General features: G+C 34.7%; 2 protein-coding genes across 5 annotated transcripts; both read right to left on the reverse strand.

The window, feature by feature from the left end:
- Positions 1-9696: 9696 nt before the first annotated feature.
- LOC129876658 (tryptophan synthase beta chain 1-like) lies at positions 9697-13372 on the reverse strand. The gene is made up of 6 exons (XM_055952145.1): positions 13097-13372; positions 12364-12723; positions 10474-10792; positions 10225-10339; positions 9961-10055; positions 9697-9869 (listed from the first exon to the last, which is right to left on the reverse strand). Exons 1-6 carry the CDS (start codon positions 13370-13372, stop codon positions 9697-9699), a joined length of 1338 nt encoding a protein of 445 aa, XP_055808120.1.
- A 5213-nt stretch (positions 13373-18585) lies between these two features.
- On the reverse strand, positions 18586-28553 carry LOC129876659 (homeobox-leucine zipper protein MERISTEM L1). Of its 4 annotated transcripts, XR_008763394.1 has the most exons (14): positions 28254-28553; positions 27540-27686; positions 26810-27081; positions 26565-26682; positions 25903-26091; positions 24599-25072; positions 24108-24209; positions 22990-23190; positions 22719-22887; positions 21799-22070; positions 20941-21036; positions 19960-20313; positions 19468-19563; positions 18586-18865 (listed from the first exon to the last, which is right to left on the reverse strand). XR_008763394.1 is itself a non-coding variant. In XM_055952146.1 (13 exons), the coding sequence occupies exons 3-12, from the start codon at positions 27028-27030 to the stop codon at positions 19972-19974; spliced, it is 2184 nt and encodes a 727-aa protein (XP_055808121.1). In that variant the 5' UTR covers positions 27031-27081; positions 27540-27686; positions 28254-28550; the 3' UTR covers positions 18586-18865; positions 19960-19971. The 4 variants fall into 4 exon arrangements, 3 of the variants coding, with proteins under 3 accessions (XP_055808121.1, XP_055808123.1, XP_055808122.1); XM_055952146.1 differs by lacking the exon at positions 19468-19563 and having other exon boundaries at positions 28254-28550; XM_055952148.1 differs by lacking the exon at positions 19468-19563 and having other exon boundaries at positions 27519-27686; positions 28254-28550.
- Between the last annotated feature and the right edge of the window lie 43536 nt (positions 28554-72089).

The raw sequence follows: 72089 nt of genomic DNA on the forward strand, positions 1-72089 counted from the left end.
AAACATTTCCTCTATCCATTTAATCAATCTTTGATACTCAACACAACTTCAAGGCTTTAAATCAACAATTTAAGATAAGCAACATTATTAGGAAAATAACATCTTTTATCATAATCCACATAGTTAAGAAAATCAATAAAACATGTTTAACAACTCGTTTTCATCAACTCATACTCACATAAAGGTTCTTTTTAGAAATTCCTTGTCTCAACAACATCAACAAAACAAGAATCACATTAATGGATGACAAGACTCATTGAGACATAGGCCTATCAAGAAACTCTATTCCTATGGACATTTGACCTCAAAGAAAGAGTAGGGCACATGGGTAGACTCAACCCATGCTTTGAGTAGCCTTACATACCTTAAAATAGATTCTTGAAGAAACCTTGTTGTTGGGTCTTCAATGGTAACTTGAAGTCTTGAATCTCTTGTAGGCAAATCTTATTGAAGAAGGATTTGGAGAAGAAGAGAGGAGAGGGAAATTTTCAAGGGCTTTTCTAGAAAGAGAGAGAGGCTGAAAATATATTCCCAAAATGTTCAAGGATAATACATAAATAATTTGGGATGAATTCCCAAATTGCCCTTTCTCCAGAATTCTGAAAAAATAGGTTAAAATGCTCCTAGCGCGATAGTGGCGCGCTGCGCCATTGCAGCGCCAGGTCGATTTGGCCTAAAACCTACACATCTTTTAGTGGCGCGCCGCGCCAAGGACCAAACTACTGAGGCATGTTCTTGGCGCGATAGTGGCGTGTTGCGCCACTGCGGCACCAAGCCCAAATTCCCAGCAATTGCAACCCAGGCCTAAAATTCCTGTCGTGCTAGTTCATCTTAGGATCGTCATATCTTTTGACTCCGAACTCCAAAAATTACATTCTTGGTGGAGTTGGAAAGAAGACTCAACGACCTTTAATTTAATAGGTTGTGGGCCACCCATATTGTCGTCTTTTAAAAGATAGGGTCATTAGAAGTCGACCCCTTAAACGAACCCATCCAAAAACTTAGCCACGACGAACCTTTTGGACTTAGCTTGGTCCTAGGGTCCTTTGTGACCCCACATCACCTCCAACATTGTTCAATTGCTCAGGGACTTATCTTAACTCAAGCATATACTTCACAATAAATGAGTTCGACCCTATACGTATACAAGAAATGTCCGAATCTTAGGGAAAATTTTTAGGGGGTGTTACAATATCTCCCTCTTGGGATCATTCGTCCTCGAATGATGAGTAAACCAAGAATGGAAATCGAGGTACAAATCACAATCGGAATTCAGTCATTCGACCAATCAAATTCTCAAACAATTTACCAATCAAGCTTAAAATGCACAAACGAATTTAAGTCAAGGAAATGGACATTACCTTCAACATTCTCATCGGTAGGCACAAATAGATGTGGATATTTAGATTTTATATCTTCCTCCGCTTCCCACGTGGCTTCCTCAACAAACTGATTTCTCCACAGGACTTTAACTGAGGTGATCTCTTTGTTCCTCAATTTATGGATTTGGCGATCAAGAATTTAGACCAGAACCTCTTCATAGGATAAGCTATCCTTAACTCCAATACTATCAATGGGGACTACCAACGAGGGATCGCCCAAGCATTTCTTCAACATCGAGACATGAAATACCGGATGGATGGCAGCTAGCTCGGAGGGTAACTCCAACTCATAGGCAATACTCCCAATCCACTTCGAAATCTGGTAAGGACTAATATATCGAGGACTGAGCTTCCCCTTCCTTCCAAACCTCATGAAACCCTTCATGGGTGACACTTTCAAATACACCCAATCATCCACCTCAAACTCTAAGTCTCTCCTCCTCACGTCGGTGTAAGATTTTTGGCGGCTTTGGGCTGTCTTTAGCCTGTCTTGAATGACTCTCACCTTCTCCATGGCTTGGTGAACAAGATCAGGCCTAATCAACTCAACTTCACCAACTTCAAACCATCCAATTAGCGAGCTACACCTCCTTCCATACAAAGCTTTATAAGGAGCCATTTGAATGCTTGCATGATAGCTATTATTATATGCAAACTCTATAAGAGGTAAGTGATCGTCCCAATTTCCTTTGAAGTCAAGCACATATGCCCTCAACATATCTTCCAATGTCTGGATGGTGCGCTCTACTTGGCCATCTGTCTGGGGATGAAAGGCCGTACTCAAGTTCACCTTCGAACTTAATCCCTTCTGAAAGGATTTCCAAAATTAGGAAGTGAATTGAGCTCCTCTGTTTGAGATGATAGACAAGGGGACTCCATGTAATCTGACTATCTCCTGAATGTATAATTTTGCATAAACTTCTGAGGTGTCAGTAGTCTTAACTGTCAAGAAGTGAGCTGATTTCGTCATTCTATCCACAATCACCCAAATAGAATCATGTTGCTTTCAGGACCTCGGTAGACCTGTAATAAAGTCCATGTTGATTATCTCCCACTTCCATTCCAGAATTTCTATATTTTAAGCTAAACCACATGGCCTTTGATGCTCAACCTTCACCTGTTGGCAATTTGGGCACTTGGAAACAAATTCCGCAATGTCTCTCTTCATCCCACTCCACCAATAGATTTCCCTCAAGTCATGGTACATTTTTGTAGAGCCCGGATGAATAGAGTATCTAGAACTATGCGCTTTGGCCATAATCCTCTCTCGAACATCATCGACATCAGGCACACACAATCTATTTTGGTACGTCAACACACTATCTCCCCCTTTGGTAAAAACCATTACCTCTTGTTTGTGAACAACTCCCTTCAATTGGAGAAGGACGGGATCTTGGTCTTGTTTCTCCTTTACCTATGCCACAAGTGAGGATGTAGACCCATCCTGAACAGTAACTTCGCCTTCATTGTCCTCTCCTAGACGTACTCCTAATCAGGCTAATCTATGTACCTCCTTTGCCAATTCCCTCCTTCCCTCCTCTACATGGGTAGTGCTACCCATAGACAACCTGCTAAGAGCATCAGCAACAACATTAGCTTTACTTGGGTGGTAGAGGATGCTCATATCATAGTCTTTGAGTAGTTTGAGCCACCTTCTTTGCCTCAGGTTGAGTTCTTTCTAGCTGAAGACGTATTGTAGGCTCTTGTGATCGGTGAATATATCAACATGCACTCCATACAAGTAGTGGCGCCAAATTTTAAGCGCAAATACCACCGCTGCCAGGTTAAGGTCATGAGTTGGGTAATTCCTCTCATGAACCTTAAGCTGTCTTGAAGCATAAGCTATCACCTTCCCCTTCTGCATTAGCACACAGCCCAACCCAACTCTATATGCATCACAATAGATCACAAAACCTTCTGTTCCATCGGGCAAGGTTAGAACAAGAGCAGTGGTTAGCTTGGTCTTCAATTTCTGGAAACTCTCCTCACAAGCATCAGACCATTAGAACTTAGCCTTCTTTTGGGTCAGCTTAGTCAATGGTGATGATATGGATGAGAATCCTTCTACAAATCTTCGATAATAACCGGCCAAACCCAAGAAGCTTCTTATCTCTGTCGGGGATGTGGGTCTGGGCCAATTCTTCACTGCCTCAATTTTTTGAGCATCAACCTGAATACCATCTCCAGATACAATGTGGCCTAGAAAAGCCACTGATGCAAGCCAAAACTCACATTTGGAGAACTTTGCATACAATACCTGGTCCTTCAGAGTTTGCAAGACGACTCTAAGATGATGGGCGTGCTCCTCCTCATTCTTGGAGTAAACCAAGATATCATCTATGAATACAATCACAAACATATCAAGGTATGGTTTAAATACTCGATTTATCAGATCCATAAAACATGCGGGGGCATTAGTCAACCCGAAGGACATCACCAAGAACTCAAAGTGGCCATAGCGGGTCCGAAAAGCTGTCTTTAGGACATCACACTCCCTCACCTTCAACTGATGGTAGCTCGATCTTAGGTCTATCTTTGAGAAGCAGGTGGCACCCTGAAGCTTATCAAATAAATTATATATTCTGGGGAGAGGGTATTTGTTCTTTATGATGACCTTGTTCAGCTACCTGTAGTCAATACACATTCTAAGGGACCCATCTTTCTTTCGCATAAATAGGACCGGAGCACCCCATGGTGAGACACTCGGCCTAATGAATCCCTTATCTAACAAGTCCTTCAACTCCTTCAACTGCTCCTTCAACTCCTTCAACTCAGCTGGAGCCATTCTATAGGGAGGGATTGAGATAGACTGGGTATCAGGAAGAACATCAATCCCAAAGTTGATCTCCCTATCAGGAAGGACTCTAGGCAGATCTTCAGGAAAGACATCTGGAAACTCGTTGACAATCGGAACCGACTCAAGAGATGGAGACTCAATATTGTCATCTTTTACTCGGACAAGGTAATAAATGCACCCTTTTAAGATTAGGTTTCTGGCCCTAAGGTATGAAATAAACTTACCCTTAGGCACAATAGGACTACCCTTCCACTCTATGACAGCCTCATTCGGGAATTTGAACGCGACAATCTGAGTCCTATAATCAATAGAGGCATACCAGACATAAAGCCAGTCCATGCCAAGGATCACATCAAAATCAACCATGTCCAACTCAACCAAGTCAGCCAAGGTATCCCTGTGATGAATCGACACAATGCAATCTCTATAGACTCTCTCAGCTAAGACAGAATCACCAACAGGATTAGCTACATTGAAAGGCTCTAGAAGACGTTCAGGAATTTTATTGAATTTACTAGCCACGTAAGGGGTCACAAAAGATAGTGTGGCACCCGGATCCATCAAAACATAACAGTCAAGAGAAAGGACTCGAATCATACCCGTTACGACATTTGGAGAGTTCTCCTGATCTTGACGACTACCCATGGCATATAGTCGGTTTGTACCTCCGCTCGTACTTGAAACAGTGCCTCTCTGATTACCTCTAGCTGGTGGTGCGGTGGTAAAATAGTGGGCTCTGTTCCCCCATGCTGGATACTCCTTCTGAAAATGGTCTATTTGACCGCATTTATAACAGCCAACCCTTCCCGCTCTGCACTCTCCCAAGTGAAGCTTACCACACTTGACACATGGTGGCTTTCCTTGCGAACCTTAACCCACACTAGCTTGGGATTGCGAACCCTGGGGTCTGAAATTCTGGCGACTCTGCCCCTGCCGATCATACTTGTTTTGCGGCATAGGTGCACTGGCGGTAGATAAGGCATAGTTGGAAGGCCTCTTTTGGAAGAAGGTCCTGTTGCCCTTGATTTGCTTCTGTTCATTCTCCTGCCCAGCTGACCTTGCCCTCTTGCTCAGATGCTCCTCTCTGTCTTTTCTCTTCTCATCCTCCACTTGTTGAGCGTACACCATTAATATGGAAATATTCATGTCAGAGATCAATAATGCTGCTTTGCACTCCTTCTTCACATGTCTTTCCAAACCGGAGACAAATTTCCTCATCTTCGACCTCACATCTGGATCATCTCTGGAGCATACTTGGACAACTGGATGAACTTCAGGCTGTACTCCTTAACAGTCATGCCTTCTTGTTTCAGATTCACAAACTCTTCCACTTTTGCTTCCCTCAATTCTCAGAGAAAGAAGTGGTCAAGAAAGGCTCCCTCGAATTTATCCCACATAGCAGGTTCAGCATCCTCACCTCTACCTTATTCCCATTGGTTATACCAAATGTTTGCCATATTCTTGAGTTGATAAGACACCAATTCAACCCCCTCAATTTCCATAGCATGCATAACTTTCAGAATTTTCCACATCTCATCAATAAAATTTTGGGGATCTTCATCAACCTTAGAACCCGTGAATGCTGGCGGATTCATTCTCAAAAACTCTCTAATTCTAGTGGCAGCAGACGGCTCTTGGGAACTAGAGCTAAGAGTCGGCGAACTCTGGTTACCGTTCCGAGCAGCCACTAATTGAGTGAGCATAGCAATCGCCCCTCGAAATTCTGCCTCTGAAGTGGGTGCAGGTGGAGTAGCAGGCACTTGGGGTGCCTCCGCATATCTTGTGGGTCGGCCTCTAGCCCTCGATGGGTGTACCACCTCTGACTAGGGCATCTCTGGATTATCAACATTTCTCTGGCTAGCCGTACGTTTAGGAGGCATTATCTGTAACGTATTAACGCACGAATTAGAAAGGAGTTTCATAGAGTTTAACTCTATCGCACGAATTCAGAGTATGAAAGAAGTGAAATAATTCCTAATGTCTTATAGCCTCCTGATTATAAGTGTGGTGCACGACACACCCATAAGCAAGACTCTACTAGACACGGCTTCATAGACTCCCTAGGACTCTTGAACTCTGGGCTCTGATACCATATTTGTCATGCCCCGGAAGGGTACCCTAGGCGTGACCGGCACTCGAAAGCCATTTCTGGCCTCCAAGTGAACCACCTGGTCCAGTCACACATTCATTCAATCACATTCTCTCAGTGTAAGACTCAATCAATAAAATACTATTCATAAATTTAGGTCGAAGGCCAAACAACTATCGAATCAACAACAGTTATGGAAGAACTACTCAAAAGAACAATCCAACATTTCTACACTCCGGTCTATGAAGCCTCTATCAACAATCTAGGAGGTGCCAATGTCAAGCCCATGGCTACCAACAATCAAAATAAATGAAATAACACAAAACTATACAAGAAGCTCAACATCCTCCGGAAATTAGAAGGACTCACCAACTAACTGGGAGTGTGTGGATCTTTAATGGTGCGCCGGTTGATGATCTCTAGTACCTGTCTCTGCATCATGAAACGATGCAGGCCAAATGACGTCAGTACATGGAATGTACGAGTATGTAAAATGGCCGAAAGAAACAACATCAGAAGGAACCAAATCAACTCGGGAATCTCAACTCAGAAAGAAATACAACTCAACAAGCGTCCTAAGTCTAAGCAAGAATATAGTTTAGACGGGACCAAATCATATACAAATCATCTCAATCCGACTCAGCGTACTACTAGGACCTATGTGGGAGTTTCTCTTATTCGACAACCATCACTTATGAGCCAGTGAAAGTACAACAAACCGACGTTGTTGCCCCGTCCGTTCATACTTTGCCAGGGTATGAACGAATCAACCAATCATGGATCCAATCCAACCAAGTCCTATAATGTCAGGACAATAATTTTGGGGAAACATCCGACTTTAACGGTTCAATCCCCTCCTACGTTTGGCGATGTAGTTATTGGGTTAGAGTATGGACTGTACTCTTGCCCAATTCGGTGCTCGATACTCCTCCCAAGACTCAATGCTCATAAAACTCCATCCAATCAACTCAATCAAATCATATCGACAAGTCTCATTACAACCTTGTCAACTCGTCAACTCTATCACAATCGAACCTCTCCCAATCATACAATCCGATCAATCTCAATCATATTTTTCAAAGTACATTTAAATGCACATTTATAGCAACATGAAAACATAACCAAACATTTCCTCTATCCATTTAATCAATCTTTGATACTCAACACAACTTCAAGGCTTTAAATCAATAATTTAAGATAGCAACATTATTAGAAAAATAATATCTTTTATCATAATCCACATAGTTAAGAAAATCAATAAAACATGTTTAACAACCCGTTTTCATCAACTCATACTCACATGAAGGTTCTTTCTAGAAATTCCTTGTCTCAACAACATCAACAAAACAAGAATCACATTAATGGATGACAAGACTCATTGAGACATAGGCCTATCAAGAAACTATATTCCTATGGACATTTGACCTCAAAGAAAGAGTAGGGCACATGGGTGGACTCAATCCATGCTTTGAGTAGCCTTACATACCTTAAAATAGATTCTTGAAGAAACCTTGTTATTGGGTCTTCAATGGCAACTTGAAGTCTTGAATCTCTTGGAGGCAAATCTTGTTGAAGAAGGATTTGGAGAAGAAGAGAGGAGAGGGAAATTTTCTAGGGCTTTTTTAGAGAGAGAAAGAGGCTGAAAATATGTTCCCAAAATGTTCAAGGATAATACATAAATAATTTGGGATGAATTCCCAAATTGCCCTTTCTCCAGAATTCTGAAAAAAATAGGCTAAAACGCTCCTGGCACGATAGTGGCGCGTCGCGCCATTGCAGCGCCAGGTCGATTTGGCCTAAAACCTACACATCTTTTAGTGGCGCACCGCGCCAAGGACCAAACTACTGAGGCATGTTCTTGGTGCGATAGTGGCGTGTCGCGCCACTGCGGCGCCAAGCCCAGATTCCCAGCAGTTGCAACCCAGGCCTAAAATTCCCGTCGTGCTAGTTCGTCTTAGGATCGTCATATCTTTTGACTCCGAACTCCAAAAATTACATTCTTGGTGGCGTTGGAAAGAAGGCTCGACGACCTTTAATTTAATAGGTCGTGGGCCACCCAAATTGTCATCTTTCAAAAGGTAGGGTCGTTAGAAGTCGACTCCTTAAACGAACTCATCCAAAAACTTAGCCACGACGAACCTTTTGGACTTAGCTTGGTCCTAGGGATCCTTTGTAACCCCACATCACCTCCAAAATTCTTCAATTACTCAGGGACTCATCTTAACTCAAGCATATACTTCACAATAAATGAGTTCGACCCTACACATATACAAGAAAGGTCCGAATCTTAGGGAAAAATTTTGGGGGGTGTTACACTCCCTATGATGTGAGTGCATTGTTTCCTGAGTGAATTGTGGAGGTTTGAGTTTAAAAAAAATTCTTAATGAAAATCTGTAGCCCGTATGGGTGGAGTATTAAATTTATAGGAGCACTCTCGACAGATTTCATCTATATGAGTGTGGAAGTAGGTCGCTTCCTATGAGAATTTGGCTTATTCTCAAAAGCACTTATAAAACCGGGATAGCACAAGGCCGTAATGTGTTGGCTTATAAAGCTCGTGACAACACCTTGATTATTATGTATAAGCAGTAATATTTTATGTCCCTTAAGCAGTCGTAGTTCAAGTCTGAGATCACTACGACTCTGGAGTAAATGTTATTGTTTCACTAAGTGGAGGTTCAATGCAGAGCACACCTTTATTATGTATAGTAATCTTCCTTCAGCTGATAAACTCTCTTATATAATATTAAAATGAGTGGGGGATTGTTAGTTATAGCATTTTAATATCAATATTGAGTGATGTTATAATTCTCTCTTTAGTGCATAAAAATGCATTTCATTATCATCTTTAGTTAGTGCAAGATTATTTATTCTATTATGTATTTTTAAACTAATTATCATTAATAAGTAGTGCACTAAATCATAATGGTGCACTAAATGATAATGATGGAATTTCATTATTTTTTCATCTTTGAATGATTTCCTCTCCTATAAATAGAGAGGTCTTTTTTGTTTTGAAATGCAAAAAAATATTGAGTTCATTAAGTTTGTCAAAAAAGGGAGTTTTTATTAGTTGAAGGAAGGTGCTCTTTTTTGTGGATCTTTAAACTCAACTCTTGTCCAGAGTTTGTTGAGTTACATTTTGTGATAAGGCTGTTGTATCATGGAGGGGACAAGTCAAGAGGACTAATGCTGGACTGGTGAAAAGATTTGCTGCAGTGGGCGTGAATCTCCTTAGAGAGAGCGAGATATATGCGCCTCAGCCAAGATGTGAGTTTATTTTATTTTATTTTTCAATTGTAATTTGTAATCTTGTAATTTCACCAACACATTGTTTATTTAAATAGGAGTTAATGAGGTATAGGACCAAGCATATGGCTGTCAAAAGCAGAATTCAGTATTTCTTCTAGAGAATATGGTATTTCTTGTTATGGTGTATGATTGATGACGGTGGAAGCATCCTTATCTCCGCGACCGCTTAAATTAATGACCACCTTCTCACCATCCTTTAAAGTTGAACAAAATTTGTCGAGAAATGCAAGTGCATGGGAAGCTTCTAAGCCCGGAATTATTCCTTCTAGCTTGCACAACCGTTTATATGCTGCAACAGAAGAGTGAAATAAATTTTACATATAATTTTACTGCGTACATAAGTTAAAACCTATTTAAAAATACTTGTTTGAAATAATTACCTTCTAACGCTTGTTCATCTGTAACAACAGAAAACTCTACACGTCCGATGTCTTTTAGAAAGCTAAGCTCCGGGCTAACACCGGGATACTCTAGTCTACATGTACAAACAATATTTTAAGCTAAGTTATACACATTGATAGCACAAATATTTTTTATGTCGGTAAAAAATAAAAAATATCTCACTTAACATTTTGGTCCAAAAATACTCCTGCCATCAATAATTTGATTTAAAAATACTCTTGTCACTAATAGTAAAAACTTACCCTACACCTATGGAGTGTGGTCCAATAATTTGGCCTTCCTCGTCTTTTAATAGATAGCTCATGGCACCATGGTACACTCCCACTTGACCTCTAGCCATAGTTGCGGAGTGTTTGCCTGTACCGGCGGATTCAGAATTTTAAATTTATAAATTTGCATAACAATATCAAGTTATTTAATATATGATTTAAAAAAAAATCACTAAATTTACGTGAATTCATAATTATTACCCTAAATCCGCCCTTGTTTACCTGAATCAAGACCGGTCCCACCGGCCTCAACTCCAATGAGCCTTACATCTTCATCTTGTATAAATTCATGAAACAAACCTAATGCATTAGAGCCACTTCCAACACATGCCACCAACACATGTGGTTTGCCACCCCACTTGTCCATGGCTTGTTTCCTAGTCTCTTTTCCAATAATTGATTGGAATTCACGAACCATGGTTGGACATGGGTGAGGTCCTATGGCTGCACCTGCTAAGAAATAACTTGTCTCCAAATTGTTAACCCAATTTCTTATACCTTCTGATACTGCATCCTTGAAACTTCCTTTAACAGATTTCACCTTGCATGAGTATTCAATAATAGCTTTACTTCATCGGTCGCGGTGAAATTTGAACCCAAAAAAGTTTGTGTTATCATCTCATATTAAAAACGAAAAAGGGTCAAAATTACCCTTCAATTATTTGAAATAGAGCACATATACATTTAAACTATATTTTGGCTCAAAAATACCCTTCCCTTCATACTATTGGCTCAAAAATACCCTTTACGTCATACTATTGGCTCACTTCTACCCCTCCGTTTGACAGAATGAAATGTGACATCCCTTGTGTATTAATTTACGCCACGTAAGATCTCCACATAAGTACCCCACCCCACCCCATCAATTAAAAGACCCAAATCCACTCATGAAAAGACTCAAACCCATCCTTGACTCTCGTAGTTAGGTTTTCTTGACTCCCATAGTTATGGCTGTCACAATTAATTTGCCGCAGTTTTTAAGCGAACTATTAATTGGCTATTTAATTTGCTAAACTATAGTTTTCATCCAGTAGACATAGCTAACAAGGGTGATAGGTTTAATTTTTCAAAATGACAATTAACCAAATGTGCTACCTGATCAAGGAGGTGCTTTTCTAGGAAGAAGATGTGTGGTCGGGTCTGGAGTGAGCCTTACAGCAACATAATCGTACGTTCAACATGATCAATAGATACTTGGGAAGTAGCTGAAGTGTTCTTCCTATAGTCAGGCCAACAAGAAGATGTGTCGGACTGCCGCAAATTGTTACGAGAGTTGCTTAAAAACTGTTGCAAATTAATTGTGGCAGCCATAATTACGGGAGTCAAGGAAACCATAACTACGGGAGTCAAGCATGGGTTTGGGTCTTTTAATGGGTGGATTTGGGTCTTTTAATTGATGGGGTATGGTGGGGTGCTTATGTAGAGATCCTATGTGACTTTTACGCATGAGATGCCACATTTCATTCCGTCAAACAGAGGGGTAGAAGTGAGACAATAGTATGATGTGAAGGGTATTTTTGAGCCATTAGTATAAAATGAAGGGTATTTTTGAGCCAGAATATAGTTTAAAGGTATATGTGCCCTATTTCGAATAGTTAAAGGGTAGTTTTGACCCTTTTTCGTATTAAAAATTAAACATTTAGAGAAAACACACGTTAATTATCCCTTTTATTTCATGCTATGCTGCTCGGACTCTCGCACAATGTTGTCACATCCTTATAGGATCCTTCAAAAATGCATTGCTTATGAAGGATAATACATGCAAACATCAACATTTTTAAAGAATCTGAGGAACATAGATTTTTATGTGACATGTATGCTTTTCTTTTTAGTTTGTCTATAAAAGAATGATACATTTATTTTCTAAAATAATTTAATGTTAAAATACTTTTCATTTTATCCTTAGTAAGATGATTTATAATTATTCAATTATATTGAAATGTGTGACTATATCTTCTAAAAAAATTTAAGCTATTAGAGAGAGCACGTTCAACAAAATATATGTGACATGCTTCAGACATCAAGCTTCAAAAAGTTCTAAAATTTTTTGTGTTTTGTCAAACACCGTCACAAAAACGTCCTTGATCAAGAAGTGAAAAAGGTTGTATGTACCTTTGCACCAAGATGGTTCATCAAGAGTCCGTTAGAAGGTTGTCTCTCCATATCTAAGCTTCCCATAAATATTGTGCACTCCAATGAGAGTTTCGCACACGCAGACGCCGTGGCGACACCATGCTGTCCAGCACCGGTGGACGCCACGACGTCTTTGCACCCCATGCGCTTAGCCAACATAGCTTGTGCAATAGCGTTGTTGATTTTGTGTGCACCACCATGGTTTAGATCTTCCCTTTTAAGACATATGTCTGGCCCTATCCCTCTATTAACGCTCTTGTAATAATCTGTGAGTCTTTGGGCAAAGTATAAAGGAGTTTCACGACCTACATAGTCCCTTAATGCCACTTCAAGCTCCATCTGCATAAAATTAAGTCTAATCACCACTTAATACGATAATACATAAATATATTTTTTAACTTAACTTCAATTGATATTTGCATCCTTTAATTTTGAGTGAATATAAGTAGACACTTAAACTATCATAAAGCTGAACAACTAGTCACATGTATCCTACATGGAAAATCGCGTGAGATGCACGCATGGCAAATCGATGGAGATTTGCTGCGTGTGAAGCACAATTACATCACAATTACCCTTATTGAGATTTGCCGCGTGTGAAGCACAATTACATCATATCTCATGTTTAATCAACGATATTTTTGATACCATCAAAACCTCAATATATAATAAACCGTATACAAGTATATTTATATAGGATTTTTTGACAAACCTGAAATTGAGGGTCATGCAAAGCGGAGTTGAATTCATAATCAAGTTTTGTTAAAGAAGATATTAACGTCTCAGGTACAAACTTTCCACCATAAATCCCAAACTTTTCATTGCTTAATAATTGACTCTTTTTTTGATGAAAAACTATCTTCCATGGTGAGTGTTGAACTTGAGTTTGGCCAATAGCTACACAAGAATTAACATTGGCTTTATAACTATGAGATGGGAAGCCAAATAATTTTCCTTGTCCAAAAATAGTTTCAACATTACATGCCATAATTTTACTAATCTCATGTGTACAATTTTGTTGAAAATAGTTTATAGAGAAATAGGAATTGGGGACCAAAGTTAATTGTTGATGTAGAGGAATTGCATGAAATTGGACATTGGCTACTTATTTATATAGCCTCATGATTTCATGAGATGGTCGGTTTTTTTTTTTTTTTCCTTTTTTAATTTTTCACTAGATGTTCACTATTCATATCTATGCCTCAATTAATCTGGACTCATACAACGTAAAACTCATTTAAAAGAGAAACACTCCCTAACAATATTTTTTTAATCAAGAATTTGAATTCGAGACTTCTCTTTAGGAATGAAGATACTTGTGGAGCAACATGTACTTGAAGGGTGTCAACCGACATCTTTTTGTCAAAAAATTACACTGTATAGCTCAATAAAAATATTTTTTTATATGTATATGTGTTCTATATTAATGACACCCATTGACTTCTTTGTGAATTTACTTTATTTATATATATATATTAGCACTCTTTAGTGAAAAGTTTGATTCTCAACTAATTAGACCATAACTCTTGTTAATGAGATGGTCAGTTGTTATTTTAACTAAAGACTACCTGTCTGTTCTGGTTTTCGTCATAATATTTCTTTTCTGATTTATTCAAAATAATGATATATAATTTTTAAATTTGAAAATAATTTAATTAAATTTCTTATTTTACTTTTAGTGAGAATTCTTTAGTTAGGCCGGAAATTGTGGGTCAGAACAAAACTATGCCAAAAAATGATGGGTAAGTTAGAAAAAAACGATAGATTATTTTTCGGCAAATCGATAAATCGCACTAATCCGACAAACCGAACCAAACCGGAAAAAAAACTGGACTAATGGTTTGGTTTGACTTGGTTTGGTGTTTGGAAAAAAAACCCGATCATCATAGAGTTTGTTTGGTTTTAACTAAAAAAAGTCAAACCGAACCCAAACCAACCCGATTATAGATATACTACTTTTAAATTATATTATACATAAAAATATTTATTAAAATATAATTTATAAATATTTTTTAAAATTTTTTCATAATTTTTGTTTTCTTTCTTACATTTAGATTTGAACTTGAGAAGTTCATCTAAATAATATACAAAAAAAGCTCATCTTATAAAGTTATATTATAAAGTTAAAACTTCAAACAGTGTTCTGCCTCCATCTTATATGTTGATATTTTGTACTAGAACTCTTTTTAAGAAGCACTGCTCTGTGCTTTTTATTAGATACTATGAAAAACCAGAGAAACTCAAAAAAAATCCAAAAAACCCAAAAAATCTGAGAAAAATTGATATCGAAAAATCCAATTTTTATTGGTTTGGTTTGATTTATAGATTTAATAACCCGACACAAATGGTTTGATTAGGTTTGTAAAAAAACCAAACCAACCCGATTCATATACACCTCTAATTATCTCGATTAAAATCGAGGAATTCCCTTTGGTTATAAATAAAAATAATTAATAATTAAAAAAATAAATAACTTAAAAATATTGCACTTAAATAAAATTCATTTGATTCTCGAAATTCGGCAGGTTAATATGAAAAAGAGTATAACTTAAAGCAGATAAATATTATAATATATTTATGACAACAAATTAAAAGAGACAAAGAGAGAGAAATTATTTTTAACAACTCTCCAATTACATTTTTTTAAATTTGTGGTTAAAAGTTGGAAAACATCGAAATTATAACATCATAATTTACATGCGGTGTTCATGAATTGATTTGGGTCAGTTATTAATTAAAATCAAAATTAAACTAATTTAATTGATTTTATAATTATTAAAAAAAATCAATCCAAATCAAATAAAATATATATGCATCAATTTGATTGTTATCAGTTTCAGTTTGGTTTAGTTCGATTATTCGGTTATTAACCATACACAAAATAAAAGATATGATTCATTCAAAAGAGAAACAAGAGAATACTTCATTAAAAAAAAAAAAAAAATTTCTTCGTGTCATTTTGAATCTTATAATTCCTATACCAAAACTTTAATTATGTGTAACTAATTTTTGCTTATATTGTTAGCTATTCGATGTACTAAACAACATAAACTTACTGAATAATGCATAAGCTAATGATATGATTTTTACAAATAAAAGACGTATCATTCCTTACTATTTTAAATTAGTGTGCTGCATTTTTTGCATAAAAAATATTCATAAAAAATATTATCTATATATAATTATAAAAAAATATGTATATAATATATTTATCGATTCGGTTCGAATATTTCTTCAGTATTTTTGAACAAAACCAAAATCAAATCAAATATTATTGATTTTAAAAAACGTAAAACCAAACCAAATAAAAGTCAAATTATTTGATCAGTTTAATTTGGTTTTTTGGTTTGGATCAATTTTTACCCAAACCGTAAACACTCTTACACATGATTGCTATACGGATACTAAGCAGGGGGAGAGCCATCTAATGGTCAGGTGAGGCTAAGCGCTATTAAAATATGGTCCATGTCATCAACACGGGTTTAAATTACTTGCACGTCTTTTATAATTTTTAACGGCTGAAGTTTAATTTAATTTAATTTATTCTAAAGATAGATATTGAACTAAAATCAGACTCAAAACTAAGAAATTAATAATAATTACTTTAAAGTACATAATATATTTATCCAACTATTATTACTCAATCTCACGTTCTAATTTATGTGGCACCATAAATAACAACTTAAAATATTTAAAATATATATATATTAAAAAAAATTCGTTCAAAACAAAGTACATTCAACTTTCAGAATTTAAAAAGTAATCACATCAATAGAAATGAACTTAAAGAAAACAATTTAAAAGATACAATATATATATCTAGTGGTCATCACAGATTTAATCTTCTTATTTTCAATCTTATCATTAATGGAAATTGGACACTCAATCATCAGAGCAGTTCGATTCAAAAGAAAGTGAAGCACTCATATATATATATCATTTTAGAGTGGTGGGAATTTGGTCAAGAACCACACCCTATTTATTGTTCAAAAATGTAAAAAAGAAAAAAAAGAATTGGAATTATCCAATTCATATAATCTGGAAAAGCTCAAAGATAATTGGTCTAAACAAGCTTTAATTATATCTATCCTAGAAGCGACTTTTATTTTCGTAATAGTTTCAAAAATTCCGTGCATGCACGGGCTCAATATTTATTCACAATTTATTTTTGATAAATAAAATTTTATTTACCAAGTAAATATTACAAAGCATGACAAAATAGCAGGCATGGACATACTCTCCATCCTTGCTATATTAGATGTATACCTATCTAAGTCCTGCAATATGCTATATACTGTGCTCGCCAACGTCAATTTATATACAAATACAAATGTTATGCGACTTATACCCTTCATATACTTAATTGCCCATTGAACCTCCTCTGTCTTGTTCAGTATGCTTCGACTGATCCCTTGCCAAGTTAAATTATTCATAAATTTATTTTAATTTTTAAGTGATATTTAATTAAACGATATCAAATCATCTCATTAAATATAAAATATATACCGGATAAATATTATGAATATTGATAAATTTTAAGTGGTATTGATTAAATGATTGTAAAATTTTACTCTAAAATAAATTATAATATATATTTGTGTGGCAGTAAATCATCTCACTTTTTTTTGCGCGCAAATCTAATGTGAAGTGGTCTATTGAGACGTCCATAGTTAGTATTTTTCATCATCGATCGTTGATTTTTTACACGAAATAGTTATAAAATATACAAAAATATTTTTAAAATAATAAAGTTATAACTAAAGGATACGGTCATAACTAAAGCGGGTCCCAAAAGTTTTAAAAAATTCTACACTAATTAAATTAAAATAGAATAAAAAAACAATTTTTAAAATTTGTACAAAAATACCCTTGCTGAAGCAGACACGTCAACAGAGACGTGTCTTCTTCAGCTTGAAACTGTTTCTTATATAAAAAATAAGAGAACATAAGCTTAGATATTGTTCAAGAAATTTGGAGTTTATTTATTAAGTTGTTGAAATAAGATCATCTTTAATTTCGTCATCATTTTGAGAATGCTCTAAGTTTCTTTTAATTTTGTTGTATTTAATAATATATATGTATTTTATAAAAAAAAAAAAATTGATACGAAATATATCGTATACGTAAGACTCTCGGATGTAAATGTAAAGCACGAGATGCACATATGACACTTGCAGATACTAATTTTTATTCAATATAATTAAATATTTATTATTTAAGAGTTGATTTTAGACTATTAATTTTATTAAGTTATCCTTAATAATTACTAATATAATATAACAAAACCAAATCTCATTCTTTTTAAAATTTACATATGTACGTGTTACTAATCTAAACATGAATTGACAATTAATAATGGTGAGCCCCTTGAATCGAATATCTCGAAGAGATAATAACTATATGGTCCTAATTAATTAATAAATTAATGTAGAACTATTTTTGTGATTATTAGGTAATGTTGAAAAATGGACATACGTTACAATTTATAGACTTTGCCTATATTATAGGTAAGGTAAATCTTTTGTCATTTTCAAATAGGTGAAAATCATTTAAGGCCTACCCCCATCAACTTTACTTTTAAAAGTTAAATACTTTACTCAATTTTAAATAATAGATACTTTTTCTCTCATACGTCAGTTATATTTTTGAAAACCTCATTTTTTATCCTTATATTATCATTGTTTTTTTTTCTCTTTAAAATCAGGATATTTTGTTTATGTAATAATCTATGTACTAGACATACTCAGAGAGAAAATAAATATTACTTTCGAGAAAAAATAATTAAAAGTAAAAAAAAAGTAATTAAATTGATGATTGTGTTTTGTTCTTTATGATATATGAAATTTATATAATATTTCAAATTTGGACCTATTTTGAATATATTTGAGTGTTAAATCATGTGTTGGATTGTTAAAATTCAAAAAATAAATCATTATTTTTTGTTCAGATATACATGCTTAAAATTTTAGCCAGTTTTTATATGTATAACTGACATGTAGACATACATAAAAAGATTAACATATACATGAATAAAAGCTTAATCATTTTTTACAAATACCTCAGTCCGAATTTTAACCTTTGACAGTCATACTAAATGTTTAGCTTTCACAATGCCCTACAAATGTCTAAAATTATCGAACTTCATTGCGATTGTCTAACCTTTTTTTTTCGAAAGCGCAAAATTTGCAAGAAAACAAAATATAAAGTGACTACTAGAAATTTTTAATATTTCATAAAAGTTAATTGTTGAAGAAAGGACCTTCTCCACAAGTAAAAGTAAAACCAAAACAATAATTAAAAAACAAAACTTGATTTCAACTAATGGGAATTCAAAGAAATAAAAGAAGGAATTTGTTTACATCAAAATTAATTAATTGAAGTCAATACCCGAACCTAATTACTTGAGGTGCGTTCTTGACTTCTTCCCTTTCTCCACAACTACAAATATATGTAAACTCATCCTTCTGTTTTCTTTTTCCTCCTACAAATAAAAAAAACACAAAATGGTTAGATGAGAATATTAATAATTACAATTAAACTGGACAATTAAATACTTAATAAATACACTCACATATATTTGTATATATACGTATATATGTATGAGAATCGAGTCAAAATCACTAGATTCATGTTACATGATACATATGTCCCCTTGGGTTTTTGTTCGTGGATAGATTTACATGTTTGATTTAATTTTTCTAAAAAAAAAAATAGAAAAATGTTTTTATTGATCACATATGTGGTGTCCAGTTCAATTTTCATATATTTCAAACATTCTACTAGGTAACATGTTATGTTTAATGTACTGAATAATTCTATTTATTACAAATTAGATGAATGGAAAAAAAATCATCTAGATTTTTTCATGTTAGCTGTAATATTATTTAAAACTAAGACCTTATTGTTCTACTTTACTTTATTGATCATAACTAGGATATATCCTTGGATGTTTTTTTGAACATTTCTCAGAAAATTCTCTACGAGTAAACACAAATTATATATATATATATATATAGTGGGTTAAAGTCCCTCGTTGATAAGTCTGTTTATATGAACTTAAGCAATTATTTTCTCATAAACTACCTTTTGGGTTGAGTTAGGTGCAAGTGTCATATCTTTACATGGTATCAAAGTCAGGTTCATTCCCGATTGGGCTCTCGATCCATGCTCCAGTTGGTCCTGGGTTTGAAAGGAATGTTAAAGTGGGTTTAAGTTCCACATTAATTGGGGAATGGACTGATGATCTGCTTATATTGACTTGAGCTATCCTTCCCTCATAAGCTAGCTTTTTGGGGGTTAAGTTAGGCTCACATATCACATCTTTACAATATAATACACTTTTAAGTGAAGCAATCACATAATTCAACATTATATATATCTTAATTGATATTATAATTTAACGACATAGAGTTTAAGAAATGAACTTTTGAAACTCATGACCTTATCATATAATATTCATGTGTTAATAAACCTTTCTCATTAAAGTCATGAAATGAAAATTGTAAAGTTGATTATCATTTCCAAATTAAAAGTTAAACTAGGTCATAAACTGGAATAGATGAACGAGCGTCTTACCTTAGATTCCGGTTAAGCATTTTCGCATGGTATGGAAGCTTTGATCCTTTCAACAGTACACTTGATGAGACTATTAACAGTTGCAACTGATCCAAGAGAAAGTTTTGCTGTTGGGACAGAATCAACTAGTATTTGAAATGCAACGGTCAATAACGAACCACCACCAGCATTACTAGAGCCGTCAGGGAGTATTGCAAAACCCGAAGGCAAAAGAGCAACATAGTCGGGATCACCACCACTTAACACCACATTCATTGCAGCAATATCAACTGGCGCGTAAATAACATAGGATCCTGTGGTGTCTAGGCAGCTCTCTTGGAGTATCAACATATTATTCTGGCTTGAATTTCCACTCTACAAAAAAGAAATTCACAATTTCATTTACAAAAAGTTATGATGGACCATATGAATTCTCATAGTCAATAAAACTTTATTTAAGCAAAGTAATGCAAGTTAAATCAGTTCCATATTATAATTAAGATAAAAGTTTTTTTTTTTGTTTATTATTGTCAGATAAATCTCTGAAAAATTAAAGCATCTTTGGAAAATATTGGACCTCATGAAGTAAATGTACCAAGTACTAACATGAACAATCTCAACTATTAGTATTTAGCTCAGATTCTTTAAAATATCGTTATATGCATGTGAAATCCACCAAAAATAAGATGTATTCAATGATTGTACCTATGTTTATTGTTCAAACTATTTTTAAAGAATCTGATATGAATATAATAATAATTTTAAAGAATTTGAGCAACCTAATTACAATCTTATATATTTTTCTTACATTGTACACATGTTTCTTAATCTACATGCCTTCAAAGAGATTATAACTAAGTCTGTCCATACCAAAAAATTGGCAATTTCATATGAATGTACTAACATGACTAACCTCAACTACCTAGTGTCTATGATACTCGAATCCTTTAAAAATGTTGGTCATGTGTGTGTTGGATTGGATCCTTTAGATAGAAAACTTACATTAACTCGCAGTAGTGAGACACTATTGCCAGAATCACGACCATTTGCAATATGTGCCATTTCTTGAACTAGGCCACCATTTGAAAGAATATCCCACTGCACACATTTTATGAATGATCAGATCACAATCATATGACTGTAAACTAAATTCTGAAACTTGGATATAAATTCTGTATGTAAATGTAAAACAGAGGTCAAATTGTTCTTTTCAAGAACCAAAAGGACTGTTGTAGCAAAGAAACTAATACCAATTATTGTTGATAGTTGCGAAACAATTTTTAGGCAACTTGATAGTATAAAAAGTCTCATAATACACAAACGATAAACTAAATCATACTAATAGAATTAGTAAGGTAAGACGTAACTCTCTTATTATTTTTTTTTTATTTGAGGTTTTATTATTGATAAAATAACCCATCAAGACACACCGTCTAGAGATATATTAGCTAAAAATAACTACTTTATGTTCCAAAATACTTGTTACGATTCACTTTTAGAGATTCAAATTATTTGAATTTTGACTAAAAATTTTAAATGTTTTTTTTCACCGTATTGATAAAAGAAAAATGGTAGCTTATAGTAGTACTTTTCATATAAGTTTCAAATATCTAAAACGTAATTTTAAAATCTTGAATTAATCTAAATCTAATCGAGAAGCAAAACATAATAAGTATTTTTGGTACGAAATAAGTACCCTCAGACGGCATACCTCGCAAAAATAGTCATCCTCTGGCCTTTAACAACATTTTATTATAATGACAATGATTTATGCAGCACTCACTAATCATTCAAGTTATGTTATATTATATGTTCATTGTAACAACATTTCACTGTAATGATCAAAAATGCAAAATTTACCTCATTTCTAGAGTTTTCATCTCTAAGAAAGTCAAAGACTGTCTTTGTAGGAACTGGCATCCAAAATGAAGTTGCTGCACTTAGCACAATACCAGGAGGCCTGCCTGGATCATCAATGCTTTTTCTAGTCATGACTCTAACATCATCAGCACCACTTCCAGATAATGTTGTCCATGTATGGGCAGTTGATGCACCAACTCCAGCACAAAAACTCATCACCATCCTCTCAGCAAGTTTTAACATACTTTTTCTACCTTCTGGACTTGTAATAACTGCATAAGAAGATTAAAAATAAGAATAATTACCTTAAGCCTGAAAAAAGAGAGGCAGATCCAAGATTTAAGCGGAATGGGCAGCAACACTATCTTTAATATGCCAATTGAAGTAAAGAATAAGTCAAACGCCATAAAAAAAAATACAAACTATTGTAGCCTAAGGAGAACAATGCCTAGATTCCCCAATTCAATAGATATGTTTGAGGGATCCTTTTAAAATGTATGATAGTTCAACATAAATACACATATACAAATATTTTTTCCCGAGGTTAATGGGTGCCATTCACCCCCTCCTAATAGGGTAACCACCCTACCCCCCGGCAAATATATATTTTGTATATTAAGAATAAAGAATAAATATACATATATTGCATATACAAAGATACATAGTAACAAACAAAAATATACATGTTACATACAAAAACAACATAAAAAAAAATATTTTCTTGCAAATCGTATCTCTTTTTTTTTGTGAAAAGAAAAAGTTGGAGGTAGGGAAAAGGGAAATGGGGGAGAGTAATCGAATCTTCACCAACAAAGTAAAAGTTCAGATAGTCAACCAATACTCCCTCTGTTCCAATTTATGTTGCAGAATTTGATTGGACACAAATTTCAAAAAATGTGCATTAATTTCTTTTAACTCACCATCTCCAGTTGGGATGTTACTAGCCATTACACTTGCAAGTCGTTCACATTGTCTTTCTAATGTAGCAACCCATCTTTTTGCACCAAATGCCAGACCTGAATCCACAAGAGGTCTATAGATGCTGTGGACAGCTCTATCATCCACTTCAACATGTTCGATCCATGTAACCTAGACGATAAATAAATAAAACGTATCATTAATAAATCAAATAAAAGTACACTAACCATAATATAAACTACTTTTATATTGTGAAATTATTTTTATTTTTACCTTGGAGTACCCATTGGGCAATTCTTGAATTAAGCAACCAGATGGCCTCCTTCTACAACGAGACACTGAAGTAGACCTCAAATTGTCCAAGGATACATCGACCACTACCCAAGTTCCATCACCATGCTGCTTACAATACCTTAAGAAATAGTTTTCGCGAGTCGGAACAAGTGGTGAGGGAACTTGAAACTCAGCTGTCATCTAAAAGTGAAATAAAACAATAATATTATTACGATTGAAATAACAAGATATCATGTAAATTTCAAAAGACGATAAATTAAATAACAAATGAGAAATATATCAAAAAAAATATTAACACACGGGCAGATCAGATAAACAATCATTTTTATTTTTCATTTTTATGAATTGCCATCACCCTAGGCAGTACCTAGGTGTTATAGGTCTGGCTTGACCCCTCAAGCCCATTCCACAAAAGTTTAGACAATTAGAAGAGGGGAACATGGATAGTAAAAACCATCCTCTAAACATATGATAGTAAATATGATAGTACCCTTACCTCCAAAAAATATTCAAGCACATGGATAGTAAAAAACCTCCTCTAAAGTTATACAAAAGTTAGGTACCAATTATCGCGAGAATTCATAAAGATATGTCACTTGAGCCTAATTCAACGCCAATAGCTAGCTAATGAGGGAAGGATTGTCCAAGTCGATACAAGGAGTCCAATTTCCCATTCCACAACTGATGTGGGAATTCTTAACAGAAATAATCTCACAAAATTCACTCAAAAAATTAAGGTGTGTCTCATAAACTCTCCACCTAATCAAGACTTTCAAATGCTTAGGACTACATTCCAAAAGTTGTCATGTGAGAAGAAAGGAGTTCCAATTTATAGAGTCTAAAAATCTTTTTCTTCAAAAAACCGATTAGCTAAATATGAAAAGTTTATATTTTCCTTTCAGAAAATAAAAAACTCAATTATAATTAAAAAAATCAAAACAAACACCTAACACGTTAACACAATCATTCATTAGAAAATATTTTATATAAGCAAAATGAGACGACACTCGTTTAATGGTTGGAAAAAATATTTAACACCCCAACAATAACATCTTCACATAAATTGAAACGAAATATATGATTAAAAGTAATCATACCACTTGCAAAGCTCCATTGTAGTTTCCTGCGACTCCAGTCGATAGGACTTCCAAAATAGTTGCTTTAGACACTATGCTAGTGAAAAAGCTTGCCCATTGGTTCTGCCATATAATTAAACTAGCTAATTAGTATTGAAACTAAAATGTTGAGAAAAAAAAATAATTATTTATCTCACACAACTGATTTTAGTTGTGCAAGACTCTTTTTTTATGACACTAATTGTGTGACTTTTATTTTATGCAAGGCACAAACATTTTAATCCGAGGACATAATAAAGTACAAAAAACTTTATCATGTGTCACACAATTGACACCTAATTGTATTGCGAAACTTCTTTTTGACACACAAAAACATAGAGATCCAAATCTTACCTTTCTTGAGTCCATAAACTTTGGATTCATGTTTTGTGTGTGTGTGTGTGACAAAAAGAAGTGATGTGAAATACATAATAATTATCGGCTATATGACAAAAATTGATCTTAGTACGTACCACATCCATCAAAATTTCCACTAAATTAACGTAATTCATAATGACAACGGCCGATTCCCTTGACGCTTCCGATTTTAAACCTAGTAGCTTTGGTCCAATCCCTCGAGGAAATGTACGAACATATTCCTCCTCATTTAACGCAACGTCAGTAGAATTATTATTTTCGGAACTTTGATTAATCCACAAGGGTTCTTCGATTTGAGCCAATCGAATTAATTCCTCCATTGCTGCAACAGCTAATTCAATTATAATTGGTTTGTCCGCATCAGTTAGTCCAGAAATTGATCTAAGAAGATCACCAGCACTAGTAGTACTAGTAGTAGTGTACATTTCTCCTAATTGATGACCAAGATTGGCTGCAGTTATGCCAAGATCAAGTGATGAACGATTTGGTGGTCCAAGTGATGGAAGTTGAGGATAATTAAGCATTGGTTTACCAACATATTTAGCTGCAATTCCAGATATCCTGTCAATCTACAAGCACCATAAAAATCATTTTAATACGACAACAATAACATATTTAGTGTAATCTCACAAGTAAATCTAGGAAAGGTGATGTGTATCGCGGAACTAACCCCTACAAGTTAGAGAGAATTTGGAATGTCTAACTTGGACTATATATGTACTACTCCTTTTTCAATTTATATATGTGACTCTATTTGAGTGAAGATGTAATCTATAAAAGAAAAGGATTCTTTTGAAGTTCGAAGTTTTAAACATATGTGACGACTTTTAAACATGTAATATCTGTGCATAAAAGCTTTTCATTAAGGATAAAAATAGAAAACTTAAAATAAATCATTTTTCAAATGTAGAAAGAGATCATTCTTTTATAGACATACTAAAATGTAAATAAATTCACATAAATTGAAAACTGATAGAGTAATAATAAATTACTTGTGGCAAATCGGCCTATTATTATGACCAGTTTGTTGACTAAACTAGAAGTGACTCATCAAAAGTATACGGACAAAATATATTAAAAATAATACAATCTTAAAAGTCCAATCATACTGTTACTCAAATAAATTTTGGGTGAATTGGATCATAACTAGCTTGTTTAATGACAATTTGACCATTCCAAAATAGACCCAACTCGATCATTTGCCTCCTTATTATAAAATTGTAAGATGCTATTTTTTATCCTGTTTTTTTCTTTTTGAAGAAATATTTATTATCATGAATTTTAAAATTCAACTCTTTGACAAATTAGTTTTTTTTCTGAAAAATATCTATCAATGAATTTTACTCTCAAAAATTAAAATATGTGTAGAGAATAAAAGGGCTAGGATTTGATTATTTACCTCTTCTCTTAGACGAGCATTTTCAATCCTCAAGTGTTGTTCATCAAATGACATTTCACCTATGGCAGCAGGCCCGCCACAATTTGGACATGCTGCAGTGGTAAGTTCTTTTTTATACCTTATATTTTCAGCACGAAGTTTGTCATTCTCATTCCTCAATTGTGTGTTTTCATGTCGTTCATGCTGAGACTGCAAAAATTTAATTTTAAAAAATACAATTAATGCCATTAAATCTGAATTATTTGTAAGAATCGATTTCATTTATTCAATTACATTGACTATAGACATTTAAAGCTAATCTAAAATTTTAATATGTTATCCACCACTACCAAACACCTGGAAAAATACAGCTTATTTAGATGGTTGTTACATATCATTTCATAATGTAACGTATTAATTTCAATATATTATTTTGTTGAATATAATACAATGTATCATTTTCTAAATATATAATGTCACACATTAGCAATTTAAAAGAAAGACTATTAATATCGTAAAGAAAAATAGAGTATATAAGGGGTAAAACTATTATTTTTAAAATTAAGATAGAGGATAAAAACTATGATTTTCAAATAACAAGCAAACAGAATTAGAAGGAAAAAAAAACACAATACGACCACACTAGATCGATCGTTATATAAAATGAGACATTTTATGGTTACCTTCATTTGAGTACGTTTGTTTTGGAACCAAAACTTCACTTGCAAAGGCTCTAACCCTAATCTTTTCCCCAAGTCTTTTCTTTGTTTATCATCAGGATGTGGACATTCTTTAAAAAACCTGTCAAATGATTAATTGGAGTACTAAATTACAACTATAACAGTAATGTCACAAAACTATTTTGAATTAAAGTTTATGTCAAAATATGAATTGCATATATTGAACCGATGGATGAATGAATGCTTACGACTCTAATTCTTGGATTTGATGTTGTGTGTGTCGATGATACTGCTTCTTCTTGGGACGTTTATTAGGATCTTGATCGTCTCCAGACGGGGCTTCCATGATATCAGTACCCGATTTGGTCTCGAATTCATCATCTCTAATTAAATCCAGCTCATTTTCGGGTGTTTTACGGGTCATATCAAGCAAAAAAGTGTGGCTATCGAACATGTTGTGCTGAAACATCTTGAGTATTATTTTTTTCCTTCTTGCAAAGCTAAATTAATGACTTTTAATCTGCCCCAAAATACAAAAGAAGAAAATTTTTAAAAAATAAATAACGAAATTCATCTCAACAACACACAACAAAAAAAAAATAGTAAATCCTAAGAACTAACAAATCCCAAGAAATGAAGATAAAAAATTTCAAAATGTTTCTAAGGATGAATCAAATATGGACAGTTTCAATAAGATTTGATTCTTGAATAAATAATTATTTTTTGATTTATTTCATCTACATGCATATAATATTTATTACACCATGATTAAGAACATATAATGATGTGAATAAGTGCAAAAAAAAAAAAAATCGAAAAATTCAACTTGAATGGTCTTTATTAGTTCGAATAACTCAAGATCCAAACAGATCTTAAGAATGGGAGAGAAATAAGAACGAACTAAATCTTTTTTTATTTCACTAGGCAAAGAACAACCATAACGAGAATTGAACTAACATTTACTTTCAGTGTGGATACCTGTCACCTCCTACGTACGATTAACTTCACGGCTTGCCGGAAACTTCATGGCGGTGGACTTTTCACCACTTATAACATGTATGACATATGCCCTTCAAGCCATAAAAACAATTTCTCTCTCCTTTCTTTCTATATATGTTGATATGTCTGTTTGTTTAGTAAGGAGATTTTGTTAGGGCATAGAGTTTTTATAGAATCTCTAAGGGGGAAAAATAATGTAAAAAAACTTTTAGAAGTCAAACAAAGAAAAAGACTGAAACTAGAAAAATTTAGCAAAAAACAAAGACAGAGTTGACATAGTGTGAACTCAAAAACTACTTTTATTTTTCACTATTTTTTTTTAATTTTATTTTTCAAAACTTAGGTACTCGTATATGATATAACGTCCAGGAGTATATATCTAGGTAGAGTCCAACTTCACTGGCATTTCTATTTCTGCAAAAATATAACGGAAAAAAAGAAAGAAGAAAGAAAATGGTAAGTCAAAAAAAAGAAGAAAGGATACAAGTGAATTTACTATTACTACTATCTATTTTGCTCCGATTCTGTAAAACTGATGTTACACCTGTGTCGGATCCTCCAAAATATATATTGCTTTTGAAAGATCCAACCATGTTTTTGAAAGATCCAAGCAACATAAACGATTACTACTACACTTACTAGTAAACAAAATTTAGAAATTCAAGAGTATATATGATAGTACGTTTCACTTACATGAGTTGTTGAGAAGCCTTGTGACAAAAGCAAGAGCACACCTTCTTTTTTTTTTGAAGTATTAGGGTTTTTGAGAATGATTAAATCTGGTTTTGGATAAGTAGTACTACTTTTTGGAGAATGAACATGTAGATGTTTTTGTAATTAGCTATAGGTTCAAATTGAACACTTTTCTTGTGACTAGAATTTAAGAAGAATAGTTTAAAGCTAAGGATGAAAAAAAAGAAAGAGAAAGAAAGTGTAGAGAGAGGTGAAGTGTGAAAAGGGGAAGATGAAAGAGGTGGGAGAGAAGATGTGGAAGCAAGGGAGTTAATGCAAAGGGTATAGAGAGGATGAAATAGCATTTATGGCTTGCTATAGAGGTGTTAATGTTGTTGTTGAAGAGAGAGAGGAGGAAGGAAGGGGCGGTTGGCAAGAGACCACAATGGTATAGTACTTTCTTTTCTTTTTTGGTTTTTATCTGGTGTTTAATATTTGTATTTTGTCAACTCCTTAATAAAGTCGACTTTATAGTTAGAGGTATTCGAGTCTGAAATCTCTAGTTAAGATTTAAGAAGTATTTATCACTTCATCATAACCCTTGTTGTTGGTGTGCTTTTGCTTCTATTTTGTATTGATCTTTAAATTTATATTTTTGCATCACAATATTATAAAAGTTATGTTTCGCATCCTTAAAATATACGTTTGGTTGTTAAGGACAAAAATTAAAGATCAACTCATTTAAAAAGCAAATCATACAATTTAATGATTTAGATTCACACTGCATAAGATCCATGTAATTGGGGAGTGTTTCTTAATAGGACTTTTTTATATACAAGGCTCGAACCCAAGACATATGATTACGGATAAAGAGATCATATCTATCACACCACCACAATATACTCGCTCGTTTCCGTTTTATTTTTCATGGGTTATATTAAAAATAGTTAATTCAAAATACTTAGTATCATTTTAAAAAAATCAAAACAAACTTAATTATTTTTTCCATCTTTATCCTTATTTTAATAAATGTGGAGAGAATAATAACAGACTTAATAAAAGATGATTAATATTAAATTATCTTTTTAGTTTATATTTTCTTAAAGATCAGACGAATCTCACAAGTAAAATGAATCAGATGAAATAAGCTTAGAACTTTTTTGTCTGTGTCATGAATGATCTAGTGAGATGGTTTAGATTCTTCAAGCTTAATCAAAAGTTCCCAAGTTAAATAAAAATAGATTAAATCAAATCTCTTAGTAGACCTATTTATAGAATATATAAATTCAAAATTAATCAATTCAAATAATTTTCAGCACGAAAAGATTAAAAAAAGAAAATGAATATTTTCTAAAAAAAAAATAACTTTTTTTCTGTGCAATTTTATTGTACATTGTACTTATGTGTGTATTTAAAGTCCTACTTGTCACTGCCACACATACATATACTTACAATTGGGTTATAAATACATTTACATTTGGCCACTCATACATATACGCACAATTAAAATCAGATACTATATTCATACGATTTTCAATTAGAATGAAATATTATATGCACGTAAACACATATATTCTGATACGTTTTAAAGTTGAAGAGTGCACTTACATTTTGAATTTTTCTCTTTCATCATTTCTTGTCTTCTGATATTCATCTAGTGAAAAATAAAAAGCAAGAAAATTAACAAAATATTATAGTAACTTTTTACGCATTTTTTTTGGGGAAAATTTTATAAATAGTCACATATAATTATGAGTTTATTTAATGTTTTTAACATAATAATTTGTCCTTACTAATTAATGTAAAAATCACACATGACGAAAAATTCAACTTTTATGGGTAATTTTGTTTTAGTATTTTCTTATTCTGATATAATAATACAAATTCAATTAAAAAAATTGATCGGAACTAATGCAAAATCCAAATTCGATGGGTAATAATTTCTTACTTTATTCTAATAATAATAATTATTAAAAAATATTACCCATCAAATTTGGATTTTGAATTAGCTCGGATATGATTGACTTTGTATTATTAGATTACAAAAGTAGCAAAAAAGAATTATTCATTGAATTTGAAACTCGGGCTAAAGCGGAGATTTGTAATGTGGCTTTTTTTCTGAAATATTTAATTTTTGTGTTGTTAAAGGCAAAGCTGTGTAATTTTTCAATTAAAAAATATAATTAAATAACTTTGATGAAAAAACCTCATAATTATGTAGCCATTTATGAAACTTATCCTTGTATTTCTCATCGTAGATCGTGTTTTACCTAAGAACATTAATAACTAAAATTTTCATAAATGAAAATTGATAGCTTATTTTTATAGTTTATTTCTTGTCATCGTGATGTAAGACTAATTATCCAAGAAATATAAAAAGGATAAAATGGGAAAAAGAATTGATCCGTTTGATAGAAATGGCAAAAAAAAAAATTGTGTGCATTTCTCTAAATCCAAGATTGCAGCTAAGCACAATTACTAGAAAATAAATACAATTCTATATAAATGCACACAAAATATGATGACAATCTTGCTTTTTTAGTACTCCTTGATTATTTTTGGAAAAATTATGCTCTATATTTATTGGGATTTTTTTTACTCTATATAGCTTAATATAAAATATTATTTAATATTATGAGCCCGTTTGGATGGGCTTAAAAAAGTAACTTTTATGTATGAAGTACTTTTAGAACTTTAAAGTGCTGAAAGTTATTTTTATAAATAAGCAGTTGAGTGTTTGGATAAAAGTGCTTAAATGAGGAAAATTATGTGAATTTTAGGGTTAAAAAAATAAAAAGGGTAGTTTGGGAATTTAGTTAAAATATAAGAGATATAAAAGTAATTTTCATGGTCAAAGAAAATGACTTTAAGCACTTAGAAAAAAAAAGTTAGGAATCCTAACTTTTCATTTTTGACTGACTTTAAGAACTTTCTGGCTTAAAGTTAGCATTAGGCAAACACATCCAAAAGCTGAAAAGGGGCTTTAAGTTGGATTTGACCAACTTAAAACCAATCCAAACGGGCTCTATATCTGCTTTTACTCTAATATTAAGTGTTTTTTCCATTTTACAAGGGTGTGTTTGGTACGAAGGAAAATATTTTTTATAGAAATTATTTTTCTAGAAATTATTTTTATGAAAAATAAATTATTTTCTTACTTACTTTTTAATATTTGATTGGTGAATAAAAAATATTTTCTAGTATTTTCGTTGATGAGTGAAAAAAAATCAAAAAAATAGTTTTTAATGTTTGGCTAGAGAATAAAAATTGGGGTGGGTTTGGAGGGGTTGGGGTAAGATGGTGTGGGATACGTTGTGGGTTGGGTTACAATATTTTTTTAAAAATTTGAGGTGGGCGGAAGTGGAGGGGATCATGGTGGATTTACCTTAGGCTCAAGGGGTGTCAACGTACCTGAATTTGACGCAAATTATTAGTTTCATTCTCAAATTATTGACAGATTCAAAAATATCTTTTTACTTGACTAACTAAAGTTAGATACACCCCCGATCAGCTACATGACATAACAAGTAGTCTCAAACTTTTGTAGGAGCATGGGGCTCTTAATAAAAAGTCAAGAAAAGTATTGAAAATACACCTAAATTTGGCGAAATTTTAATAGTGTATTTCACTCAAGTTGCAAGATCGTAAGTGTATATAAGTTCACTTAGCCAAGTAAAGGAGTATTTCTAAGACTGTCAATAGTTCAGAAATGAAACAAATAATTTAGGCCGAGTTTAGGAATATTTTTTAACACTTTTTTGTATGGAATTAGAAGGCAAAAGCCAAATAAGGGATAAATAGATTAAAGTGACATTGCTTGTCAGAAACAATGATGCAGCTCAGATGGTAAGACATTTTTCTTTTGCTTAAGGTGTTGTGAGTTCAAACCGAATTCATCCTTTTGTTAAAAAAAACTTTTCTTTTTCCCATTTTAACCAATACAAAAGAAATTTTTGTTCAGATTCGAACAATGGACCTCTTAGAACTTAACAAAATCATAAGCCAATTATTTAAAGTACCATATGTTTCTTTTTGGACAAGATAATATTAAATCAAGGATTTTGCTATTTCCCTAGTTAGTGTGTGTATATATATATACCATAAATTGATTAAGATCGATTTGCGAATCAAATGAAATGATTTTTTAGTGATCATATGGTGTCTTGTATAAAAACAAAATGATACTATAACTTCTAATGAGGATATTTTGAATATATCTCAAAAAATAAAAATTCATCAAGAAGAGTTCTAGTTTATAACATGCATAAATTATCTTTTATTATATTACGTTCTTTTTTTAGTTTGATGTTATACTGCTTTATTTATTTATTTTATTTTAAAATATGACACCGCTTATGAAAAATCATGCATATGCCATTGGAATCTTGATAGATAACATGACGTAGTAGATTGACAATGTCAATAATAATTAAAAGTGATGTCGAAACTAATTTAATTGGCTTGATGAATGTCAAGAGTGCAAGTGAAGTGGCACAAGAACAAAAATCTAATCGGGTAGTGATACAAAGAAAAACTCTTCAAGTGTTAGAATTGATTCACCTATTTGTAACAGAGTATCAGATTATAGATACTCAAAACTATATATTTAGGTGCTCAAGAAATTGTTGCAAAGGAGGTTCCTTGTTTTAGAACCTTCGATGCTCTTATGGATAATATTATGCATGAGATCAATTCCTCTTAAATTAACTCTAGAAATGAATTAATTATTTCTAAGGAGCAATAAGATGCTTGGGCAAATATAGTAGTGAAGAGGAAGACTAGTAATTTCTCTTCCTATGCACAATAAATTTAGTATGATATATACTTGATTGTTGTAACAATTTGTTTTCATTGTTACGAAAAGACAATGGGGAAGGAATTCAGGATAGAAAATTTTGGGTAGTGACTTGGGAAATTTCAAGCCTGTTGGACGAATTCTGAGTCAGGTTAGGTCTAGGGTGACCATAAATGGATAGGGGGCTGAACCTATAGTTTTATTGATTTAGATGATAGCCAAGACGATACGTCTTTACAGAATCATATTCGGATGAGTAAAACTGCCGGAATTGAACTTAGCGTAACGGGTATATGTTAGGACGTCATAGGGTGAGGGTGTGTTGTGATATGGGAGACTTAGAGACTCATTACGAACTCTTTGTCTTTGCATATCCCGCCAGAGCGAGAATAATCCCGCCAGGACTAGGGTGGGACCGCTTGAGCGGGATGGTCTCGCTGTGACGGGACAGTTGCAAATAAAGACAGGAAAAAGTCCCAAAATGGTTTTTAGTCATCCCACTCCGTTCTTAAAAGACCAGAAGCGACCTAGGCCGAATTCTTGTAGATTTCCACCATATTTTGTGTTAAAGGTAAGCAAATCACTCCCTGAATTCGTATTTCGATTCCTAGAACCTAGAAATTATGGTTGGTAATCATTGTGTGGGGGGGGAGCTAAAACTAATGGTAGAAAATAGCTCTAGATGGGATTTAGGATCATGGGTTTAGACTAAGAGGAGAATCATGTTATAATTCATGTGAATTGGTACATTATATTGATCATTTGAATATATGTGACTGCTTTTAGATCAAGAACAAGCTGAACGAACGCGGAAGGAGAAAGCTCTAGCACTTTAGAGTTGTCAAAGCTTGATTTTGAGGTAGGTGATGGTTTTCTCTTTCCGTACGCGTTATATGTTCTTGTTAATTGCTACACTGTGTGCACATACGTATATGAATAGAGAGGCAAGTAATGAACCATGTGAAATGACTATTTATTGTCTATGGCTTACAATGAACTGTTCTTGGTTGATATGACTGTTGAATTATTCATTGTATTTATGGTTGACTTTGTAACCTTGGATCGAGTGTCACAATCCGACACATAACTGGATTGGATGTCACATTTCGATACATATTGAGATCGGGTGTCACGTTTTGACACAACCTTGGACCAGGTATCACGTTCCGACACAACCTTGGATTAGGTGTCACGTTCCGACACACAAACATGCATTTGTAAGTCCCATGAGAGGACTCTTTATTGAAGTTGCAGGGTAATTGGGACTGTTAATCTGTGAATATATTTTAGCATTAGCAATGAGATGATAAGTGATAAGATGTTTTCTCTCTCTCTCTCTCTATATATATATATATATACACACACACTTGCCCATGTCTCACTTACTGGCTAGTTGCGTGATTTCACCAGTACATCTTGTCTTTGTGTACTGATACTACACTTGCTCTATTTTTGTTGAGTATAGGGGATCTTACGACAGCTGCAGAGAGACCTCGAATAGAAGATCACCAGTGCCGAGAGTTCAAGGGTGAGCCAGTTCTTCAGGCTACCATGAACTCTTCTTTATCTCAGTCCTTCTCTCATGACTTAGGCTTTAAGACTTGTTATTTTATGAAGTTTGGGGTTGCATCCCCTTTTCTTTAGACTTATTGTTTCGTAGAGTTTTGGTATATTGACTTTCAGTTCATAGGTGTTAAATTCCGCATGTTTGGGCTATTTGACTAGACTATTCTGAGTTTATGAGAACTCAACCTTAATTCATTAACTAAACCTGCTTCCGCAACTTTAACTTGCTTATCTCTTGTGAGTACTGTTAGTTTGGGATGAAATAATAGTTCTCCCACCGAAGGATTAGTGTGGGTGTCAATCACAATGGATCGAATTCGTGACAATTGATGAGCTATATCAAAAAGAGTACTCCACGATCTATGACAAATAATTCATAGTATATTATTGACATCTCAGATGTCACATCTGATTATGAAATACGACTGTAAAGTTTGTCATTGACTACAAATTTATGGACAAAATTGAAAGAACACTTCAGTTATTTTGTGACAATAATTTAATATTTTTTGTATTTTAATAACAGCAAGAGTTTGATAATGTCAGAGTGCATTAACTTAAAATTCTTGGTTGTTAAAGAAAGAGCACAAAGTTGTTAGGTATGTGTAGAACGTATTGGTACAAACTCCATAATTGTGGATCCCCCTTACTAAGAAATTATCACCCAAGATTTATCATGGGCATACTGCTCATATAGGTGTAAATTTTTTAATGTTCTTTACGTAGACACAATTAGATTTTAATTTTAAAGTTCAATTTATGATTTAAGGTTAAGAATTTTGAGGTTATTTCTGCAAAAATAAAATATTTTACTCTAACTTAATTTTCAGTAGGACTAGTTGAAAATCAGCAAGCTTAATTAGATCACATTGCATGTAATTTTCATGCTACAAATTCTTATTTGATCTATGTCATTTGATTTTGTTGGTATTCGTGATAAGAGAAGATTTAATTATGATAAATGTAACAAAAACACCCTTGATCAATATTGGATAGTTGATGGATAAAATTGTTTTATTAGGTGCTTCAGATTATAAGCAAATATATTGAGCTCATAAAGTGACATACATTTATACAAATTATTTAAACATATATATGTGTAGCTCAAGTGAGAGATTTTTTTAAAAAAATTATTGTACACATTAGGTGTGTACATGGACCGGGTTGGTTCGGATTTTTTACAAACCAAACCAAACCATTTGTGTCGGGTTATTAAATCTATAAATCAAACCAAACCAATAAAAGTCGGGTTTTTCGATATTAATTTTTCTCGGGTTTTTCGGGTTTTTTCGGGTTTTTCGGGTTTCTCGGGTTTTTTGTTTTTTTTCGGATTTTTTCGGGTTTCTCATAGTATCAAATAAAAAGCACAGAGCAGTGCTTCTTAAAAAGAGTTCTAGTACAAAATATCAACATATAAGATGGAGGCACAACACTGTTTGAAGTTTTAACTTTATAATATAACTTTATAAGATAAGTTTTTTTTGTATATTATTTAGATGGGCTACTCAAGTCCAAATCTAAATGTAAGAAAGAAAACAAAAATTATGAAAAAATTTTAAAAAATATTTATAAATTACATTTTAATAAATATTTTTATATATAATATAATTTAAAAGTAGTATATCTATAATCGGGTCGGTTTGGGTTCGGTTTGACTTTTTTTAGTTAAAATCAAACCAACCCTATAATGGTCGGGTTTTTTTTTCAAACACCAAACCAAGTCAAACCAAACCACTAGTCGGGTTTTTTTTTCCGGTTTGGTTCGGTTTATCGGTTTGGTGCGGTTTATCGGTTTGTCTTGTACAGCCCTAGTACACATATTGTATTAAAAATAATTATATGTTGGTTGCTTATCGTCAAAATATTGATAAAAATTAATAGTCGTCTTCTAAGGTTTAAAGTTAACGACCCTCAGAGGCAGGATGCGAAGGGGAATGATTGGCCCCCCTAGCATTGATTTGGGGGTCTAGAAGGCTCCGCACCTGAGCCTCGTTAGACTCAGCTGAAGTGTAAGGTGTAAGTGAAGAAAATAGAAGAGATGAAGTCCGTCCCTTAGCCTAGTCTATATCCACAGCTGACGCAACTCCGTACCAACGCCTCACTACTACTTTCATTTTTCAATTAATTAACGGCTAAGCGATTTCATAACCTGAGCTTTCCTTAACCAGCTGACCTGTCACGCCCCGAGAGGGTACCCTAGGCGTGGCCGGCACTCAGAAACCATCTCTGGCTTCCGAGAGAACCACTTGGTCTCATTACTCATTTGTTCATCAGCGGAAGACTTAATAATACTAATGTGGGATTGTCATAATCAAAGGAAAAATATATAATTCTTAGAAGAAGTAGTTTCTAAGGAGAACTACTCCGATTACATCATCAGACTCTGTCTATGAAGCCTCTAATACTCTTAGATGGTGCCAATGACATGTCCATGGCTACCTCAAAAGAAACATCACACTCAACAATAATAAAAGGATAAGGAGTTCCTTCGAATACAAGAAGGACTCACCAAATAGCTGAAAAGAAATGATCTTCAACGATGCGCCTGTTGAGGATCTCTAACACCTATATCTGCATCATAAAACGATGCAGGTCGAATGACGTCAGTACGTGGAATGTACGAGTATGTAAAATGGCAGGAAGGTAAGAACAGATATCAAGAAACTCCTCTCAAGAAAACTCAGCTCAGAACTCAACATCATCTCAACATGAATATGTAATGCAAGTTTAAAATATAATAATAAAAATAATAGTAATAAGCAATGCTTACTCAGTTGGGAGTTTCTCTAACCGACAACCATCACTTATGAGCTAGCGATGATACAACGAAGCGATGTCGTTGCCACATCCATCCAATACCTTGCCAGGGTAAAGGACATCACCATCTTGGATCCATTCATCAAAGTCCTCTTTTTGGGACTTAAGAGGCATAGCCTCCATCCTACGCTGGCTACGTAGTTCTGGGGTTTGAGTCAATTAAACTCTTACCCAACTCGGTGCTCAATACTACTCCCAAAATATGTGCTCATATTAAACTCATCATCTAGTCTCATTGGACTTTAATTTAAATCATCAAACTCATCTCATTTCATGTTCATCAATCATTATACTTCCAAAAACATCATTTACATCTCATCAAAACATCTTGCTCAAAATATCATTTTCTCAAATTCATTCAAATTCAACTCTTTTACTCTTTCAAAACTCAATAAAATACATATATAGTATTAATTCATATAACTCTCTTTTTATCAATAAAAATAATAAAAAGCCAACATCTTTACTCAAAACATATGTAAAAATATTCATGAACATCAAATCAATTAGAATTCATGGGAAAGTAGCCATGAACAATAATTCCAATAATATGAGAGATAACAATAATAATAATATTAATGCATAAATATATCAAACTCAATAGAAGAAGAATTAATTCATCTAGAATTCAAGATTTGAATAAAACTCAACTATAACTCAATTATAATAAATTTAAATATTGGGCGCATGGACGAACTCAATCCAATGCTATGAAAGCCTTACATACCTTAAATCCGAAGGTTTACTCCGAATTTGAACACTCTTGGACCCCTAGCCTTTTCTTCTCGCCGGAGCGTTTTGTGTACTACCCGGAGTATAAGAATAACCGGAGTAGTATTTTTATACTACTAAAACTAAAACTATATTTGAGAAGAAGTATATAGAGAGAAGAAATGCTTAGGAAAGCTTGATGAATAAAATGAGGAAATAAGGTGGGTATTTATAGGTGGGAAAGAGGGACCTAACAATAAATAAAATAATTATAAAGAAAAATTTGAAAATTTAATGGAATATATTGATGTCATGGATGATGTTAAATGGAGGACAATTTATGTCATGCATGATGTCAAATGCATCTAGATGTTTCCATGGTAGGTAAGATGAGTTCTTTTTAACAGAATACTCATTTTCGAAGCTACGTTTGAATAAGATAAATTCCTTATTAGGATTTGGTTTCTTCATAAGAATTGTAGATATGGAAGTCTAGTTTCATATCGTTCAAGAATAAACCAATTTGGAGCAACCTACAGTGAGATATGAATTTTCTTCTATCAACACTCAATTTCGTCACAGCACTATATCTTGCAAAGATTAATTTATTTGACCTACTTATACTCCGAATTTGAAGTTATGTTCTTCATGAAAGTTGTAGGTAAGGATGTTGTGATTACCCAGAAATTTGAATCACCTAATTTGGACCAACCTATGAAAAGTTATGCCCAAAATACAGAGGCTGTATTATTTTTGTCGAGAATTGAAATACCGACATACAACATTTTAGGGGTTGTTACAATATCTCCCCCTTGGGATCATTCGTCCTCGAATGAAGATGAAAATAGGAGACATAAAGAATGAATATCATCAATACATCAACTCCGATACTCAAATGGTTAATGACTCAAACTCAAGAATAAACATCGACTCAAAGGTAGAAGTAAGGAATATTACCTTGAATATCGTCATCAGAAGGCATAAATAGATGAGGATAGTTAGCCTTCATATCTTCTTCAGCTTCCCATGTAGCCTCTTCAACAAATTGATTTCGCCATAGGACTTTGACAGATGCCACTTCCTTAGTTCTTAATTTGCGAACCTGACGATCAAGAATTTGAACTGGAATCTCTTCATAACTCAAACTCTCTTTCACCCCAATGCTCTCAGCTGGGACAACAAGTGAAGGATCTCCCAAACACTTCTTAAGCATAGAGATGTGAAACACGGGATGAATAGCAGCTAATTCTGGAGGCAACTCCAATTCATAGGCTACGTTACCTACCCTCCTCATAATCTGATAAGGACCAATGTAGCGGGGACTAAGCTTCCCTTTCTTTCCAAATCTCATCACACCCTTCATGGGTGAAACTTTCAAGTATACCCAATCGTACACTTCGAACTCTAAATCTCTTCTTCTAACATCAGTGTAGGATTTTTGGCGACTTTGAGCAGTCCTCAACCTCTCTTGTATGGTTTTCACCTTCTCCATAGCTTGGTGAACCAAGTCTGGTCCAATCAACTCAGCTTCACCAACTTCAAACCAACCAATTGGTGATCTACATCTCCTCCCATACAGAGCTTCATAAGGAGCCATTTGAATACTCGAATGGAAACTATTATTGTATGCAAACTCAATAAGAGGTAAATGATCATCCCAATTACCTTTGAAGTCAATGACACAGGCTCTTAACATATCCTCCAAAGTCTGTATCGTACGCTCTGCCTGGCCATCTGTTTGCGGATGAAAAGCAGTACTAAGGTTCACTCTTGAACCCAAGCCCTTCTGAAATGACTTCCAAAACTGAGCAGTAAATTGAGCTCCCCTATCAGAGATGATAGACAAAGGAACTCCATGCAGTCTAACAATCTCTCTAAGATACAGTTTGGCATAATCCTCTACAGTGTTCGTAGTCTTAACCGGCAAGAAATGGGCTGATTTGGTCATCCTATCCACAATCACCCAAATAGAGTCATGTTGTTTGCGGGTTCGTGGTAAACCGGTAATGAAGTCCATATTGATCATTTCCCACTTCCATTCCGGTATCTCTATATTCTGAGCCACTCCACAAGGCCTTTGGTGCTCAACTTTAACTTGTTGGCAATTTGGGCACTTGGACACAAACTCTGCTATATCTCTCTTCATTCCACTCCACCAGTATACTTCTCTCAAGTCATGATACATCTTTGTTGAACCTGGATGGATGGAATACTTAGAATTATGGGCTTCTTTCATGATTCTTTCAATACTACTCCCAAAATATGTGCTCATATTAAACTCATCATCTAGTCTCATTGGACTTTAATTTAAATCATCAAACTCATCTCATTTCATGTTCATCAATCATTATACTTCCAAAAACATCATTTACATCTCATCAAAACATCTTGCTCAAAATATCATTTTCTCAAATTCATTCAAATTCAACTCTTTTACTCTTTCAAAACTCAATAAAATACATATATAGTATTAATTCATATAACTCTCTTTTTATCAATAAAAATAATAAAAAGCCAACATCTTTACTCAAAACATATGTAAAAATATTCATGAACATCAAATCAATTAGAATTCATGGGAAAGTAGCCATGAACAATAATTCCAATAATATGAGAGATAACAATAATAATAATATTAATGCATAAATATATCAAACTCAATAGAAGAAGAATTAATTCATCTAGAATTCAAGATTTGAATAAAACTCAACTATAACTCAATTATAATAAATTTAAATATTGGGCGCATGGACGAACTCAATCCAATGCTATGAAAGCCTTACATACCTTAAATCCGAAGGTTTACTCCGAATTTGAACACTCTTGGACCCCTAGCCTTTTCTTCTCGCCGGAGCGTTTTGTGTACTACCCGGAGTATAAGAATAACCGGAGTAGTATTTTTATACTACTAAAACTAAAACTATATTTGAGAAGAAGTATATAGAGAGAAGAAATGCTTAGGAAAGCTTGATGAATAAAATGAGGAAATAAGGTGGGTATTTATAGGTGGGAAAGAGGGACCTAACAATAAATAAAATAATTATAAAGAAAAATTTGAAAATTTAATGGAATATATTGATGTCATGGATGATGTTAAATGGAGGACAATTTATGTCATGCATGATGTCAAATGCATCTAGATGTTTCCATGGTAGGTAAGATGAGTTCTTTTTAACAGAATACTCATTTTCGAAGCTACGTTTGAATAAGATAAATTCCTTATTAGGATTTGGTTTCTTCATAAGAATTGTAGATATGGAAGTCTAGTTTCATATCGTTCAAGAATCAACCAATTTGGAGCAACCTACAGTGAGATATGAATTTTCTTCTATCAACACTCAATTTCGTCACAGCACTATATCTTGCAAAGATTAATTTATTTGACCTACTTATACTCCGAATTTGAAGTTATGTTCTTCATGAAAGTTGTAGGTAAGGATGTTGTGATTACCCAGAAATTTGAATCACCTAATTTGGACCAACCTATGAAAAGTTATGCCCAAAATACAGAGGCTGTATTATTTTTGTCGAGAATTGAAATACCGACATACAACATTTTAGGGGTTGTTACAATATCTCCCCCTTGGGATCATTCGTCCTCGAATGAAGATGAAAATAGGAGACATAAAGAATGAATATCATCAATACATCAACTCCGATACTCAAATGGTTAATGACTCAAACTCAAGAATAAACATCGACTCAAAGGTAGAAGTAAGGAATATTACCTTGAATATCGTCATCAGAAGGCATAAATAGATGAGGATAGTTAGCCTTCATATCTTCTTCAGCTTCCCATGTAGCCTCTTCAACAAATTGATTTCGCCATAGGACTTTGACAGATGCCACTTCCTTAGTTCTTAATTTGCGAACCTGACGATCAAGAATTTGAACTGGAATCTCTTCATAACTCAAACTCTCTTTCACCCCAATGCTCTCAGCTGGGACAACAAGTGAAGGATCTCCCAAACACTTCTTAAGCATAGAGATGTGAAACACGGGATGAATAGCAGCTAATTCTGGAGGCAACTCCAATTCATAGGCTACGTTACCTACCCTCCTCATAATCTGATAAGGACCAATGTAGCGGGGACTAAGCTTCCCTTTCTTTCCAAATCTCATCACACCCTTCATGGGTGAAACTTTCAAGTATACCCAATCGTACACTTCGAACTCTAAATCTCTTCTTCTAACATCAGTGTAGGATTTTTGGCGACTTTGAGCAGTCCTCAACCTCTCTTGTATGGTTTTCACCTTCTCCATAGCTTGGTGAACCAAGTCTGGTCCAATCAACTCAGCTTCACCAACTTCAAACCAACCAATTGGTGATCTACATCTCCTCCCATACAGAGCTTCATAAGGAGCCATTTGAATACTCGAATGGAAACTATTATTGTATGCAAACTCAATAAGAGGTAAATGATCATCCCAATTACCTTTGAAGTCAATGACACAGGCTCTTAACATATCCTCCAAAGTCTGTATCGTACGCTCTGCCTGGCCATCTGTTTGCGGATGAAAAGCAGTACTAAGGTTCACTCTTGAACCCAAGCCCTTCTGAAATGACTTCCAAAACTGAGCAGTAAATTGAGCTCCCCTATCAGAGATGATAGACAAAGGAACTCCATGCAGTCTAACAATCTCTCTAAGATACAGTTTGGCATAATCCTCTACAGTGTTCGTAGTCTTAACCGGCAAGAAATGGGCTGATTTGGTCATCCTATCCACAATCACCCAAATAGAGTCATGTTGTTTGCGGGTTCGTGGTAAACCGGTAATGAAGTCCATATTGATCATTTCCCACTTCCATTCCGGTATCTCTATATTCTGAGCCACTCCACAAGGCCTTTGGTGCTCAACTTTAACTTGTTGGCAATTTGGGCACTTGGACACAAACTCTGCTATATCTCTCTTCATTCCACTCCACCAGTATACTTCTCTCAAGTCATGATACATCTTTGTTGAACCTGGATGGATGGAATACTTAGAATTATGGGCTTCTTTCATGATTCTTTCAATACTACTCCCAAAATATGTGCTCATATTAAACTCATCATCTAGTCTCATTGGACTTTAATTTAAATCATCAAACTCATCTCATTTCATGTTCATCAATCATTATACTTCCAAAAACATCATTTACATCTCATCAAAACATCTTGCTCAAAATATCATTTTCTCAAATTCATTCAAATTCAACTCTTTTACTCTTTCAAAACTCAATAAAATACATATATAGTATTAATTCATATAACTCTCTTTTTATCAATAAAAATAATAAAAAGCCAACATCTTTACTCAAAACATATGTAAAAATATTCATGAACATCAAATCAATTAGAATTCATGGGAAAGTAGCCATGAACAATAATTCCAATAATATGAGAGATAACAATAATAATAATATTAATGCATAAATATATCAAACTCAATAGAAGAAGAATTAATTCATCTAGAATTCAAGATTTGAATAAAACTCAACTATAACTCAATTATAATAAATTTAAATATTGGGCGCATGGACGAACTCAATCCAATGCTATGAAAGCCTTACATACCTTAAATCCGAAGGTTTACTCCGAATTTGAACACTCTTGGACCCCTAGCCTTTTCTTCTCGCCGGAGCGTTTTGTGTACTACCCGGAGTATAAGAATAACCGGAGTAGTATTTTTATACTACTAAAACTAAAACTATATTTGAGAAGAAGTATATAGAGAGAAGAAATGCTTAGGAAAGCTTGATGAATAAAATGAGGAAATAAGGTGGGTATTTATAGGTGGGAAAGAGGGACCTAACAATAAATAAAATAATTATAAAGAAAAATTTGAAAATTTAATGGAATATATTGATGTCATGGATGATGTTAAATGGAGGACAATTTATGTCATGCATGATGTCAAATGCATCTAGATGTTTCCATGGTAGGTAAGATGAGTTCTTTTTAACAGAATACTCATTTTCGAAGCTACGTTTGAATAAGATAAATTCCTTATTAGGATTTGGTTTCTTCATAAGAATTGTAGATATGGAAGTCTAGTTTCATATCGTTCAAGAATCAACCAATTTGGAGCAACCTACAGTGAGATATGAATTTTCTTCTATCAACACTCAATTTCGTCACAGCACTATATCTTGCAAAGATTAATTTATTTGACCTACTTATACTCCGAATTTGAAGTTATGTTCTTCATGAAAGTTGTAGGTAAGGATGTTGTGATTACCCAGAAATTTGAATCACCTAATTTGGACCAACCTATGAAAAGTTATGCCCAAAATACAGAGGCTGTATTATTTTTGTCGAGAATTGAAATACCGACATACAACATTTTAGGGGTTGTTACAATATCTCCCCCTTGGGATCATTCGTCCTCGAATGAAGATGAAAATAGGAGACATAAAGAATGAATATCATCAATACATCAACTCCGATACTCAAATGGTTAATGACTCAAACTCAAGAATAAACATCGACTCAAAGGTAGAAGTAAGGAATATTACCTTGAATATCGTCATCAGAAGGCATAAATAGATGAGGATAGTTAGCCTTCATATCTTCTTCAGCTTCCCATGTAGCCTCTTCAACAAATTGATTTCGCCATAGGACTTTGACAGATGCCACTTCCTTAGTTCTTAATTTGCGAACCTGACGATCAAGAATTTGAACTGGAATCTCTTCATAACTCAAACTCTCTTTCACCCCAATGCTCTCAGCTGGGACAACAAGTGAAGGATCTCCCAAACACTTCTTAAGCATAGAGATATGAAACACGGGATGAATAGCAGCTAATTCTGGAGGCAACTCCAATTCATAGGCTACGTTACCTACCCTCCTCATAATCTGATAAGGACCAATGTAGCGGGGACTAAGCTTCCCTTTCTTTCCAAATCTCATCACACCCTTCATGGGTGAAACTTTCAAGTATACCCAATCGTACACTTCGAACTCTAAATCTCTTCTTCTAACATCAGTGTAGGATTTTTGGCGACTTTGAGCAGTCCTCAACCTCTCTTGTATGGTTTTCACCTTCTCCATAGCTTGGTGAACCAAGTCTGGTCCAATCAACTCAGCTTCACCAACTTCAAACCAACCAATTGGTGATCTACATCTCCTCCCATACAGAGCTTCATAAGGAGCCATTTGAATACTCGAATGGAAACTATTATTGTATGCAAACTCAATAAGAGGTAAATGATCATCCCAATTACCTTTGAAGTCAATGACACAGGCTCTTAACATATCCTCCAAAGTCTGTATCGTACGCTCTGCCTGGCCATCTGTTTGCGGATGAAAAGCAGTACTAAGGTTCACTCTTGAACCCAAGCCCTTCTGAAATGACTTCCAAAACTGAGCAGTAAATTGAGCTCCCCTATCAGAGATGATAGACAAAGGAACTCCATGCAGTCTAACAATCTCTCTAAGATACAGTTTGGCATAATCCTCTACAGTGTTCGTAGTCTTAACCGGCAAGAAATGGGCTGATTTGGTCATCCTATCCACAATCACCCAAATAGAGTCATGTTGTTTGCGGGTTCGTGGTAAACCGGTAATGAAGTCCATATTGATCATTTCCCACTTCCATTCCGGTATCTCTATATTCTGAGCCACTCCACAAGGCCTTTGGTGCTCAACTTTAACTTGTTGGCAATTTGGGCACTTGGACACAAACTCTGCTATATCTCTCTTCATTCCACTCCACCAGTATACTTCTCTCAAGTCATGATACATCTTTGTTGAACCTGGATGGATGGAATACTTAGAATTATGGGCTTCTTTCATGATTCTCTCCCTAATACCATCAACACTTGGAACACATAATCTTTCTTGATATCTCAACACTCCATCTCCCCCGTTGGTAAAAGCCATTACCTTCTGCTTGTGAACCTCATCCTTCAGTTGAAGAAGAATAGGGTCCTGATCTTGCTTTTCTTTCACCTCTGCAACTAGAGATGATTCGGCTCCATTTCGTACTATTGTACCACCCTCACTAGAGTCAATAAGTTGAACTCCCAAACGCGCAAGTCTATGCACTTCCTTTGCCAACTCCTTCTTTTCCTCTTCCACATGAGTTGTACTTCCCATAGATAACCTGCTAAGAGCATCAGCAACTACATTTGCTTTACCTGGGTGGTAGAGAATGCTCATATCATAATCCTTGAGCAACTCTAGCCATCTCCTTTGCCTCAAATTCAGCTCCTTCTGGCTGAATACATACTGCAAGCTCTTATGGTCTGTGAACACATCCACATGTACACCATAAAGATAGTGACGCCAAATCTTAAGAGCAAATACCACAGCTGCCAACTCAAGGTCATGAGTGGGGTAGTTCCTCTCATGAGTCTTAAGCTGCCTGGAGGCATAGGCAATGACCTTACCTTTCTGCATCAATACACATCCCAACCCAACTCTTGAAGCATCACAATAGATTACAAAACCATCCATTCCTTCGGGTAGGGATAGTACTGGAGCAGTAGTCAATCTAGCTTTCAACTCTTGAAAACTTTTCTCACAAGCATCAGACCATTGAAACTTAGCCTTCTTCTGAGTCAGCTTAGTCAATGGTGAGGATATGGATGAAAATCCCTCAACAAACCTCCTGTAGTAACCAGCCAAACCTAAGAAACTCCTTATGTCGGTTGGAGAGGTGGGTCGGGGCCAGTTCTTAACTGCCTCAATCTTTTGAGTATCAACTTGGATTCCATCCCCAGATATAATATGACCTAGGAATGCTACAGACTCAAGCCAAAACTCACACTTTGAAAACTTAGCATACAACTCCTTCTCCTTAAGAGTTTGAAGGACAATCCTAAGGTGATTAGCATGCTCACTCTTACTTCTAGAGTAGACCAAAATATCATCGATGAAGACAATTACAAACGTATCTAGGTATGGCTTGAATACTCGGTTCATGAGGTCCATAAAAGCTGCTGGAGCATTTGTCAATCCAAAGGACATAACAAGAAACTCAAAATGACCATAGCGGGTTCGAAAAGCCGTCTTCGGGATGTCACATTCTCTCACTTTCAACTGGTGATAGCCTGATCTGAGGTCTATCTTAGAGAAACATGTGGCACCCTGAAGTTGGTCAAATAAATCATCTATTCTGGGGAGAGGGTACTTGTTTTTAATGGTGACCTTGTTTAGTTGTCGGTAATCAATGCACATTCTAAGGGACCCATCTTTCTTTCGCACGAATAGGACAGGAGCGCCCCAGGGTGAGACACTTGGCCTAATAAACCCCTTATCTAGGAGGTCTTTCAGTTGTTCTTTCAACTCTTTCAACTCAGCAGGAGCCATCCTATAAGGAGGAATAGAGATAGGTTGTGTATCAGGAAGGATATCAATACCAAAGTTTATCTCTCTATCAGGAGGAATTCCGGGTAGATCCTCAGGAAAGACTTCAGGAAACTCATTCACAATGGGAACTGACTCAAGAGATGGAGTCTGATCATTAATATTTTTGACTCGAACTATATGATATATACATCCCTTAGAGATTAATTTTCTGGCCTTAAGGTAGGAAATAAATTTACCCCTAGGCACTACAGAATTCCCCTTCCACTCTAAGATAGGCTCGTTTGGAAATTGAAACTTGACAATTCGGGTCCTACAATCAACCGAAGCATAACAAGAATAAAGCCAGTCCATACCAAGAATCACATCAAAATCAACCATGTCCAACTCAACTAAGTCAGCCATGGTATCCCTATGATAGATTGACACAGTACAATTTCTATAGACCCTCTCAGCTAAGATAGAATCACCAACAGGAGTAGACACACTGAAAGGCTCAAGAAGACACTCAGGAAGGATCTCAAATTTACTAGCCAAGTAAGGAGTCACAAAAGATAATGTAGCACCTGGATCAAGTAATGCATACACATCAAAAGAAAGGACTCGAAGCATACCAGTAACAACATCGGGTGCGTTTTCTTGGTCTTGGCGACTACCCATAGCATACAGGCGGTTGGTTCCCCCACCTGCACTTGAAGCTGCACCTCTATGATTACCTCTATTCTGTGGAGCTGCAGAAGAAAACTGAGCTCTACTACTTCCATCTCCCTGCCTTTTTGAAGGACACTCATTCTGGAAGTGACCTATCTTTCCACATCCGTAGCAAGCATTGGTGCCCACACGACACTCTCCCAAATGGAGCCTTCCACATCTAGCACATGGTGGTTTCCCTCTAGAACCTTGAGCCATACTTAATTGGGACTGAGAACCTTGAGATCGGAAGTTTTGGTGACTTAGAGATCTTTGATCATACCTGGTATTAGGTGTAAAAGTATTTGTCGGGGAAGGTGCATAATTGGAAGACCTTTTCTGAAAGAAAGACTTGTTACCCTTTCCTTGCTTCTGCTCATTCTCATGCCCAGCAGACTTAGCCTTCTTGCTTAGGTGTTCTTCTCGGTCCTTTTTCTTATCATCCTCAACCTGCTGAGCATACACCATCAATCTAGAAAAATCCATGTCAGAAATCATTAGCATTGCCTTACATTCTTTCTTTACATGTTTGCCTAGGCCAGAGACAAACTTCCTCATCTTAGACCTCATATGGGGAATCATTTCTGGGGCATATTTGGACAATTGAATAAACTTCAAACTATATTCTTTCACAGTCATACTCTCTTGCTTGAGGTTCACAAACTCCTCAATTTTTGCTTCACGTAGCTCTTGGGGAAAAAAGTTATCAAGAAATGCTCTTTCAAACTCATCCCAAAGAGCAGGCTCTGCATCTTCACCTCTACTTTCTTCCCACTGTTATACCAGACATTTGCGACATCCTTGAGTTGATAAGACACCAACTCAACACCCTCAATCTCTGTAGCATGCATCGCTTTTAGTATCTTCCACATCTCATCAATGAAATTTTGGGGGTCTTCATTAACGTTAGAACCCGTGAAGACCGGTGGATTCATTCTCAGAAAATCTCTGATCCTCGTGGCAGCAGACGGCTCTTGATAACTAGAGCTAGGAGTTGGTGAACTCTGGCTACTATTTCGAGCAGCCACCAACTAGGTGAGCATAGCAATCGCTCCTCGAAAATCATCCTCAGAAGTAGGAGTGGTCTGAACAGTAGGTACTTGGGGTACCTCAGTAGACCTTGCAGGTCGGCCCCTAGTTCTCCGTGGAGGCATCGCTGACTGTGGAACCTCAGTGCTGGGAGCGTTCCTCTGACTAGCTGAACGTTTAGGAGGCATGTCTGAAACGTGTAAACGCACGAATTAGAAAGAAAGCTTTTATAGAGTTAAACTCTATCGCACGAACTCAGATTATGAAAGAAGTGAAATAATTCCTAATGTCCTATAGCTTCCTGATTATAAGTGTGGTGCACGACACACCCATAAACAAGACTCTACTAGACACGGCTTCATAGACACCCTAGGACTCTTGAACTCTGTGCTCTGATACCAAGTTTGTCACGCCCCGAGAGGGTACCCTAGGCGTGGCCGGCACTCAAAAACCATCTCTGGCTTCCGAGAGAACCACTTGGTCTCATTACTCATTTGTTCATCAGCGGAAGACTTAATAATACTAATGTGGGATTGTCATAATCAAAGGAAAAATATATAATTCTTAGAAGAAGTAGTTTCTAAGGAGAACTACTCCGATTACATCATCAGACTCTGTCTATGAAGCCTCTAATACTCTTAGATGGTGCCAATGACATGTCCATGGCTACCTCAAAAGAAACATCACACTCAACAATAATAAAAGGATAAGGAGTTCCTTCGAATACAAGAAGGACTCACCAAATAGCTGAAAAGAAATGATCTTCAACGATGCGCCTGTTGAGGATCTCTAACACCTATATCTGCATCATAAAACGATGCAGGTCGAATGACGTCAGTACGTGGAATGTACGAGTATGTAAAATGGCAGGAAGGTAAGAACAGATATCAAGAAACTCCTCTCAAGAAAACTCAGCTCAGAACTCAACATCATCTCAACATGAATATGTAATGCAAGTTTAAAATATAATAATAAAAATAATAGTAATAAGCAATGCTTACTCAGTTGGGAGTTTCTCTAACCGACAACCATCACTTATGAGCTAGCGATGATACAACGAAGCGATGTCGTTGCCACATCCATCCAATACCTTGCCAGGGTAAAGGACATCACCATCTTGAATCCATTCATCAAAGTCCTCTTTTTGGGACTTAAGAGGCATAGCCTCCATCCTACGCTGGCTACGTAGTTCTGGGGTTTGAGTCAATTAAACTCTTACCCAACTCGGTGCTCAATACTACTCCCAAAATATGTGCTCATATTAAACTCATCATCTAGTCTCATTGGACTTTAATTTAAATCATCAAACTCATCTCATTTCATGTTCATCAATCATTATACTTCCAAAAACATCATTTACATCTCATCAAAACATCTTGCTCAAAATATCATTTTCTCAAATTCATTCAAATTCAACTCTTTTACTCTTTCAAAACTCAATAAAATACATATATAGTATTAATTCATATAACTCTCTTTTTATCAATAAAAATAATAAAAAGCCAACATCTTTACTCAAAACATATGTAAAAATATTCATGAACATCAAATCAATTAGAATTCATGGGAAAGTAGCCATGAACAATAATTCCAATAATATGAGAGATAACAATAATAATAATATTAATGCATAAATATATCAAACTCAATAGAAGAAGAATTAATTCATCTAGAATTCAAGATTTGAATAAAACTCAACTATAACTCAATTATAATAAATTTAAATATTGGGCGCATGGACGAACTCAATCCAATGCTATGAAAGCCTTACATACCTTAAATCCGAAGGTTTACTCCGAATTTGAACACTCTTGGACCCCTAGCCTTTTCTTCTCGCCGGAGCGTTTTGTGTACTACCCGGAGTATAAGAATAACCGGAGTAGTATTTTTATACTACTAAAACTAAAACTATATTTGAGAAGAAGTATATAGAGAGAAGAAATGCTTAGGAAAGCTTGATGAATAAAATGAGGAAATAAGGTGGGTATTTATAGGTGGGAAAGAGGGACCTAACAATAAATAAAATAATTATAAAGAAAAATTTGAAAATTTAATGGAATATATTGATGTCATGGATGATGTTAAATGGAGGACAATTTATGTCATGCATGATGTCAAATGCATCTAGATGTTTCCATGGTAGGTAAGATGAGTTCTTTTTAACAGAATACTCATTTTCGAAGCTACGTTTGAATAAGATAAATTCCTTATTAGGATTTGGTTTCTTCATAAGAATTGTAGATATGGAAGTCTAGTTTCATATCGTTCAAGAATCAACCAATTTGGAGCAACCTACAGTGAGATATGAATTTTCTTCTATCAACACTCAATTTCGTCACAGCACTATATCTTGCAAAGATTAATTTATTTGACCTACGTATACTCCGAATTTGAAGTTATGTTCTTCATGAAAGTTGTAGGTAAGGATGTTGTGATTACCCAGAAATTTGAATCACCTAATTTGGACCAACCTATGAAAAGTTATGCCCAAAATACAGAGGCTGTATTATTTTTGTCGAGAATTGAAATACCGACATACAACATTTTAGGGGTTGTTACATGACCTTACTCCGTAACCTTAGCCAGCTAGTTCAGAAAAGCGATAACTCAAAAATGATCCCTATTTGCATTTTAGTAGGTTGGTCTGGTATGAGAAGTTATGGAAAAGAGTATATTACAACATTTTGGGGTCTTATGTGTAGATATCCGATTATAATTTCTATCTTAATGATGGACTAAACTAGAAATACAAATTTGTGTTATTGGAGTACAAGTATAGGATTATGATCCTGATCAAATCAAATGTAGAATTTTCTTTGTAGCATTCCATTGCAGAAAAACTGAAACAACGTCTTACATCTTGATTTGAAAGATCGATAATCACAAAATAGCGAATCGCTATGGTGCTCATGGTCTTTGTCTCTTAAAATTTAATGTCAATGTATGTTTTGATAATATTCACTATTAATTTATGTATATTCTCAATGAAACTTGGGATATGAATAGATAATGTTAAGGATACAATAAAAAAAAACTTCGCTTGATAAATGTTACTGTCACGATCCAATCCAGTAGGCCGCGACTGGGGTCCGACCTGGACCCCGTATACATACATATCAGCTGTAGCCAAATTGAACTATGAACAAAGTGATACTACTCACAAAAACCCCAATGAGTTAAAAACCTTTTTCGTGTACGTGTGGCCTCTTTCATTCATGTCATATCATGAAAGGGCACGCAAGCCGACAAGGCTGCTGTAACATAAAAATATTTACAACGTGTCATATAGGCACAATCGAAACGAACTCACAACCAACCCACATACATATGTCTACAGACCTCTGAGAATAGTAACAACATATGGCGGGACAGGGCCCCTGCCGTACCCCTGGACCAATAAATATATACATATTAAATGACCAGTATCAAAAGTTAGGCTCCAGAATAGTGGAGCGCACCCAACATCGCTTAGTGGAAACCCTAAGCTAGCGGATCTCCAAAATAAATATCTTTACCTGTGGGCATGAACGCAGCCCCCCGGAGAATGGGGGTCAGTACGATATATGTACTGACTATATAAAGCATAACATAACATAACTGAGATAACAACTAAAATAGGGATGCGGGAAATAAGTATGACAGTTAACAATTCACTATACCTGCATCTTATGAAAAGAGGGCATGTATATCATCCTCACATATCACTTCCAGCCCGCTGTGGGACTCGGTGTTACCATATCATCGTATACGAAATCATACCCTCGTATGCAACATCATTTCATACATTACAAGTGCATCACTATGTCTTCATATGTATGTCTATCTATCATATCTGGCCCTTTAGTGAAGGTCTCGGTGAAAGAATGGTGTACATGTTGTACGCACCCAACCCGCTATAGGACTCGGTGCCATTATTATATAGTAAAATATACCGAGGAACGTTCGGCCTGATCCATACTTTAAAATAGTATCGAGGAACGTACTACCCGATCTATATTTTAAAACAATCCCTAGGAACGTACTGCCCGATCCATATTTTAAAATAATGCCAAGGAACGTACGGCCTGATCTATATTTTTTATCATATCATCATGTACATACCCGGCCCGGGATGCGGTGAAGAGCATCATCACATACGGCATCATCGTATGCTTTACTTCATCGTAGATGGTACTTTATCATCGTATACTTTAATATATATATATATATATAGTCGGCCTGGGACTCGGTGACCAAAGAGTAAAGCTAGTCACGACCGCGTTCCCGACCCCTTTATGGGACTTAGAAGAAGATGGATTACAGCGTGTATGAGTAGAGTAGTGAGAAACCATATGCAATTTACATCATCATCAGAGACTCGATGAAACAGTCAAGTGAACCGTCACTTGAAGACAAGAGTAGTAATCGTCTTAAGTACCTTCTAAATATCGTTAAGGATCATAACAATTGGAGTTTCAGGAATCGTAGACATGTCGTGACAAGGTTAAATAGCTTGTGGAAGTAGTGACATTTTCGTCGTAGATATCTTAGGAATAGTTTCTTATGCATTCAATTATTATTCATCAGATAGGAGACTCGAGGGTAGCAGCTCAACTACTTTAAGAATTCTAATATCAAGTAATGGATAAAAGTCACAAGTTATATCTGGAGCTTATAATAGGAACTACCTCCGCCTCATATCATATGCCATTGCATTTATACTTAATACATTCCAAAAGCAAGAAGAGACAGGCCTTACATATACTACTGTTCATGATCTAGCGGCCTTAAAAGGCAATAACCCAACTATTATAGGAGTCTTAACATCACAAAGTGAATAAAGTTTATGAATTACACTTAGAGTCTCACGATTGAAATTTTCCCCATATTTCATAGACAAACCATTCATAACTTATACCTAATACATGCCAAAAAAAAAGGAGAATAGCTCTACATACTTATGCAAAAACATGCTAAGAGAAAGCTTCACATACTTCTTACGAGTTACTCTTTATCACGTTCGCCTCGTCGTCCTTTGAAACTATTCAACATGGAAGCAATACAAATATCAATCATCCCTGACTTTTCAGCATCTTAAGTTGCACACGAGTATTCATAGAACTTATTTCCTCGTTCGTCTTCTCGACTAGTTTTTTAGCTAGTTAAGGAGTTAACGAAAATCGGGTAGCACTTCCCCTATAACATGCCCTATTCGAATTTCCAAATAGATCCCTTATCACTACATCTAACCAACAATAACAACTTGCAGCTCATATACAAATAAAACATGGAAACATTACACAACATAAGCTCCAAACAACTTGCTGAAAATTACGATACCAAAATAGGATTTCTAGTCTTTATTTCTCAAAACCTTTAATTATACGAAATGAGGGGTCATGTGTCTGTAACAAGAATCCTCCACACCTATTTTAGAATACTTTTAGGCCCTACAATACACCATCACACACCTGAAGCAGCACACCATAAGCACAACACCTTGCTTCGACTATAATTTAACTATAACGACTCCAATTTAGTTTGTTTCAAATATCAAGCATATTTATGGGATTTTCATATTTCCATCAACTTAAACAAAGTTTAATGTACTTCATAACAACACCATAAACTCCAAATTGAAGGAAAAGGTCTTACCTTACCCGAAATTGGCCAATACTCGCCAAACTAGCCTCAAAAGTTCCTTGTCGTGCTGAAACTTTAACGGACTATTTGTATCGCTTCTTTGCTGTATCGAATTGAAATTTCTTATTATTAAACACCATAATATCAACGTGGGATACCCTAAATAATTAATTTGCAGAACGAAATCAGTCCTTACCCCTCTTCTTGCTCAAACCCGTAGGTCCCTCTTCTTGTTCTTCAAGTTTTTCCTTCAACTTTCTCTTGTTTGTTTCAAGTGTAAAGCTGAAGATATGGTTATGTAGGCATCATAATATATATATATACATATCCACGTGGTTGAGAAACACCGTAGATAATTAATTCGCAGAGAAAAATTGGAAACTTACCTTAGTTTCTTGGCTGCCGTAGGTACTCTCTTTGTCTCACGTTTTCTCTCTTCTTTTGGATTTCTTTTTGGATGAAAAATGAATTAAGAGTCATTAACATACATATATATGTCTTCTCAAGAGGTGAAACATGTCAGGCCCTAAGGGTGACATGTGTCCATCCCCCATTAGGCCAATACATTCATGCAGCCAATTAGGGGCTGCCACGTGGCAGTGGGGTCCACCTTCCCCCAAGAAGGTGGGTCACCTACTTGAACCCAAGTAGGTGGGTCACCTGCTTCCATGTGTCACATTCCTACGCTGCCACGTGGCACCTCATCTTGCTGCCATGTGTCATTCTCTTCTTTTTCCCGTGGGTTCGTAATCTCATCTCATTTTAAGAGCCCGTGTAATTTTTTCTACATAAGCTTGGTATGTACTCAAGTGGATTAGGTATGAAAGACTTCTAAATTAGTATCTTACGTAGGTAAATTGAGTTCTACGACTCGTTACTTGGCCTCCAACTCCTTTTGAGCTCTCCTAGCCCTATTTCCAACCTTTCCTCTCACGGGGTGTCGCATTCTTCTTTCCTTAGAGTTGTTTGATAGCGTAGTAGATTATACGACTCACTTGATAACTTCTAAGAAGCTTGAGAGACATTCTGAGCTCAAGAGTTTGGAGTGTAACATCTTTCCCCCATTTAGAACATTCGTCCTTGAATGTTAACTTACCTCGTAGGGTTTCATAAGGATTTGGGGTTTTTTGTAAAAACGTCGTTTCTCACTCTATTTAGGGGTTTAGATTACCTTTGTACATAGGTAACAAGTATGTATATCTTCTCTCTATCTCCTTTTTGACTTCCCAAGTCATCCTCCTTCAGGTTTTCATTTTTCCACAATACCTTGATGGAAGTTACGTCCTAGTTTGTAACCTTCTAATTTGCTGATCCAAGATGGTAATAGATTATTCCTCGCAGGACTCCATCTTGTGGAAATCATCTATGGGACATAATTTGGGTGGATCACCAGTACATTTGTGAAGTATCCGTATAAGACGTACTGGGCGTATGGTTTCCAAATCAGGTGGTGAGTTCAACTTATAGGAAGCTTTTTCCACCTTACGAGCAACTTGATAAGGTTTAATGTATTTTAGGCTAAGTTTCCTTTCCTTGCCGAATCTTATTACTCCCTTCCTGGGTGACCTTGCTACGAACATCTAATCATCAATTTGAACTCTGACTGCCGATGTCAATCATCCGTATATCATTTCTACCGACTCTGGATTGCTAGTCCATAGCTTGATCAATCATGTCTAGGCCTACTAGCTTAGTCTTTTTAATATCGACCCAACCAATAGGAGAGTTACATGTCCTGGTGGTAGTTATTATTGTAGGCAACTTGATAAGTGATAGATGATCATCCCAGCTACCTTCGAGGTTAACAACACTAGCTTGTGATATATCTGCTAGCGTTTAGGTGGTACACTTAGCCTGTTTATCTATTTTGAGGATGAAAGGTGGTACTAAGACCCGTCTGTGTTCCCAATCTTTCCTTGGATTGATATTCAAGCGCTAGTTGTACTTAAGCCTCTCTACTCAAGGCAATAGCTGTGGGGACCTTATGTATTACTCCTCAACTTCCTTAGAAGACTTTAATTGGTACTTTACCCTTTGGGTTTCTTCGCCTTTTTTTTCCAATCCTTAAGGTTGGCCACTGAATAATGTTAAAGTCCCCTCATATAATGGCTTTCATAGTCGTTTTATGCTCTATCTATCATTACTCAGTATACTCTCAATGGAATTTGGCATAAACATTTGCCATCTTTTGGTAACCGCTAGTTCTGCTCATCTTACTTAATCACCCCAACTTGTAACACTTTAGATTCGCTACCTCGTGTCATCCTTTACCTTTACGATAATATGAGAAGGTGCTTAATTTAACCTAAGAGATATCTTAGTGTCGTCTCGCTAGGTATCATGTGTTACCTTGCCGTTTACTCTCTTATCCTACAATCGATATCGAAGTAGATCTTTAGTCCAACTGTGGCAATGTCTTAGCTGCCCTTAGTGCTAATTCCATCTCGATAGTTTGGTTAACCTATCTTCATATTTCTTGATAGGGTATCCCAAAATATCATAATTGCATTATTATTGTTGAACCCATATTCCTTTTATCCTGTACTTACTCACTTAGCATGAGACTTATATATACATACCCGTAGGTTGAACCACCATTCTGATGCAAGTTGTATGAGGTAGACGTAGTCTTTCCATCTCTTGGTTCATTCTACTGTACATATCTCACTCACATTGGAACTTGCTTGTCCTATCTTGTTATACTTCTTTATTTTCCCTTATTCACTCTTTACTCTTCTCATCTCCTACCATAGGAGGTTTTTTATTCCTTTTCCTTGGTTATTTATCTATTGCAACATCATTTACGACCAACTCTATAGACATCATGTTGGCTTTTGGTCTAGTTTGATGTCATTATCCTTCATTCGTAGTGTCTCTTGAGTTATTCGACATCCTTTTATTGTTATACCTTTTTCTTTTTATACGCACCCACCTTCTAGCGTTAGGTCATTCAATGTCTTGTTAAAAAATTTTTATCACTGCCTTACATACCATTCTGACTTTTATCGAATTATTGGTGACTTCTAAATCTTCCTAACTTGGTTCTGCAAGAGATCTTATTGAAGTTTAAACATCCATCTTAAATATGTTGCCACCTCAATTGCCTCCACCTCACCTTTGTAGTTTTTTTCAGTGGCTTCCCCCCTTTAGAGGGTACTTATACTTTTATCTTCTTGTACCTTGCTCTATGTCTCTATGTCCAATCTTAATTTCATCCAATCTCCTTCCCCAATCTACTTGGTACTGTATCATGTTCCCGTCTTTCTGCATATTCTTTCCAACCTGATTATCCATGTATGGAACCTTGGCTAATTCACAAAGCAACAAGAGCCTTCTCATACATAAGGTGATATTTCACCTACTAATCGGTACTTGAATAATGTGACCTAGGAAACAACTCATCCACAGCCACATTCTACTTATCTTTATAAAAGGTTAATACCCACTTGTAGTCGTTCCAGTTTTAACTAGGCAACACTTGTATTCCGACGATAACTTTTCAAGGTTCTCTTGAAGTAGTAGCTTTATTCCAACCTATATCCTTTGTTTCTTGGGGTGAATGGAAGTTGCACCATTTATTCCTTAAGTTTGTCGTCTTTATCTCTTATGGGTTCCGTTATTTTTGGGGCGACGTTGTGTACATGCATCGTTCCTTTATACCTTGTGCCCATTGCCCTTACTGTGTATCCAACACAGGTTTTTAACTTATTCAACACCTACCAAGTGTGCCTTACTAGCGGTCTTACTTTATCCCCGTATTGTTATACCACACCTTTACATTCGTACCTACATATCCCCCTTTTAGTTCCTACTCATATTCCGTTCTTGACATCTATCTGGGGTGCTTCTATTAGAATTTCGTTCTCCAATTAGTTGGTGGAGAGCTAATAAATTGTTATCATAGAGCACTTTCCAACCACCATTAAAAGAAAACTAGAATCCCTTAAACATTATAGTACTTCTTAACACTTGACCTACATGGTCCCCCTCTGAGTTTATCATCGAGTCATGAACAACTTATCTATTTTACAACTAATAGTTGGGGCTTGGTACTTTCCAAGAAAAGTGAAACTTAATTGCTGGACATCTTACCCTTCAACCTGAGTTTTTGTTTTTTCTTACGGTACAAATACAGCTGGCGATGCCGTGGTCTAAACTTTACTGCCCAGATAGACTTTTGTTTCTTCGAAATAAAATTCTCCAAGTAAAAAGGGTGCCCCTTATCGACGACATAGAGAGCACCTCTTACATCTTTAGTTTAGCATAATATGGGTACTCGGTATCAACTCCCAGGATATTTACCAACAATGCCTCTTAGGGTCAACATATATATATATATATACGTATTATATCACAACCACATAGGGCTTTCAATATCACCTTATATCGTAGCCACACAGGGCTTTCAATGTCACTAATAATATAAAAATACTAGACTTACCTCGTATGTCCAACTTTGAACTACATCTTTTGCACTTTATGTCTACTTTTCCCTTCAATTTTAGACTTTACATTTCAATTTTACTTCAAGACCTTACCCAACAGATATCTTCCATGTCTTTGCTTACCTGCATGCCTTATGACTTCCAATATCATCAGTCACTTCCTTTCATTGATGTCGTCCTTCTGTTAAGATCCAAGGTTAGTAGAAGGAGGTTTCTATGACTCGGATCTATAGAACGATCTCAGATGTGAAAGAAATGTAACATCTTAAATGTCCCATAGCCTCCTGCTTATAGATGTGGCGCGCAACACATCGATAATCAATACTTTATCAGACACGATCTACAGATAATCTAAGGATGAACTACTCTGATACCACTTCTGTCACGACCCAACTCTGTAGGCCGCGACTGGGGTCTGATCTAGACTCCGTATACATACCTATCAGTTGTAGCCAAATTAAACTATGAATAAAGGGATACTACTCACAAAAACCCCAATGAGTTAAAAACTTTTTTCATGTATGTGTGGCCTCTTTCATTCGTGTCATATTATGAAAGGGCACGCAAGCCGACAAGGTTGTTGTAACATAAAAATATTTACAACGTGTCGTATAGGCACAATCAAAATGAACTCACAACCAACCCACATTTATATGTCTACTAACCTCTGAGAATAGTAACAGCAACATATGGTGGGACAAGTCCCCCGTCTTATCCCTAGACCAATAAATATATACATATTAAATGACCAGTATCAAAAGTTAGGCTTCAGAACAGTGGAGCGCACCCAACATCACTGAGTAGAAATCCTAAGCTGGCGGATTTCTAAAATGAACATATGTACCTGCGGGCATGAACGTAGCCCCCGGAGAACGGGGAGTCAGTACGATATATGTACTGAGTATATAAAGCATAACATAACATAACTGAGATAACAACTGAAATAGGGATGCAGGAAACAAGTATGACAGTTAACAATTTACTATAACTGCATCTTATGAAAAGCGGGCATGTATATCATCCTCACGTATCACTCTCGGTCCGCTGTGAGACTCGGTGTTACCATATCATCATATACGGAATCATACCCTCATATACGATATCATTTCATATATTACAAGTGCATCACTATGTTTTAGTGAGCGTCTCGGTGAAAGAGTGATGTACATGTCATACCACACCCGACCCGGAATGGAACTCGGTGCTATTATCATATAGTAAAATATACCAAGGAATGTTTGGCCCGATCCATACTTTAAAATAGTGCCGAGGAACGTACGATCCGATCTATATTTTAAAACAATGCTAAGGAACGTACGACCCGATCCATATTTTAAAATAATATCAAGGAACGTACGCCCCGATCCACATTTTCCATCATATCATCATGTACATACTCGACCCGGGATGCGGTGACGAGCATCATCACATATAACGTCATCGTATGCTTTACTTTATCATATACAGCATTTCATCATCGTATACTTTATATATATATAGACAGCTCGGAACTCGATGAGAGAAGAGTAAAGCTAGACACGACCGTATTCCCGACCCCTCTATGGGACTCAGAGAAAGATGGGTTATAGCATGCACGAGTAGAGTAGTGAGAAACCATATGTAATTTACATCATCATCAGAGACTCGATGAAACAGTCAAGTGAACCGTCACTTGAAGACCAGAATAGTAATCGTCTTAATTACCTTCTAAATATCGTTAAGGATCATATCAACTGGAGTTCCAGGAATCGTAGACATGTGTCGCGATAAGGTTAGCCAACTTGTGGAAGTAGAGACGTGTGTCGTTGTAGAGATATTAGGAATAGGGTCTTATGCATTCAATTATTATTCATCAGATAGGAGACTCGAGGGTAGTAGCTCAACTACTTTAAGAATTCTAATATCAAGTAATGGATAATAGTCACAAGTTATACCAGAAGCTTCTAACAGGAACTACCTCCGACTAATATCATATACCATTGCATTTATACTTAAGACATTCCAAAAGAAAGAAGAGACAGGCCTTACATATACTACTGTTCATGATCTAGCGGCCTTAAAAGGCAATAACCCAACTATTATAGGAGTCTTAACATCACAAAGTGAATAAAGTTTATGAATTACACTTAGAGTCTCACGATTGGAATTATCCCCACATTTCATAGACAAACCATTCAGAACTTATACCTAATACATGCCAAAAGAAAAAGAGAATAGCTCTACATACTTATGCAAAAACATGCTAAGACAAAACTTCGCATACCTCTTACGAGTTACTCTTTATCACGTTCGCCTCGTCGTCCTTTGAAACTATTCAACACGGAAGCAATACAAATATCAACCATCCCTGAATTTTCAGCATCTTAAGTTGCACACGAGTATTCATAGAACTTATTTCCTCGCTATTCTTCTCGACTAGTTCTTTAGCTTGTTAAGTAGTTAACGAAAATAGGGCAACACCTCCCTTATAACATGCCCTATCTGAATTTCTAATTAGATCCCTAATCACTACATCCAACTAACAACAACAACCTGTATCTCATATACAAATAAAATATAGAAACATTACACAACATAAGCTCCAAATAACTTGCTAAAAATTACGATACCAAAATAGGGTTTCTAGTCTTTATTTTGCAAAACCTTTAAGTATACGAAACGAGGGTCGTGTGGATGCAACCAGAAGCCCCCAAACCTCTTTTAGAATACTTTTAGGCCCTGAAGCATACCATCACACACCTAAAGCAGCACATCATAAGCACAACACCTTGCTTCGACTACAATTTTACTATAGCGACTCCCATTTAATTTGTTTCGAACGTCAAGTATATTTATGGAATTTTCATATTTCCATCCACTTAAAAAATGTGTAATACACTTCATAACAACACCATAAACTCTAAATTGAATAGAAAGGTCTTACCTCACCCAAAATTGGCCAAAACTCGCCAAAATAGCCTCAGATGTTCCTTATCATGCTGAAACTTTAGCGGACTGTTTGTATCGCTTCTTCGATGTCCCAAATTGAAATTTCTTATTATTAAACACTGTAATATCACTGTGGGATATCCTAAATAATTAATTCGCAAAACAAAATTGGGCCTTACCCCTCTTCTTGCTCAAACCGGTAGGTCCCTCTTCTTGCTCTTCAAGTTTTTCCTTCAACTTTCTCTTATTTGTTCCAAGTGTAAAGGTGAATATATGGTTCTGTAGGCATCATAAGATACATATATACATCTCCACGTGGTTTAGGAACACCATAGATAATTAATTCGCTGAGAAAAATTGGAAACTTACCTTAGTTTGTTGGCTTCCATAGGTACTCTCTTTCTCTCATGTTTTCTCTCTTCTTTTGGATTTCTTTTTGGACGAAAAATGACTTAAGATTCATTAACATACATATATATTTCTCCTCAAGAGGTGACACATGTCATCCCCTAAGGGTGACACGTGTCCATCCCCTATTGGGCCAATACATTTATACAGCCAATTAGGGGCTGCCACATGGCAGTGGAGTCCACCTCCCCCTAAGCAGGTGGGTCACCTGCTTCCACATTTCACTTCCCTATGCTTCCATATGGCGCCTCCTCTTGCTGCCACGTGTCATTCTCTTCTCTTCCCCGTGGATTCGTAATCTCGTCTCATTTTAAGAGCCCATGTAATTCTTTCTATGTAAGCTTGGTATGTACTCAAGTGGATTAGGTATGTAAGACTTCTAAATTAGTAGCTTACGTAGGTAAATCAAGTCCTACGACTCGTTACTTGACCTCCAACTCCTTCCGGGCTCTCCTAGCCCTATTTTCAACCTTCTCTCTCATGGAGTGTCGCATTCTTCTTTCCTTAGAATTGTTTGATAGCGTAGTAGATTATCTGAATCACTTGATAACTTCTAAGAAACTTGAGAGACATTCTGAGCTCAAGAGTGTGGGGTGTAACAGTTACGCCCCGGGAGGGTACCCTAGGTGTTGTCGGTACTCGAAGACCATTGATGGTCGCCAAGAGAATCACTTGGTCTGATCACACATTCAATCACTCAGCAGAAAACTCAGCATAGATTTAAAAGGCATTCAAGTGGGATAACCAAATCAACTTCTAGAAGAATAATGTATTTAAAACTAATCGTAAATCAATTCTATATCTTAAGGATAGTTTTGAAAACCAAAACATCTACTTGATACTATCATTTATCTGTCTATGAATCCTCTACCTCTATCACTATCAAGAAGGTGCCAATGGAAAGCTCATGGCTACCCCAAATAAAATACTCAAAATAGAAGATAATAACTCAAGAGTGCCTCCGGATGCAAGGAGGATTCACCAAAAGTTGAGAGTAGTAATGATCTTCAACGATGCTCCTATTGAGGATCTCTAATACTTGTATCTGCATCATGAAATGATGTAAACCAAAGGGCACCAGTACATGGAATGTACGAGTATGTAATATAGTTGAAAGGAAACTTACATCAAGGTAGAAACATATCGGTTCAGAGATCTCAAATCGGAAAGGTGAACAACTCAATCAAGATGTCCTAAGTCTAAACAAGAATAAGATTTGGACAGATACCAATCATATACAATCAAATCCAATCCAATCAGAGTACTATCAAGACCTATATGGGAGTTTCTCTTATCCAACAACCATCACTTATGAGTCAGTGATAGTACAACAAACCGACGTTGTTGCCACATCTGTTCAATACCTTACCAGGGTAAGAACGAATCAACCAATCATGGATCCAAAACTAATCAAGTCCTATCATGTTAGGACAATAATATTAGGAAACATCCGACTTAGCAGTTCAATCATCTCCTATATTTGGCAACGTAGTTATTGAATTTGAGTTATTACTTACTCTTACCCAATTTGATGCTCGATATTCCTCCCAAAACTCAAAGTTCATAAGACAATCAAACCAAATCAAGAAGTTTGAAATAAACTCTTATCAGTTCATTAATTCTATCAAATCAATTATTTCAACTAATCGATTTCTCAATCATTTATTTAAGAGAAGTTTGGACAATCATTTATGACAACATTCAGGTGAAAATCATTCACTTGTGTTAAATAACAAATTAAAGGATTATCAAGCTCATCAATACTATTATCATACTCACACCCCAATCAAGATCATGCATTCACAAATTCAAGGCTCTAGACTCGATCCTTAAACATATATATTCAATATCCATCAATATGCTATTAGGGTTTATGAAACACGTTCAAATCATTTGTTCAAGAAACTAATTCATAGAAAATATCAATATCACAATAATCAATAAAACATGTTAAATTTAAGAAAGAAATTCTCAAGAAACATAATCATGGGGACTCAATCATATTCATAATCAATCTATCACAATCATGGACGCATGGAGGAACAAAGTCCATGTTTTATTTCAGTCTTACATACCCAGAAGATTGACATTACAATCAAAACTCAAAAAAAATAGCTTTCTTGGAGGAAACCTTTGATCTTGGAGCCTCGATGCTTGATCTCAAGAAAATAAACTCTTTTATGAAATTCTTAGAGTGGAAGAGCTTGGGAAAACTTTGTATGAAAAGTTTCTCTTGGTACCTTGAATTTTTGACTTGAAAGCCTTAGGGTTCTTAATGAAGAAGAGGAACCCTAGGTTTGTTTTGAGAGAGATTCTTGAGATTAGATGGTTTAGATTGATGATTATGAGAGGAAAACAAGTTAGTTGGATGATATACTAAGTTAAAACACTCAAAAACGACTTAGAATAGGGCTAAAAAGCTTGAAAAAGGACCACAATAGACCTGGAAGACATGCAGGAATTTTATGAGAAAAGGACTTCTATGATTCGTAGAAATCTCTACTGGTCGTAGAGTTGAGTCGTAGCTTTTTATGTTCTAATAGCCTCTTAGTGAAATGGTCATAAATTTTTAATCCGAACTCAAAATGAGTCAAAATAAGTGTCGTTGGAAAGAGGATTCAAAGATCTTTAATTTGATAGGTCATGAGCCACCTAAGTCTTTATATTCTAGGAAATATGATCGTTTGAAGCTAACTCAAATAAAATCTTCTACCGAAACTCAATTGGTAAGGAAGCTTTCAACTCGACTTTGTGCTAGAGGATCCTTATGACCTTAATTCATCTCCAAATGTATTTTCACACTAAAGAATTAACCTCCACATATGCACACAATTATGAATCATTCGGTATAACCCCATACTCCTATGAAGGATGTCTCGGTCTTAGCTTACAAAAATTTTGGGGTGTTACAATAAACTAAAGTGAACAAATAAAACTAAAAATTTTATTTTTAATATAATGGAGAATGCAAACATAAATGGAGGAAATAATAATTTTTTTAATCAATATTTATCTTTTAGTCTTATTTATAGACGAGTCCTTTTCTCAAGATCCAATGGAGAAAATTAATATTCCAACTGACTTGCAATGGTCAATCATTTACCAATAATTACCTACTAATTGTGAAAATTCCTACTGAATCGTATTGATTATGTCAACCCTTCTTTAATAAAAAAAATTAAAAATAAAATCAGCTTGAATAAGTATACTTAGTCGTGGAACATTCTAAGTATTTGATATATGAATTATTCTTGTGCATCTCTTTACATTATCTAGTAGTTATTGCTTTAATTTTAGAAGATATAGCTCTCACATCAACTTTTGTTTTTTCAAATCAAAGTATATTCACAGCCATGTATGTTTATTTGCTAGGAGCATTTATGAAAATCATTGAAAACAAATTAAGCCATAATTAAAGGGTATGGTTTAGAAGTTAAGGCTTCATGACAAAATCAAATTAATGTGTCCTTAAAAGTCAATTTTGGTGACAACTGAAAATATAAGGCATTAATTTGTGGATAACAACAAGGTGTGGCAAACTGGCTTTTAATCAAATGTGAGTGTGACCAAAAAAGAATTTTTATTATTATTATTATTATTATTATTATTATTATTATTATTATTATTATTATTATTATTATTATTATTATTATTATTATTATATTTTTCTGTCTCAAAACAAATATCATTTTAGCAAAAAAATAATTATCGCCTTATAAATTTAAGAAAATAGCCAATAGTTATTTCCAACTACATGCTTATATTATTGAATTACTTCTTCTTAATAGATAGTGCTTAATGCTTAAGAAACATTTAATAAATAAGGGCAACTTAGTAACTCCCTCTATTCCAAACTAAGTATCGATTTAGCAAAAAAAATATTGTCCCAAAATAAGTTTTACTTTAGAAATTCAAGATAAAATCTTATAATTATTTTTAATTATACCCTTTTTTTTAATTAAAATGTTCCTGATTAGTAGGAGTGTTATATATCTTGAAAATAAGTACGAGAGGGCGGCTTGACCTTTCCTTAAAAAACAACACAAGGATAATTAAGGGTTTGACCTTATATGGTGGTTTAGATATGCACTGATCAAACTTATTGCTAGTTAACTGAAATAATTGTTTTAGAAAATTTTAACAAGTAAAATATCATAGCTTCTTTAAATCGATTTGCTTTAATTGTTTTGACATACTTTTTCATTTTTATTTTTTTGTGTTTCAGAAAGAAAAGAAAAAACTAATACTTCAAATTACTAATTTTTTCCTTAATCTGCATCATGCAAATTGCTATTTTAAGATGCAACCAAGAAGGCGTTAGTTTTGGAAAATTCAAATATTCAAGTTTAGACTCAACACGCATAAAAATTATTCATCGTAATTTTTAAAAATAAAATAACAAATTATTTGTTATTTTAAAAGTTAAAAGACAATCAATTATTTTTTTCTTAGTTTATCCTTAGTCATAGTAATTGTTCTAGCTAGAAGACTATACAAATATCTCAATAGATCTAACAAATATTTAATGATGAGAGATTATATCTTAAGATATAAAATGAGAGTAAAATAATCAACATCCTCCTAATTAATACTTTTTAAAGGAACGAGTAAAATAAAAACACGACATATAATTTAATACGGAAAAAGTAGATGTCATGACACAATTAATTTTAGTATTTGTGACCAATGTTTCCATTCTTGAAGCAATTAAAAAGGTTTCTCATTTTTTGCCTAATGAGGATAAAGGAAGTACTTTCACCGTTCCATATTAGATTATCATCTTGCTAATAATAGTTGTCTAAATCACTAATTAAATCAAAATAATATTAATTATTTTTTTTCTTTTTACCTCTATAATTAATATGACCTTTGAAAGTTTAAACAATTCTCAATACTAACTATTCATATATTCTATGTATATTTTTTCTAACTTAGTTTTATGTGCATTGATATGAACAAAGATCAAAATAGTAAAGTTGATCAATCTATAAATAATTTTTTAATCATCGTATAAAATAGAAAGTGATCATCTAATACGGGACAAATGGAATATTAGAGAAGATTATATATGTGCAAGTTACCCTTGTTAGCTGCTTGAAAGTACAATAACAACAATAATATGTCTAATTAAAAGTGTAGTCTGAAAAAGATAGTATATATGCAATGTTATCTTTATTTTGGGAAGGATGATAAACTATTTTTGATAAATCTTCTATTCATCAATTAAATCATATCAAAACGGGTACGAGGAGAAATAGAGTAAAAAAAAGTCATATCGAAAAGAAAAAAAAACGATCAAAACAACGATAACAAATAATAATAAAATATTATTTTTTTTCCCTTCTGATAGCTGCTTGAAAAAATGTGGGGCACAAAACCAGCTGGCCTGTCTTCCCGACTAGAGTAATTGGGGGTATACTGTATTAATTATTCTATTGATAGCTACCTGCCTATATTTAAATTGGTATGTAATTTTGTTTTATTGTCTTTGTTATTTAGGACCATTTAAGACAATCAGAATTTAATTTTACCATTCATGGGATTTCCCACAATTAATAGGCTTTTATTTATTTCAACTTATGAATCTTTTTTTTCCTCCCACTGTCACGATTCAAGTCTAGGGCCTAGACGTGACACGGCGAATGAGACACCCAGAGGTACCTCACTCAAGTCTCTTAGCATTCTTTTAGCTTTTCATAAGTAATGACATACAATAACATGTGGAAATAAAAAGGGAAACGGGACTAAGGAAAATATCATAGAACAAGATTCCTTAACAACTTCAAAATATTTTTCATTTGTGTCTAAACATACCTCTACTAATAGACTTAGGGGGACTAAGACATGTCCCTAGCTCACCCTCAAAATAAGTGTCAAGAAATATCTTAATAGAAGTTTTAATGTTCTACATAACATAAGCTAGAATAAAAGGGATGTTGTTCCCGAAACATGGGAACTCACCACAAGAAATCTTCAAGCTAATCCGAGCTAGCCACGTGGAGGAGATTGAGGAGGAGCACTAGTCTCTACATGATGATATCATATAGGCAAAAGTATGCGTTAGTACTTTGAATGTACTAAGTATGTGAGTATGCAACATGATAAAAAAAACATTAAGACATTCATAATGTAAAATACCTGAGTGAATGCATGCATGAGTAATCAAGTAGCTAACATTTAAATCATACATATGAGGGAATATGACTATAACCGACATTTAAGACCATGCGAGCTATTACATGGAATCCAACATAACACCCTACGTTGGCACGGGAAGACTACTTGTCGGGTAGAACTCCGTTCAGTTTACATTCATTTATTTAATATTTGGTGGCTACAAAGGCCTAGCCTACAAGGGCTCTTGTTGAGACTTTACTTAAGGACCCCTTCGGTCGAGTCCCCATCTACATGCTACATTCGGTGCTAAGTCAAATCTCACGGAATAGTATAATACTTCAAAATAGTCATATCATATAGCTTGAGAATTCAAACATCACATTCAGTAGAATAACTTATTAAAACCTTTGATTTATAATATCATCATGGCTGTCATGCCCTATTTACCGTTCTACTAATGAACCTTGATTTATAAGAAAATTAGGACTACAATCAGTGATGGTATTCGGGGTACCATGCTAATCGGACCTTCCTTTTTGAAAAAATGATCAAAAGCATTGACGGCCTATAAGGATGTCATACATGTCATATCATAACCTTAAACATTTCATTTGATTCAATGTGAGAATTGTTCTTTCACATTGAAACCTTACTTTGGCTAAGAAGCCCTTTCGTCAATTAATCATTTCATAAAGACTCCCCTTCATAAGCCTTTACTTCATAACATTCATTGGAGTCAAACTTCGTTTCAACTTTACTTTATCATAGGAAATTAGGTGGGTTCATTTCATAAAGACCTTCAATTACATTTAAAGAATAATTATATGCACGAGAGTGATATAAATGCATCAAATCAAACATCTTAAAAACAATCCACCATATGCACTTTAAAACTACCTTTCAAACCTTCATATAAGAACCTTGATAAACCATCCATTTCATGTAAATATAGGTAATAAACTTCAAATATTCAAGAATCTATATATTTGGAATCGTTGTATGAAAACACATAAGAAAACTCATCACTTGAAATTGAGAGTCACTATACATACATATATATATATATACATACATATATATATATATATATATATATATACATACATATATATATATATATATATATATATATATATATATATATATATATATATATATATATATATAGGAGTAAATAAACTTAAAATATACCATACTCTATGCATTTGGAACCATCATGTAAAATTCCATAAAATTTCATCATTTAAAATTGAAATACTAAGTTGAGAAAATATTTGGGCTCCATGGGTGGAAGAATCCATGGATGAAAACCCACATACCTTCGAGTAGAACTTGAAGAAATCTTGATGTTACGTCCTAAATGGGGAGCTTGAATCCTTTAGTTTGAGAGAAAATATGTTGGAGATGATTTGAGAGAGAAGAGGATGAAGTTTAGGGTTTTGGGGAGGCAAAAGACTCCAAAAATGACCCAAAACGTGTCCAAATTCGTCTATATATGTTCAGAGAATTGTCCAAGTTGGCCTTACTTGAAATTGAAAATTTTCTCTAAATTTTGAACTAACTAGGAGTAGGAACGCGACACGGACTTGTTCCCCCACAGTTTATTTTTTTCCGAAATTAACATTTGAGCCAAGATTGTCCAAGTTCGCGACGCGGACTTGGCGCGCACCCTTATGGTTAAGAGGATATAACTTTTTACTCCGAACTCCAAATAATGCAATCTTGGTGGCGTTGGAAACAAGATTCAAAGACCTTTAATTTTATATGTCATGGAATGCCTAATTCATTATATAATAGGAGATATGGGCGTTTGAAGTTGATCCTATTTTGAACTCATACGAAAATTTAGCAGATGGAAATTCTTTGGACTTGGCTTGGTGTTAGAGATCCGTTATGACCCTAAAACATATCTAATACACTTCAAATACTTAGGAATTCATCCTAACTCATATATACAACTACAAGTCATCGAGTTCCATCCTATACGCATGTGAAGAATGGTTGGGGTCTTGGTGTAGAATTTTTTTTGGGGGGGTGCTACACCCACAAACTAAAAATGAATTTTTAAAGGAAATTAATGAATGAATTAGCAGGATGAGGGGGCAACAACAGCGTTGATGCAAATAAATTATAAATCTAAGAACTAAAACAACTTATTTAAGGAATTTTTATATGGAATACTTACCGATATATATCGTTCAGATAATTAGTTTACAAAATATGTACAAAAATGACCCAGGTATATATACACAACATACATACAAGTTATGTATAGGTATATCTATTGTAAATATAGTGTGTGTATATTTAGGATAAGTATACACAATATATACATTGTGTAAACGAGATCACTTGAATGTATTGGATTGTAATTTTTTCTTTTTACTTTTGTAGCCGTCTACAAAAGAGGTAGCGGAAAAATATATACTTATTTTTGTATATTATTGTATATATACATATAATATACATATTTACTGTATATATAGCTAACAATTGTAATTATTTTTTGTGAGTGGCCATATATCAACTTTTCCAATGATAAGCTACTTTGAGAAGCTTTATTGAGCTAATAATAACTCTGTTGTGTTAATGATTTATTTGAAGTAATTACTACTTAGAAATAAATTTAACATGATACAAGATAATATAAGTAGTTTAGGCAGATGCATTAATTTGATTATGCAATGTATTCGGTTTTCCATAGCAGATATGTTTTCTTTATGAGTTTTGAGGAAATTTAAAAATAACTAATACTAGAAACATAATCAGGCTCCTTAATTAATATTTCTCTAATTACGATTCGTAACTACATGTTAGAATGAGGAGAGAGTCGAGCGAAATTGGGAGAGGAAGGAGAGAGGAGAGTGAGATAGGGGGTAGAGAGAGGAGAGGAGAGAAGCGAATTGGATTTGTATATCTCTTGGATAATTATATATATGTAAATAGTATGTATATGTATCAATAAATACAATTGTATTAGCGGTATAATTTATCACTAATACAATTGTATCAGCGAATACAATTGTATCAATATTGTATCAATTTCAAGTGTAATAACGAAATATAATTTGTATCAACGAATACAATTGTATCAATGTTATATTTTGTAACCGATTGTATTTGTATGCATGTATATTTGTATGCATATGTTTCCATGTGTGTTTGTATTTTGTATATCAGTAAAAGAGAACATTCATTTGTTGCATGTGTATTTGTATTTGTTGCCTTGTGTGTTTATATTTGTATTTTTTTGCCTTGTGGGTATTTGTATTCATTTGTTTCCATGTATATTTATATTTTGTATCACTGAAAAAAATATATGTAGTTGATAGTTATCATTTGTATTTGTATTCATTGACTATTAATATTTGTATTTGTATAATTGACTATTACTATTTGTATTGGAAGAAAAAGAAGGAGGTGAGAGAAAGGGCAG

Source organism: Solanum dulcamara, chromosome 12, assembly GCF_947179165.1.
Source record: "Solanum dulcamara chromosome 12, daSolDulc1.2, whole genome shotgun sequence".
Lineage (NCBI taxonomy): Eukaryota > Viridiplantae > Streptophyta > Magnoliopsida > Solanales > Solanaceae > Solanum > Solanum dulcamara.

Coding starts and splice junctions, on each gene's coding strand:
- LOC129876659 (XM_055952147.1), bottom strand. CDS start 27,030: ATGTTTCAGCACAACATGTTCGATAGCCACACTTTTTTGCTTGATATG. Junction 26,092..26,564: donor ACAAACGTACTCAAATGAAG/GTAACCATAAAA, acceptor AAATTTTTGCAG/TCTCAGCATGAACGACATGA. Junction 24,210..24,598: donor TGGAAATTTTGATGGATGTG/GTACGTACTAAG, acceptor ATTATATGGCAG/AACCAATGGGCAAGCTTTTT.
- LOC129876658 (XM_055952145.1), bottom strand. CDS start 13,372: ATGGCATGTAATGTTGAAACTATTTTTGGACAAGGAAAATTATTTGGC. Junction 10,793..12,363: donor TGAACCATCTTGGTGCAAAG/GTACATACAACC, acceptor TACTCATGCAAG/GTGAAATCTGTTAAAGGAAG. Junction 10,056..10,224: donor CCACACTCCATAGGTGTAGG/GTAAGTTTTTAC, acceptor TTGTACATGTAG/ACTAGAGTATCCCGGTGTTA.